At 47.1% G+C, this 60,948-nt stretch overlaps 1 protein-coding gene across 1 annotated transcript; it reads left to right on the top strand.

The window, feature by feature from the left end:
- Positions 1 to 2,585: 2,585 nt before the first annotated feature.
- On the top strand, positions 2,586 to 19,650 carry CHORDC1 (cysteine and histidine rich domain containing 1). The gene is made up of 11 exons (XM_083170152.1): positions 2,586 to 2,795; positions 4,459 to 4,508; positions 4,598 to 4,654; positions 7,201 to 7,358; positions 7,698 to 7,801; positions 10,308 to 10,366; positions 11,588 to 11,658; positions 12,205 to 12,310; positions 15,306 to 15,425; positions 15,838 to 15,900; positions 18,403 to 19,650. The coding sequence occupies exons 1-11, from the start codon at positions 2,603 to 2,605 to the stop codon at positions 18,550 to 18,552; spliced, it is 1,131 nt and encodes a 376-aa protein (XP_083026278.1). The 5' UTR covers positions 2,586 to 2,602; the 3' UTR covers positions 18,553 to 19,650.
- The last annotated feature ends 41,298 nt before the right edge of the window (positions 19,651 to 60,948 follow it).

Below are 60,948 nucleotides of genomic sequence, written 5' to 3'. Positions count from 1 at the left end.
GAATTGTTTTTTTCTGTTCCGGGCATTGCCAACCGTATATTGTTTTATACACGATATATCGACGACCTCCTCTTGATTTGGAGGGGGCCAGTGGATGATTTACTAGCACACATTGAACATCACAATAGCAGTTCCAGCCCAGTCAAACTCACTAGTGTTGTCAGTACGATGGAAATTAATTTCCTTGATGTTACCATCATGAATACAGATGGTGTACTAACCACGACCCTTTACAATAAACCTTCAGATAGGAATAATATTCTCCACAATTCCAGCTGTCACCCTAAATCTGCCATCCGCAGCCTACCCCATTCCCAATTAATGCAGGTGAAACGCATTAATACTGATAACACCAGAGGTGAGGAGCAAATGGATGCGATGATTACGAAATTTGCCAACCGTGGTTATAATCCACGAGGGCTCCAACAAGCTAAACTAAAAGTATCTGCCATGGATAGATCGGTCTTGCTACAAACAAAACCTAAGATCGATACTAAAGTAGCATTTTTACCTTGGGTAAACACATTCCATCAGGCTAGCCCCATTATTAATAATATTTCAAAAAATTGATGGCCCATTATTCAATCAGACTCCGATTTACCCCTACAGGATACCAAATTACTCACTTGCTACAAGAGAGGCAGTAGCCTTCGTGATAAATTAGTGAAATCCAGTTGTTCCCTTGATTCTGCCCGTAGGACCCCCAGGGCATTAGGATGTGTAAGATGTACTTGTACCACCTGCCGGTTTCTTATACCTGGAAACACGTTTTACCACCCACAGAATGGCAGGGCATACACCATCAATCATACTCTTACATGTAATACTAAATTTACAGTATATCAAATAATTTGTCCTTGTGGGTTGAGTTATATAGGAAAGACGGAACGGGCGTTCAAGGAGAGGATGGCGGCCCACCGGTCTGCCATCAAGTCTGCCATCATAAAGGGTTTGAGTGACCAACCGGTGGCCAGGCACTTTTACCTGGCTGGCCACGGGATCACAACATTTAAATACAGGATGATTGACCATGTGCCTGCTTCCCTGCGCGGGGGGAACAGGAGCCTAAAATTGATTCAATGTGAATCACGGTGGATATTAAGATTGGGGACTGTGACTCCAGGTGGCCTAAATGAACACTCTGGGATTAATGCCCTTATCAATTCTTGATTGGGGGTTATGTTTAATAATTTGGTGCTCCTCCTGTTTGTCTGCAGCAGTGTTATGTGTATGGCCCCGTAAGTATTTTTGTTTAAGAATTTAAACAGGATAAAAGTTGATAGTCCCTCCGTATATCCTACAATATGTGCTCGTTTTGTCCATATTGAACTGCCTTTATGCACAGTTATCGATGCCGCCTACCTATATTTTTAAATTTATTCATGTACGTTATCTTCTGTCTTTGTTTATAGTATCACCATGGTTACCGTGCACCGGCGTGACGGTGGACGTGCACGGGTCAGCTGACTCGGGCGCAGTGACGTCATTGCTGAGTGCCGATCCCCGGACGCAGCGTGTCGCCGGGAGAGCCTTGTGAGATGCTATTTAAAGGTTATGTGTATGTGTGTGTGTTTTTAGCCTGAGGACGATGCCGCATGGGCATTGAAACGTTGCTTCAATAAATGTTATGTTTTACCTGACGCCTGGAGTGCTGTACCCTTTGTCCAGTATATATATATATGTATGTATTTGGTCTATCTATAATACTTTAACTGACCCGGCATATACTGGGACACCTAAGTGTCCATCTCCGTGCTTTGCTCCGCCCCTCTGGAAACCCCCTTCTGAAAATCCTGCGTTTGTCCCTGTTTAGGTCTACAAGCATTAGGTTTACACCACTAGGTCGACCTGCATTTAGGTCGACATGCATTTAGGTCGACGTGACTGAAGGTCGACATGACTGAATGTCGATATGACTTATGTCGACAGGGTCATTAGGTCGACTTTTATAAGGTCGACAGGAACATTAGGTCAACATGGGGAAGGTTGACAGGCAAAAGGTCGACATGGGGTCATTTCACTGTTTTATGAGTCGACATGTGCCGACAGCCGGTATTTCATGCCCTACCATCCACTAGGGCGTGGTGGGAGATTAAAATAGTGTGCCGAGCTGTGCGAGGCACCGTGCCCAAAGCATGGCGAGCGCAGCGAGCCATGCGAGGGGACACGGTGCTATGTTGACTTTTTCACTGTCGACCTAATGACCCTATCGACCTTATACCTGTTGACCTAATGACCCTGTCGACCTAACCCATGTCGACCTTCAGTCAGGTCGACCTAAATGCAAGTCGACCTAATGGTGTAGACCTAATGCTTGTAGACATTAATGCAGTCTGACAAATGATCCCATTCCCCCCTTCCCATTTTTCTAAACCTATTATATGAGACCCAGGGCTTGATGGGAAAATTGTCAAAACTGAAGGGGATCTAGCGCTTATTATAAGGGGGACTTCTGGCAACTATCCGCGGTCGGCGCAGGCGCTGCGGCGCAGATGGCAGGAGTATCCCTCCGCTGGCGTGAATAAGTGTGCGCCGTACGCCTGTCTCTCCTCGCGTGTCGGGCATGCGCACAGTGTCCCCGGCTGCGGCTCCCCGAGTGCGCATGCGCGGAAGGTTGGCGAAAATTCCCGAATGTGTCTGGTTTCCGGAAACGAAGGCACTTCAATCAGCAGCAGCGCTATCATTCCTTGGTTCCCAGCCCTGGTGCCCGGCTCACCTGCTGTGTGCTGTTATGTCCATTCTGTGCTACAACCGGGGCTGCGGCCAGCGCTACGACACGGACTCCAACACCGAGGGTGAGTTTCTGCCCTGCGAGCCCGGTGCCTCCTCCCTCTCTCCCTGCCCTGCCAGCCCGGTGCCCCCTCTCTCCCTGCCCTGCGAGCCCGGTGTCCCCTCCCACCTGCCCTGACAACCCGGTGCCCCCTGCCCTGACAGCCCGGTGCTCGCTCCCACCTTCCTGCTCCGACAGCCGTGTGTCCTCCCTCCTTCCTTTCTACCCTGTTAGCCAGGACCTCCTGCCCTTTGCCCTGTCAGCCTGGTGCCCTCCTTTCTTGCCCCACCCGCCTAGTTCCCTCCTTTTCTGTCAACCTGGAGCCCCCCCCCCCCCCCTCTGTCCTGTCCCCCCATCAGCCTGGTGCCCCACGCCCTCCTCTGTCCTGTCCCCCCATCAGCCTGGTGCCCCACGCCCTCCTCTGTCCTGTCCCCCCATCAGCCTGGTGCCCCATGATCTCCTCTGTCCTGTCTCCTCCCCCCCTCCCCCCCCCATCAGGCTGGTGCCCCACTCTCTCCTCTGTCCTGTCCCCCATCAGCCTGGTTCTCCATGCTCTCCTCTGATTTTCCCTCGTCAGCTTGGTGCACCATGCTCTACCTTTTCCTGCCCCCATTCCCCCCCATCAGCCTGGTGCCCCACGCTCTCTCCTGTCCGTCCTGCCCTCGTCCGCCGGGCACCCCACGCTCTCCTCTCTCACCCCTGCTGCACTGGTGGACTCCGCACTAGGTATTAAGATTTTTGTGAGAATATGTATTAAAATTGTGTCTTCGAGGGATCTCATCAGGGACCTGATGACTTGACCCTAGAGGGGGGAGGGTATAGTATTGTGACCCCTGGCTACCATTGCTGCCGCTCGTTGCTTCGGCCCCCTGCATCTACACTGGGCGAGAGGACCAGGTGGATCTAGTGCCCATTCCTCTGTATCACTTTCCTATTACAGGGTATGGATCATTCGGTCAACCCAAGAAAGTTCGACACTCCTTAGGTTGTCGCCGGGCAGAAGGTCCACAGGGTCCTTGGGTCGACAATGCAGAAGGTCAACACGTATATACGTTTTTTTTTTTCTATTATATGGTCCCTCCATGCCCTAATGGATGGTAGGGTATGTACTACCGCCTGTTCTGGAACCACAGTAGGGGGGAAATAAAATAAAAAAACATGTGTTTACCTTCAGTCCTTGTCGATCCTTCTTCCTGTCGACCTTTCTTGTCCCCACCTAATAACCACATCCCCTATCACTGCCTGGGGATGTTGTAAATAGCAACTTATTAATTTAGAACCTTCCATCAGAGAATAGCAAAAGTCTAGTTGCTATGGGTAACCCCGTTACTCCTGAAAACCTGCACGTTATATGCCCGTTGGCATCAGTAGGCAGCAACCACCCGTTTTGTGTCATCTCTTCTAGGTGTAACCTATTCCACCCAGTATAACCTACATAGTGCATCCAACATGGCCGCCTAATATAGTACCTTTTGTCGAATGGAGAACTCTGTGGAAGTCGCCTATTGTGTTCTCTAGGATTTGTTCTTCGTTATTTCTGTGCCATTTTGTCCTTTTTTTCCTGTAGATGAATCCTCCGCCCGATGTCTCATGCTTTTGATGTCTGTAATGCGTTCAGGAGAAAAGCTCTCTATAAATAAGATAACTAACATGTAGTGCTGTGGGTAACTGATTACTATGTGTTCTAGGTTCCTGCACCTATCATCCCGGTGTCCCGGTCTTTCATGATGCTTTAAAGGTACGTGTGACGGTGTTATCGCTGAAGACTCTTGCTGATCAATATCCAATGTGACTGTGTCCTGACTGGTCTCTTCTCTGTCTACATAGGGCTGGTCGTGCTGTAAACGGAGGACAACGGACTTCTCCGACTTTCTCAGCATTGCAGTGAGTCTGGTGCTGTTGTCTTATGATGTTGCGTGTTTTCATGTTTGCTTTAAAATGTTGGTTCTGAGCAGACTTCAATAGCGGCTGTATCTGATTTCAGGCGGTAACCAAGTCTTCTAAAAGGGAGAAGTGCTGACCCTTTCTTCCTATGCCCCGCCCGCCCTAACCCTCCATAGCCAATGCCTAGCCCTTCTTAACCTTCTCTTCTTAAGATGCAAACACACTGGGGGCCAGATGCACTAAACTTCAAAAGTGATAAAAACAACCAACCAATCAGCTCCTGCCTGACATTTTTCCAACAGTCTGTGACTTGACAGGTAGGAGATGATTGGCTGGCTGTTTATCACTCTCCATTTTATGACTATTTGAAGCTTAGTGCATCTGGCCCTGGGTGTTTTTGCCCAGTGTGTATGCACAGCTATGATGTGGAAAATCGCTGGGCTAAAAATCGCTCTGTGCATATTTTCCCAGGGGAGGACGGCTTTCCATAGCAGGGCACTATGGAAAGCCATCCGTCCCGCTGCTCATCAGTAGATACTGTAAGTGGCAGCTGGCAATGATGCATCAGTGCTCATCGCTGGGCCGTACACACTGGGCGGCTTTTGAGCTGAAAGCAGCTGAAACGGTAAGTGAGCTGCTTTCAGCTCAGAATCACCCAACGTGTATGGGTTTTAGGGGCAGATGTATTAAGCTTTAACAAGAGATAAATGCAAGGGTGATAAAGAGAGATAAACTTCCAGCCAATCACCTGCTAACTGCCATGTTACAGGCTGTGTTTGAAAAAAGTCAGTAAGGAGCTGATTGGCTGGACGTTTATCTCTCCTTATCACACTTGCATTTATCTCTTGTTAAGGCTTAATACATCTGCCCCTAAAGGCCCCCATACACTAGGGTGACTTGTCCTGAGGACAAGTCGCCCCCGACTTCCCCCTGAGAGCTTCCCCAGCTGCTCCCCGGGGGAGCTTGATAAGATTGGCACTTGATGTGCCATTTTTTACATGTGATAAATCGTCTCGATTTATCGCATGTAAACCCGGGGAGCAGGGGGGGGGCTGCAGAACAGGGCTGCTGGTGGGGGGCGTTGCTAAGGCAGCGTGCAGGGGACGCTGCGGGGGACAGTGACAGAGCCGGGCAGGTGGAGGTGGGAGCTGTCAGTGCTGGAAAAAAAAGCCCATACAATGAATGGGCAGCCTGTGATTGGCTGAGCGCTCTCTCAGCCAATTGCTGACTGGCTGAGAGAGCGCTCAGCCAATCACAGGCTGCCCATTCATAGTATGGGCTTTTTTTTTTTCCAGCGCTGACAGCTTTTTCTGCCCAGCTCTGTTACTGCCAACTCTGTGTCCCCCCGCAGCGTCCCCCCCCCGCGCATTGACGGCTCCCTGTGGAGGTAGTGCAGGTGGGGACCGCAGGCATCGCAGAGCAGAGACTGTCGGCGCGGCGGGAGAATAGAAAGAAATCTTATTCAAAAGAGTGGGCGGCCGCAGATTGGCTGAGAGCTCAGCCAATCAGCGGCCGCCCGGTCTTTTGAATAGGATTTCTTCCTATTCTCCTGCCGCACCGACGGTCTCTGGTCTGCGACTCCTGCGGTCCCCGCCTGCACTACCTCCGCCGGGAGCCGTCAATGCGGGGAAGGGGGGGGGGGGGCGCTGCTAGTAAGACAGGGGGGCTGTATATAAAGATATATCGGATCTGAACATCGTGGGTGCTAAAAAGCACCCATGATGGCTCAGATTCCGATATATCTTATGTTCTGCAGGTCCGATGCGCGCTGGACCGCGCATCAGATCAGATGTCAAACACATGCGATTTTGGGCCGAAAATCGCATAGTGTATGGGGGCCTTAAGTGTGGTGAACTGAAATTGAGTTGAGGCCAGCGTGTGTCATAACTAGTCTGACAACTGAGTGCTGTTGCCACCTTCTCATCGTGGGGACAGTCCTTTTGTGGGCTTAAATTATAATTTTCAGAATTTATTGATAAACCAGTGACCTCCTATTGTACCTCGTAGTGTTCATTCTAGCACTCGCTATCTTTTTAAACCCATGCAGTTCCTGTTCCCTGCCTGGGGTGTCGCTGTCTGCTGTGGTGTTTCTAGCACAGGTCTGGTTTGCATATCAGTGCTGCTATAAAGACCACACTGTGCTCAATGCACTACAGCAGACAGTGACACCCCAGGCAGGGAAGAGGAACTGCATGGATTTTCAAAGATAGCGGGTGCTAGAATGAACACTAACCTCGTAATTATGGTGGGACCTTGGTGCTCTCCATTCAAAATCATTGTATCAACATTGCAGCTTTAGAAGAGCTCCAGGGGTAGTGGTGTAATTTTGTTAATTTTTCGTCAAAAGTCCTATTTCAGATACCAGAATATTTTTCAGTAAGTGTAATACCCGGCATAGTGCGTTTGAGTAGGTAAGGATGGTATCTTTCTTTTGATGGCACCCAGTCAGTAGAGGTGAAAGCGCCTGGCTTCAGGGATAAACTCATGAAAGGTTTTGTCCATGGTTTGGTATTCTAGCTTTTTTTCCCATTTTGGCTGCTTTGTAGGGCTGCACAAAGGGGCTACACTGCAATGAAAAACCTCCGGAACCTGTGAAGCCTGAGGTGAAGATCACATCGGACAGGAAAGAGGTGGACTTAAAACCAAAATTCACTGAACACATTATTCAGGCACCAAAACCTGTAGAATCCATAAAGAGGCCCAGGTGAGTAGGAAGAAGGCTTTGGGCACATAGTAAAGTGACGACAATAGAATAATCTGTTTGATCCAGTTTACAGAATGTCGGAGTATTCGAGTGGTATAATCTATTTGATGATGTACAGTATGTAATGAACTAGGAAAGCATTGTAAAGGCACAATGGAGCAGATGTATTAAGACTTAACAAGATATAAATGCACGGGTGATAAAGATAGATAAACGCCCAGCCAATCACCTTCTAACTGCCATGTTACAGGCTGTGTTTGAATAAAGTTTTTTGATTTAGTCTTTAATAACCACACACCTAGTCCCTTTGTGTAAATCCCCTGTTTGCCTGTCTTTCAGCGCCGATGAGCCTTTGACGCCGTTACAGTTAAAGGTGTCGGCTTCACTGAAGCAAGCTCTTGATAAATTGAAGCTTTCATCGGAAACGGATGAGACGATAGCAGGTATTTAGTGTTACCAGAGTAACGATACTGCGATGCTCAAGGCTAGTTATGCCAGCATCCTGGGTGTATCTCTTTTTGGTGGCACTTGTGGATTTAAACCACAGAAAACGAGTAACCGCAACCTTTCTAGTCCAACTTTTTCATTTTTAAACCAAGATTTTCATCATAACCCATGAGACCTAGGAAGATCTTACCGTAAATAGCTTGGATATGACTAAAACATGCGCTGCTAGTGTGCCTTGAAGGCCGCGGTTGGGAATGCATGAACTAGAATCCGTGAGTGCCACCATAAAGAGAGATATTATTAGATGGATATAAATAATATTAGATAGGCAGATGTAGCCACGTTCATCGGTGCTGCACCACGGCCGCTTGTGCTTGTTTGGCGCGACAATGTCACACCCGTGATGTGTAATCGGTATGCCATATCATCGCCGCTCGTTGCGCTTCTATGATCACGTCAATCTTTGGGTATTTTGCACGTGGCGTTTGGCGCAGCAACGATGAGCGTGGCTACATTTTGTAAATCTAGATAAGCCTGGAGTGACGCTTGGACTTTTATATGCTACAGTATTGTGGGGGATACTGGGGGTCATTTCTATTTTTTGAGGTTGCTGGAATGCTTCATCCAGATCTAATATATAGTTCCTGGTGGTTCACACCCCGACATGTCTGCAAACTTACTGGGGCAGTACACAAAGGAGGGCTGAAAAGTAAAGTAAAGCAGTTCCCAAACTCCCCCATTACAATCCAGGTTTCAAGGATATCCATGCCCGAGCCCATGCAACTTAATTAGTACTTAAGCACAGATATGAAGGTTTATTCTTAAAGAAAGAAACCTATTTAGTCCAATCAACATTTAGTTCCCCACATGGACCTTTTTATCAGGATAAATACAGAATTACCCGTAAGGGGTAGATTTAGTAAAGGGGTAGATCGGTGAAGTGATAAACTGTCTGGTTTTTATCACCGTCCAATCAGCTCTTACTTGTGAAGTTACAGGCTTGGTTTGAAAAATGAGAAGTCGGAGCTGATTGACCGGTGATAAAAACCAGACACTTTATCACTTCACCGAGCTTAATAAATCTACCCCTCAGTTACTTATAACCCTAGTGGACTAAAAGTTCTGCCCATAGCTAATTATTCATATGCCCATTATGACACTATGGGGGCAGATATTTTCAACATGGTGAAGTGATAAAGCCTGTGACTTCATAGTAGCTGATTGGCTGGTGTGTTCTCACCTTCCACTTTATCACTTCACCATTCTATATACATAATGTCCTATTCATAACAAAAGAATCCGCTCATAAGTCTAGATGCAGAAAGTTTCTAGGGTCATTGATATGTGATCAATGTTATAGGTATAATAGATTATCAATCAGAGTACCTCGAGTCTGGCAATTCCCATGTTGAGACCTCTAGAGAACGCTCATACACTTCCTGTCTACATTGCACGGTCAGTGTGGTGTCCGCCTGTTATTTCTGCAGTTACTCATGACCTTGCTAATGAAGTGGGTGTCTATAAAAAGCATCAGCCACAGAGGAGATATGAGAAAACAAATTCTTTCCAAATCCTTGTTGGCTTAATCTATTGATGTGAAGAGAACAAGCGAGCGGGGGTGCTCACAAACACGGTGTAAACACAGAGCTCCGAATCCTTTCATGGGCTGATACTGCTGCATGTTAGGTACAGGTCGGGTCTCCCTTATCCGTGTATTCCGAAAAACGAAATATTCCGAAAACAGTGTTATTATTTTTTCTGAATATTCAGACCCTTTTTTTTTTCATACTTACCTCATCCCCCGATGTCCATGGCGGCATTCCGGATTCCTCTTCAGCGGCATCTACGGTCCCACCGGGTGCACTCACACAATGCACCCTTGGGACCGGAGATGCAGCTGAAGAGGATCCTGAAGCCCGCCGTGGATGTCGGGGGACCATAGAGGCACCACCATGGGTCCAGGTAAGTATGGGGGGGGGGGATTCCAAAATCCAGAAAAATGCCTTCTCAAAAATGCTTGTGGTCCCGAGAGAAAGTGCTCGGCCTTGATCCTGGATTTATTTTGCGAAAGTATAAGTCGGGTTCAAAAACGGTTTATGGGTATCCATGCTTCATTCCAGATGGTTTAGTTACTGACTGAAGTGCTAGTTAAGTTGCATGTGCTCAGGCATGGATATCCTTAAAACCTGGACTGCAGTGGAGGAGTTTGGGAACTGCTTTAACTGTTCGCTACCCTAGAGTGGGAATTTTTTTTGCAAAACCCCAGGTAAAAAAAAAAATATATATAACATGAAGTAGCTTGTGTTTATATGTCATCCTTAGGGTCAGTAATGTGGGGCGTACGGTTGCTCTTTTGTTTTTCCACATGTTTTATGATTGGGAGCCACCAGCACTGGTTTTGCTTGTTACATTGACCATAAATTGGAATCGGTCCTGGACCACACCACCCTAAGGCATCCCCTTGCAAGTGGTTTTTTTAATTTGTTTGCTTTTTGCACATAGATGAAGAGACCGGAGAACTCAAAGTCGGAACATTTTGTAAAAATGGTGGCTGCACTAAGGTAATTCTTCAAGTATTGGTTCAGTGTTAAAAAGAAAAAGTGTAAATAGTGAGTGTACTGTTATTTCTATGTAATATAAAGCTTCCAATGTGTAGCTAGTAAGTTTGCTGGGGAGGGGGGACTGTGTACTATAAGGCATCCAGTGTGTAGTAGTGAGTGTGCTGTAGGGGAGGTGTGTGCTTTACACACTCCAGTGTGTAGGTAGTGAGTGTGCTGTAGTAGTGGTGTGTACTATACGACCTCCAGTGTGCTGTAGGGGAGGTGTGTCCTATAAGGCCTCCAGTGTGTAGTAGTGAGTGTGCTGTAGGGGAGGTGTGTGCTTTACAGACTCCAGTGTGTAGGTAGTGAGTGTGCTGTAGTAGTGGTGTGTACTATACGACCTCCAGTGTGCTGTAGGGGAGGTGTGTCCTATAAGGCCTCCAGTGTGTAGTAGTGAGTGTGCTGTAGGGGAGGTGTGTGCTTTACACACTCCAGTGTGTAGGTAGTGAGTGTGCTGTAGTAGTGGTGTGTACTATACGACCTCCAGTGTGCTGTAGGGGAGGTGTGTCCTATAAGGCCTCCAGTGTGTAGTAGTGAGTGTGCTGTAGGGGAGGTGTGTGCTTTACACACTCCAGTGTGTAGGTAGTGAGTGTGCTGTAGTAGTGGTGTGTACTATACGACCTCCAGTGTGCTGTAGGGGAGGTGTGTCCTATAAGGCCTCCAGTGTGTAGTAGTGAGTGTGCTGTAGGGGAGGTGTGTGCTTTACAGACTCTAGTGTGTAGGTAGTGAGTGTGCTGTAGTAGTGGTGTTTACTATACGACCTCCAGTGTGCTGTAGGGGAGGTGTGTCCTATAAGGCCTCCAGTGTGTAGTAGTGAGTGTGCTGTAGGGGAGGTGTGTGCTTTACAGACTCCAGTGTGTAGGTAGTGAGTGTGCTGTAGTAGTGGTGTGTACTATATGACCTCCAGTGTGCTGTAGGGGAGGTGTGTCCTATAAGGCCTCCAGTGTGTAGTAGTGAGTGTGCTGTAGGGGAGGTGTGTGCTTTACAGACTCCAGTGTGTAGGTAGTGGTGTGTACTATACGACCTCCAGTGTGCTGTAGGGGAGGTGTGTCCTATAAGGCCTCCAGTGTGTAGGTAGTGAGTGTGCTGTAGGGGAGGTGTGTGCTATATAGACTCCAGGTAGTGAGTGTGCTATAATAAATAGGCCCCAGGACTCTTCATCTATTTGTGCTTTTCCCTCAGTCATTTGCTGGACCACAGAGCAATGAAGAGGTCTGTCAGTATCACAGTGGTTTTCCCATCTTCCATGAAGGGTATGTGGAGACTCTGATTCTATTAATAATGTGCATTGTAGCATCTTCCATGTGGTCATTACAATCTACCTGGCCTGTCGTTTACTCCCAGGATGCTGAAATACAGGGAGAGGAATGAACCGACTGAGTTGGCCATAACTGGAATCCAGACTAGGGGGGAAATGAGTATTAATGAGGCCAGGGGTTAACGAAGGCCAGGTGGTCTGAGAGGCATAAGGGTTGTCAAATGAGAGATTTAATAATACAATGTCTATAATTCATAATACACTACACAGCACTAGCCACACAGCCACAATGTTGCCCTTCAATAGTCAAATTCAGCCCTCTGCCCTAGAGTGAGCACTACACTCACCCTAAGCTGCTGGGTAGTCACCAATACCTCACTGCTAAGCGGATGCCATCATAGCGTATTAGTTATGTTACACCTTTGCCAGGAGCATTAGATTGGGCAGTAGAGGGGAACACTAGCAGTTTACTTGGAACTACATTTATATTGAAGACCATGTTCGTTCTTCATACTTTGTATGTTCATTTGAATTTATTTAGGATGAAATATTGGACCTGCTGCAAGAGGAAAACTTCTGATTTTAATACATTTCTTTCTCAAGAAGGATGTTTAAAGGGGACACATTTATGGATTAAGAAAGATGACGTAAGTAGAAGTTGGAGAAATAATAATTACCCTCTCCCCTCCGCGCACGTGAGGGAGAACCGGAACACTGACCAGACATGCTGGTCCTGCCAGCCTACTGGTTAGTATGTAGATCCGCCTTACGCATCTGCCAGCCTACTGGTTAGTATGTAGATCCGCCTTGCGCATCTGCCAGCCTACTGGTTAGTATGTAGATCAGCCTTACGCATCTGCCAGCCTTACTGGTTAGTATGTAGATCAGCCGTACGCATCTGCCAGCCTTACTGGTTAGTATGTAGATCAGCCTTGCGCATCTAGAAGCCTACTGGTTAGTATGTAGATCAGCCTTACGCATCTGCCAGCCTGCTGGTTAGTATGTAGATTAGCCTTACGCATCTGCCAGCCTACTGGTTAGTATGTAGATCAGCCTTACGCATCTGCCAGCCTACTGGTTAGTATGTAGATCCGCCTTACGCATCTGCCAGCCTACTGGTTAGTATGTAGATCAGCCTTGCGCATCTGCCAGCCTACTGGTTAGTATGTAGATCAGCCGTACGCATCTGCCAGCCTACTGGTTAGTATGTAGATCAGCCTTGCACATCTGCCAGCCTACTGGTTAGTATGTAGATCAGCCTTGCACATCTGCCAGCCTACTGGTTAGTATGTAGATCAGCCTTGCACATCTGCCAGCCTACTGGTTAGTATGTAGATTAGCCTTGCGCATCTGCCAGCCTACTGGTTAGTATGTAGATCAGCCTTGCGCATCTGCCAGCCTACTGGTTAGTATGTAGATCAGCCTTGCGCATCTGCCAGCCTACTGGTTAGTATGTAGTTTAGCCTTGCGCATCTGCCAGCCTGCTGGTTAGTATGTAGATTAGCCTTACGCATCTGCCAGCCTACTGGTTAGTATGTAGTTTAGCCTTGCGCATCTGCCAGCCTGCTGGTTAGTATGTAGATCAGCCTTAAAATCTGCCAGCCTACTGGTTAGTATGTAGATCAGCCTTACGCATCTGCCAGCCTACTGGTTAGTATGTAGAACAGCCGTACGCATCTGCCAGCCTACTGGTTAGTATGTAGAACAGCCTTGCGCATCTGCCAGCCTACTGGTTAGTATGTAGTTTAGCCTTGCGCATCTGCCAGCCTGCTGGTTAGTATGTAGATCAGCCTTACGCATCTGCCAGCCTACTGGTTAGTATGTAGATCAGCCTTACGCATCTGCCAGCCTGCTGGTTAGTATGTAGATCAGCCTTACGCATCTGCCAGCCTACTGGTTAGTATGTAGATCAGCCTTGCGCATCTGCCAGCCTACTGGTTAGTATGTAGATCAGCCTTGCGCATCTGCCAGCCTACTGGTTAGTATGTAGATCAGCCTTACGCATCTGCCAGCCTACTGGTTAGTATGTAGATCAGCCTTGCGCATCTGCCAGCCTACTGGTTAGTATGTAGATCAGCCTTACGCATCTGCCAGCCTACTGGTTAGTATGTAGATCAGCCTTACGCATCTGCCAGCCTACTGGTTAGTATGTAGATCAGCCTTACGCATCTGCCAGCCTACTGGTTAGTATGTAGATCAGCCTTACGCATCTGCCAGCCTACTGGTTAGTATGTAGATCAGCCTTACGCATCTGCCAGCCTACTGGTTAGTATGTAGATCAGCCTTGCGCATCTGCCAGCCTACTGGTTAGTATGTAGATCAGCCTTGCGCATCTGCCAGCCTACTGGTTAGTATGTAGATCAGCCTTGCGCATCTGCCAGCCTACTGGTTAGTATGTAGATCAGCTGTAAGCATCTGCCAGCCTACTGGTTAGTATGTAGATCAGCCTTACGCATCTGCCAGCCTACTGGTTAGTATGTAGATCAGCCTTACGCATCTGCCAGCCTACTGGTTAGTATGTAGATCAGCCTTGCGCATCTGCCAGCCTACTGGTTAGTATGTAGATCAGCCTTGCGCATCTGCCAGCCTACTGGTTAGTATGTAGATCAGCTGTAAGCATCTGCCAGCCTACTGGTTAGTATGTAGATCAGCCTTACGCATCTGCCAGCCTACTGGTTAGTATGTAGATCAGCCTTACGCATCTGCCAGCCTACTGGTTAGTATGTAGATCAGCCTTACGCATCTGCCAGCCTACTGGTTAGTATGTAGATCAGCCTTGCGCATCTGCCAGCCTACTGGTTAGTATGTAGATCAGCCTTGCGCGTCTGCCATCTGGTACCTCACTGTTGGTTAAACATACCACCTAGGCAAACAGGGGGTGAACTACACACCCCAAACAGATTAATCCAAGAGGTTTCACCAATCTCTTTAATGTACCAGTGTCTTTGTTCCGGATACTGAGCTACACTATTCACTCCTCTGTTCACCTCTAAGTCTTCCTGTTTTAGGCAGTCACACATTTGGAAGCCAAGCCTGGGGCAGTTTTTCAATCCAGAGATTCGGAATAGAAAAATGCTCAATTCTGGGATTGGCTTCTCTAATAAATGTTTGTTTTTAATAAATAAAATAAAAACACACCGGCTGCCCTGCATATTTATTTACATGGTCTGGTGTGGGCGGTGCGGGGTTGCATGCATTTTTGGGGCCAAAGCCTAGGTTCCCGAGATTGGCCGCCCTAGTTACACACTAAAGCAAAGGCCATGTATGCTTTACAAACCATGTGCAGTCTGATCAATCCAATCGTGCCATCATTTCACACTTGCGCTGTCTTGCATTAAACACCCCCCCCCCCCCTTCTGATCTCACTTAAAAATGGCTGCCCATGTGCCTCCTCTGTCCACTTAGACAAGCTTCAGTGTGCGGCCCCAGCATGTCTGCTAACGCAGGGTGCAACTTACTGGGATGCTAGTTACTTGTGTATACATGCAGTACCAAGAGGCATATTACAGTGCGCAAACAAAAGGTATGAATACACCATAGTAACAGTGTACGCAACGTTACCTGGCAAATACTAAGAATTGTACATGGCTGATGCACTACAGTACAATCATTGCCTTATTGGCATTGTAACTTTATTTACAGGGTAAAAAGGTGGTTCCATGTCGACACGACTGGCACCAGACCGGAAGCGGAGTCACCATCTCAATCTATGCCAAAAACTCCATCCCTGAGCTCAGCTACGTAGAGGCCAACAGCACAGTGGTGAGTAGAACCGTGTTGTGCTGACTGCTGTTGAGAAGGACTATACAGTCTTTTTCCCTTACTGCTCCTATCATCTTGCAGGCTGAATTATTCCACCTCTTGGCAGCCTTTAAAATACTTTATTTGTATAATACGTGTTCAAGTGAAAGCGTTTGATTGGTGCTTGTATGTTAGGCCTAGTGGTCCCGTAAATGCTTTTTTTGTAAAACAGAAAAAGTACCCTCTTCGTGCCATCCTATCGGTGTAGGATCAGCGGAGCATGGCGTTCGGCCAGGAATGGGGATATATCACTTTATAGCCATGTAATTAGATTTTCTACAGTGAGAGAATTTGCAGAAGACTGAGAACAAATGAAGCGCGCATCTGTCTGGGATCCTGCTCACTAGAACCGGCTTCTTTCTGTTTTGTTTAGGTTAATATTCAGATTGTGTTTGAGGGCGAGAAGGAATTTCAGCAGAACGTACAATTGTGGGGGGTAAGTGCTGTGTGTTTGTCTAATAAATGCTGCATGTGTGTTATCATTAAGGGGCTTATTCTGGTTCACTCCTTCTGGCAAATTCCTTCTTAGATGGACAAAAATATGTGCACTGCAGGTGGGGCAGATGTAACATGTGCAGAGAGTTAGATTTGGGTGGGGTTTTACTTCAAAGTGAGATCTATATTGCAGTGTAAAAATAAAGCAGTTAGTATATTCCCTGCACAGAAACAAAATACCTCACCCAAATCGAACTCTCTCTCTGCACAAGTTACATCTGCCCCCCTGCAGTGCATATGGTTTTGTCCTCCTAAGAAGGAATTTGCCAGAAGGAGTGAACCAGAATAAGGCCCTAAGTGACGGTTGTCAATTTTATTTGTAATGGATATGATCTATTGAGCGGTTTGCCCGACCTTTTTCTATTTTGTACAGTGACTTTTTTTGTACAGTTTAATGTGCATTGCATTGTGTTTGGTATTGTTAAGCTGGGTACACACTAGAGCTGGGGTAGCCAACCCTAGTCCTCGAGAGCTACCAACAGTGCATGTTTTGCAGGTCTCCTCACAGAATCACAAGTGAGCTAATTAGCTCCATCTGTGGATCTTTTAAAATGTGTCAGTGATTAATGAGTGCAGCTGTGCAGCAGCTAGGTTGTCTGGAAAATGTAAACTGTTGGTAGCTCTCGAGGGCTAGGTTTGGCTACCACTGCACTAGACTAGACATCTGGGAGATGCCCGCCGGGCCCTATCCAATGCTGTCTTTCCCGACAGCATTGAGCAGGGTATCTCGGCAGAACGAGCCCGACCTCACTAGCTGTCGGGCTCGTTCTGCCGAGAACGGCCGGAAAGTGACGAGCTGCCGGCTGCAGCTCGCCTCTTCCCGGCCGCAACTCGCGGCCACGCCCACTTCTCGCTCCCCGGCAGGTGGGACATTGATCCCGCCTGCTTGTTCTCGGTCAAGCTGACAGAGACTGGGTCTGGGTCACGGCGGTCGAGCAAGCTCGACTGCCGTGACCCCCACATTGAATACCCCCCTTAGACTCGGTTATGTAGTGGAGGACAGGGCTGTGCTTCTGATTGTCCATGTGTTATAATTGGCAGCCAGCACCACCAGTTTTGCCTATTGCTTTGACCATAAATAATCTGATTTTGATCCAGACCAACAACCCGAGAGCAAGATCCTCAGTCGCATTCCAAGGTGTCTAACTGTTAACCATTTCAGGTCCAAGGTCTAATCAGACTCAACAGCCCTAGCGCTAGTAGCAGATCCAATGGGGAGCCACTTTACAATAAGAACATTAACATCGCTCAACATTCAATGGAAACCATTTTTGAATAAAAATTTTTTTTAAATGACACCTAATTTAAACATTTAATCCAGACTGTTGATCGCACTGCAAAGAGTTAAGTGGCTGCAGAGAGCAGGTGAATTACTAATTTGTACCTGGCTTTATTTGAGGTTTTTTTAGTCTAGACCAGGCATGTCCAAACTATGTCCCTCTAGCTGTTGTGAAACTACACATCCCAGCATGCCTTGCCATAGTTTTAGCATTCCCTAATAGCAAATATGTGGCAAGGCATGATGGGACTTGTAGTTTCACAAAGCTGGATGGTCATGCCTGGTCTAGACATACCGTTTGGGAACCACTGCTATAGACCATGCAAAGATATGAGGATTTATGGTGCCCCATAAATTAACTTTTTTTTTTTTTTTTTTTAACCCTTTGGGTGCCAAGTGAATTTGTCCAAAACCGGTGTGAAAATTGTCAAGCAAACATTTTTTATTCATTGTAATGACATTGTTATATAGGAAATATGATTTATTTTTATTTATTTATTTTTTAACACAACTTTTTTTAAATGTGTATATAACAAATGTGAGCGCCGCTGGCATTTTTACCCGATATTTTGCACATCTCTCAGATATTGCCACTCAAAGGGGGATATTCAATGTTGGGTCATGACTGTCGAGCTGGCCCGACAGCCGTGACCCTGTCCCGTTCTCGCGCTGCTCGACTGAGATTCTACAGGCGGGATTCAATGTCCCGCCTGCTGCAGGCTGAGAAGGGGGCGTGGCCCTGATAAGCGGCTGAGAGCTCGTCAATTCCCGGCCATTCTCGGCAGAACGAGCACGACTGCTTGTGAAATCGGGCTCATTCTGCCGAGATCCCCTGTTCAATCAATGCTGTCGAGGAAGGGTCCTGCAGCCATCTACCCCGTTGGGAATGGCTGCGGGAGATTGAATATCTCCCAAAGGATTAAGCATGTGATCCTTGTTGGGCTCCATATTACTATTTTATGTGTTTTTCAGATAAATGTGCATTCCAGCGCAGGTAATTGAATAGACCCCCCCACAAGTTCTCATTTGTGTGGGTTCTGCATAAACAAATCGCTGGGTTTTATATTTGAGCAAAGTATCAACATCGAGACAAAAGGGTTGGAAAAGAGGACAAACTGTTGGTGATTTAGCATTTTACACGGATCTTCTTTCTGTCCCATATAGGTTATTGATGTTAAAAAAAGTTACGTGAGCTTAACGGCAACAAAGGTGGAGATATTCATGAAGAAGTCTGAGCCCATGACCTGGGCTAGGCTAGAACTTCCCCAGCCCATCGTCCCCAAACAGGCTGACCGTACAGACTCACAGGAATGACTGCACGGCTGTGGGAGTTGCTGACCAATATTAGACATTCAAGTGATTTATAACAAAAAGGTCGATTTGCTTCAAGATGTGTGTAGACATTGCCCACTTGTAACCTAAGGGCGTCCTGATCTTCTACATCGGCCAGTGCCCCAATGACTATGACCAAATAGATTCCGTCTTGATTTGCAGTCCAACACTGTAACGTCTGCTCATCGAGGTCTTGTCTGTACTTCATTCCATTGGAGATGAAATCCATAGAATTGTTCACAATGGTTCATTGAGTATATATTTTTTGTCCACTAGGGGGTGCAGGGAACACTGGGGGCGGGGCCTGGAGAGGAGAGCCTGGGCACCATATTTTTTTTTAAATTCTAAACCTCTTACGTTGGTGCAAATCTTTGAATGCTCTTATGCCTTAGATAAGTGTTTTTACAAATCTGTATTTTGTATTGTCACATAATACAATGATGTGTATGGAAATGTTTTTTTTTTTAATTATTATTATATCAAATTCTGTTTAATCTTGATATGTTTGTCCATACAGTTGACCTCTTACGTGGCTGGATAGTGTTCATTCTAGGATTATTATTTTTAGGACAGGGAACTGACCACCATGCAGGGCTCTTCTTTCAATCGGGAGGGCACATTTTATATTACAAAATTTTTTTTTTGCAAACTGCACCATTATTACGCCCATTCAACAATGTCATACTCTGCTATGCCCATTACATATTCTGTCGTAATGGCCATTACACATTATGGCACACACTGTAATGCCTCTTACACATTATACCACACACCATAATGCCCATTACAAATGGTGGCATACACCGTAATAACCATTGCACGTGATGGCACACCGAAAATTATCAGTGGCAGTGCCACACACAAAAAGGGCAGGGTGCAGTTTGAGGTTTTAAAAACAGGCAGTGTGCGGCACCCTGCAAAAGAGGGAACACTAGCTGGATGTTAACATATGGGGGCATAGAAAATAGGGTCCGAGTTTGCCAGAGGTGTGGGGTGCCAGTTGATCTTGTGTTTTTTTTTTTAGTGGCATTTATCAGGGGAAAAACCAGGTTGGTTTTGCCTTGTAAATGATTGCCGCTTACCGCACCTCCGACAAATTCAGACCCTATTACATATACTCCAAGACTTTTTTTTAAAGAGTTACTTTGAATCAAAAAAAATTTTTTCCAAACCAAGAAAATGGTTACACCCTCATGCCAGCCCTACAGACTGCTGATGTCTTTTTAAGGCTTCGTTCGAGCCGGCTGTCTGCTCGTGCAATACAACGGTCACTCGCACTAACCGCGATCTCCTGTTTAAACCGTAACATGGTCCGCTTATCGGGGTTATCAGGGATATTGTATCGCCTGCCTCAGGCAAAAGCAAAATCCCAGAAAACTGCTGCGTTGAAGCACATGATTTACTGATGTTGTGTTTTCAGGAAAACATGTGCTTTTTATCGGGTGATCCAAATTGGATAGCCAGATTTAAACTTTTTTTTTTTTGTTAATCAGGGATAATAGGACAACTCTATAATCTGGGTGTTAGAGTTTGGTTTCATTTAAAATCCACAGGAGCGCACGCCTGGGGCTCACAAGTAAAGATCCCTATAAGCTGCATAGTAATGTAACAGAGGGATTGGTGTTTTACTTTGAAATGGAATCTATATTTTTATAATAAAGGCCGCTGCAGGTTTGTGAGATATACAAACTGGACAGTGGCCATAGGACCTTCCAAAACCAAGTAGATCTATCCTGTCAGGTGTACAAATTCTATATTTTGTCCCTAAAGAGTAGACTTTATATTTCCCTGTAACTTTTTGTACATATTACATACAGTCCATTGCATCGAATGGCAGAAACTTGATGACCACTTCGGACATAAGCCAAAGCATACATACTTAATGTAACTTATTACGCCCCCATCGTTCCCTGTGATTAATTTCCCTCCGAAGCAGACTTTCCCACCAGTCCCCCATTCTCATTACACATTTTCAACCATTCAACTGTTACTTAAATTCCCCCCTCCCCATAATTCATTCCACCTCCTCTGCACTGTAATTAAAGTATGCTAAAAAAAAAGCATTGATGCAAAACGTGATCAGTTCATCAATTTACAAAGTAAAGTTCCATGATGGAATGTGTTTTTTTTTTTTTTTTTTTTTTTTTTATATATCTGCATGTGTTGCAACTTTATTGACTGGTTTTCTTAATGCAATTGTACAAATCTTAAAGAATAAAAGAATTTGAGAAAAACAAAAACAGATACTAGCCCGCAACAGGTGACCTAACCTTGGGATGCAATTATTATAAGGTACTCTTTAGGTACTCTTTAGGTACTCTTTACTTAGAAGGGCGCCCATCTCGGGCATTGAATGCACTAAAAAATCAGGTGCGATGCGACAGACGAGATGCCCGAGATTTCTTATAGGGAACAATGTTAAATGTCTCAATTGACCCGATTTTCCTGTTCAATGCCTCAATTGACCCAATTTTTCCATAGGAAACAATGTTAAATGGGCCACAGAGGCCAAATAGGCACCCTGAAGTGAATAATGGCCACCCGAATTGTTAACGCCACCCCACGATCAACGTCAACCCGAAGCGTGGCGAGCGCGGCGGTACGCGTCCTACGACCTTTTCATACCCCCACTATCCACGTCGGCGTGGAGTTGAGAATAGAAAGTGTGGCGAGCGCAGCGAGCCACCGAGCCCGAAGCGTGGCGAGCGCAGCGAGCTCCGCGAGGGGACGCGGATACCTTCACAGGTATCCGCGTCCCCTCGCGGGCTTCACAGCTGTCCGCGTACCCTCGCGGGGCTCGCTGCGCTCGCCACACTTTCTATTCTCAACTCCACGCCGACGTGGATAGTGGGGGTATGAAAAGGTCGTAGGACGCGTACCGCCGCCGCTCGCCACGCATCGGGTTGACGTTGATCGTGGGGTGGCGTTAACAATTCCGGTGGCCATTATACACTTCAGGGTGCCTATTTGGCCTCTGTGGCCCATTTAACATTGATTCCTATGGAAAAATCGGGTCAATTGAGGCATTGAACAGGAAAATTGGGTCAATTGAGACATTTAACATTGTTCCCTATGGGAAATCTCGGGCATCTCGTCGGTTGATCGCACCCGATTTTTTAGTGCATTCAATGCCCGAGATGCCCGAGATTTTTTACTAACGATGCCCACGATCAAAATCGTGGGCGCCCTTCTAAGTAAAGAGTACCTATTATAAATATATTTCAGTGTCGATAACTATGTGCACTCCCATGGATTCCTGCACGCTGCCAAGTACCAGGGGAGGAGGGGGGGCGGGAAGCGGGGGTGCGGTACACGCTGCCATGTACCCAGGGGGTGTTGTATTAGGCCATGAGTTGCCAATGTCTGCGGTCGATTCATCATTATATATTTTGGTTGTCGGTAATTTGACCGTCGGGATTTTGATTGATTGACCGAATCCCGTAAAGCCAGCGGTGCCTTCAGCCCGTAAATCCCAGGGGCCTTCCCTACCTCCTGAATCTGTCTACTGGTGTCTCCTTTCCCAACATCTCCCTCCCTCCATCTGATCTGCTGGTGCATGCGTTCTGCGTCCCACCACCCTGCCGAATATGAATTGTCCCGGCGCCTACTCTGAAGCTGGGAAGAGGGTGAGCGTTCCACCTGCACAGATAAGATAAAGGGGTTGGGTACTTGTGTATTTTGGCGGCGCCCCCGATGTCAGTCGTACGACGAACAGATCGCATCGCATGCCATGCACCCGATGGCATACGATGCTATGCGACGCGATTTTGACCCCCTATATGACCAAAAATCGTATAAGCACCCAAATGGGTGCTTACAATGTTAAATGCACCCCCACGCCACCCCCCCCCCACTATAAACGTGAACCCGAAGCGTGGCGAGCGCAGCGGTACGCGTCCTACTACCTTTTCATACCCCCACTATCCACGTCGGCGTGGAGTTGAGAATAGAATAGTGTGGCGAGCCCCGCGAGGGGACGCGGATACCTTCACAGGTAAACGCGTCCCTTCGCGGGCTTCACAGGTATCCGCGTCCCCTCGCCACGCTTCGGGCTCGCTGCGCTCGCCACACTATTCTATTCTCAACTCCACGCCGACGTGGATAGTGGGGGTATGAAAAGGTCGTAGGACGCGTACCGGCGCCCCTCGCGGCCTCGCTGAGCTCGCCACGCTTCGGGTTCACGTTTATAGTGGGGGGGTGGCGTGGGGGTGCATTTAACATTGTAAGCACCCATTTGGGTGCTTAACATTGTATAAGCACCCATTAGGGTGCTTATACAATGTTCAATCGCATCGTATGGCATTGTATGCCATGTACAATGGCATACAATTTCAAAATTGTATGCCATCGTGCATTATCGTACGATATCGCGTCGCATACCATCGTATGCGTTATGGTATGCGATGCGATAGGCGCCGCCAAAATACACAAGTACCAGGGGTTGTAATTATTTCAATAAAATAATTGTAGAGAGCATACTGAATTAAGCACAAGATATTTATTAAAAATCAATTAATAACAACTCTTATCACAATAACAATTATTTAATATAACAACAAAAATACAAAACAAAAAAATTATTAATTAAACCACTTGGGCAGCCACTGATACCCCACACAATGCTGATATGTAAATGAATGTCCGGTGCTCTTAACCACTAAAGCAAGGAGTAATGTCCAGTTGCGGGGAGCTTGTATATGGATAGCAAATGTTATGTCCGTGAAAGAAAAAGTCCATCCAATAAGTTTATGGACAATGGTGATATGAACTGATGAAAAGGGGGGAATGGGAATCGGTGCAATGATGAATGATAACTGGCAAAACAAACTCACTTGTTGGAGTAGGTGACCCAGTGTTACAACCGGCAGATGATGGTGGTAAGCCGGGAGCACATCCACGATAGACAACGGCGCGGCTATGTACCGTGATGGAATGCCGTCTCATCTACTGCCGTGACGCTCTTGGGGAGAGCCAACGGCGGGAGTCACGAGGTGCCTGCCGCACTCTGTGGGGTCCCGTTGGTGAAACAGATTGGTCCGGGTTCGCCGCAGGTCGCCCTTCCGCTTACAGGTTACAGCCCCGAGGGAAAGAGATGGAGAACTGATGGTGGAACAAGGTGGTGGGTATAGGTGGGTGCCGGGTGGTCCTCCCGGTCTTAGCGCGTTTCTCCGTCGTGGGATCAGACGGTTTCCTCAGAAGATGCACAGATAACAGGTGTTTCTTTTCTCTGGGTTCCCAGTGCTACATGACTTGCTAGTAATGGAGCTTGGAGCTGGAGGAAGTAAGGACACACCAGGATGGGATCTGAGAAGATTCCTTTCCAGCAGGATCTGCCATGTACTCAGCAGCATGTGATGGCTGTTGGGGCTGTATGCCTTTTCAGTATGGCGTACAATACCACTATCAAGTTCAAACAAAAATGCTTTTTCGGATCTTGATAAAATACGTAATTTCAACATTGATTAGTGAAATGATCATTGTAGAATTGTAGCAGGAGGGATCGGTGATATCTTCTACATTACACGGGAATCCTAACACTAAATCTGTACAAAGTTTAATCTGTTTCTGTAGTAATTAAGTGATGATGGCTGGATTGTCCTCAGGACACCAAACGTGTCATGTTTCCAAGTCTTCACGAACCGCATGTGGATCTTTTACAATGTGCCTGTTCGTAATGACTACACCTGTGCTCCTGCTGGGAAACCGAAATCACTTGGAAGACGGAGTTTGAGAACTACTGAATTAAGCCAGCTCAGGCATCGCAATTCTTCAAATGGGACCACCATTGGTATGATGTCAAACGCAGGTGTGCATAAACTTTTTGCACGGAGGGTGTAGGATGTTAGAACTCACCCGATCCGGCCCATTCCATCACGGTGGCAGAGTAAGTTCTGGGCTACGTACAGACTGCGCACATGGGGAAAATAATTTGTTGTGAATGGATTTGCAGATAATCTCCGAACTGCGATATTGTCACAACCTTGCACAGGACGGGATTTTACTCTGGCAGGGCGGTGGCTATATTATCACAGGGCACTGACATTACTGTTCTGTTGTTGCATCATTTTGACCATACCTCACAACTTTTATGTGTGGCGGAGATGTACATGCTGCTCCTGAAAAGGGGGCTGGACTTTGGAAGAAGGGGGTGGGGCTGCCTTCAAATGGAGTGGGCAGTCTCCAATTAGCAGGATTGTGCTGCTGTAATCGGGAGAGTTAGGAGGTGTGTTTTGACTAGTAACCAGTATGAAATGAATGCTTCAGTATACTTATATACTGTATGCAATGATTTCACATTCCTGTAGATGGCAGTAGTTCTCTTTACAGTATGTTTTATTTATTTATTACCAGTTTCTTATATAGCGCACACATATTCCGCAGCGCTTTACAGAGGATATTTGTACAATCACATCAGTCCCTGCCCCACTGGAGCTTACAATCTATGTTCCCTACCACATGTACATGCACACACAGACATTCTAGGGTTAATTTTGTTAGGAGCCAAATAACCTACCAGTATATTTTTGGATTGTGGGAGGAAACCAGAGTACCCGGGGGAAACCCACGCAAGTACGGGGAGAATATACAAACTCCGCACAGTTAGAGCAGTAATGATAACCATTACACCATCCGTACTGTTCAAATCAAATCATGAGAAGGTTCTTCATATTTTGCACAGTTTACACAAACTTCATTGCAGGCAGAAACTTTGAGATATTGTGGGTGATTTAGATTGGTTTTCAAAAGCAAACTGCTTTTATGGACAAAACCATGCTGCACTGCAGGTGGGGCAGATGTAACAGGTGCAGAGAGAGTTAGATTTGGGTGAGGTGTGTTAAAACTGAAATCTAAATTGCAGTGTAAGAATAAAGCAGCCGGTATTTACCCTGCACAGAAACAAAATAACTCACCCAAATCTAACTCTCTCTGCACATGTTACATCTGCCCCACCTGCAGTGCAGCATGGTTTTGGCCATTAACCCCTTCCCGACATTTGACATACATTTATTTACGTCATGGTTGGGATGTACTTCCCGACACATGACGTAAATGTACGTCATGACTTTAAACTGTCACCGCGTCTATAGACGCGGTGACAGAGGGACGATGTCTGCTGTCCCTGACAGCAGACATCTTCCCTCATTACCCAGGGGGGGCACCGATGCCCCCCCCCCCCTCATCGATCGCTGCGATTGGCTGTTCAAACGTGAACAGCCAAAAGCAGCGTTTACTGTGTTAGGTGTATAATTTTGACTCTGCTGCCCCCTAGTGTCCAAAAAAAATAAAAGGAGTTTGAAATAATGATTAAAACATAAAGTAGACATATGATCTTTGTTAGTTATGAACTATTTTGAGTGGTATGATTATTTGTCTCACAAGCAGAAAATTTAACATTTTGCAAATTGCAAAATGTTCAATTTTTTTACGACATTTTGGTATTTTTCACAAAAAAAAAAGACTGTATCGACCAAAATTTACCACTAACTTAAAGTACAATGTGTCACGAGAAAACAGTCTCAAAATCACTGGGATAAGTAAAAGCAAAAAAAAGTTATCCCCACTTAAGTGATACATGTCAGATTTGAAAAAAAGGCCTCTGTCAGGAAGGCAAAAACAGGCTGCGTCGGTAAGGGGTTAAAGAAACAGTTTGCTTTTGCAAACCAACCAGAATCGCTTCTTTCATCTCTTGATGCCACCACAGGTGTCCCCACATAGATCAGCAACCACACTTACCAGACCACAATGTGTATATTTATATAGGGGTGGCACAGATAGTGCGGCATTCCGGTATAAAGTAATGACACTGACACGGTCAGGCAGATCAACGCTTAGATTACGTCTGGATTGTCATCCGGATACAAATAAAGCAGAAGAACGTCTTCCCTTATACCTCATGTAGCCGCCACATGTGCGTCTCCTCATGCTAGAAGCCAGCACCGGTCCAGTGACACCAGTGGCGGATCCACCAAGGGGCGATTAGGGGCGGTCGCCCCGGGGCCCCCACACATCAGGTGCCCCCACATTCCAGATGGGTGGCAGGCATCGGGGTCCAGGTAGCGTGCCCCTGGGGTCCGGACAGCGTAGAGTGGGCAGGGGGTCCCTGTGGTGGCTGGACATTCAACGGCGGGGTCCCCGCCACTGCCCATACACCGCAGCGTGTGAAGCATTGCAGCAGTGCTGGGGGATAAATGCCATGTTCTCCCACTCACCTGCCAGCCCGCATCTCCACGCTGTCCTACTCTCTTGTCACACTGTCTCTGGGGGGACCTACCCTGCTCTCCACGCCTGATCACCCCAGGCACCATGAAGAGGCCGTGCCTGTGTGGCAGATCCGACTCTGATGGGCAGCGAGAATAACTGCTCCGGTTAGTGCTGCAGGGGAGGGGGGGGGGGGTGAGAGGAGGGGCCCCCACAGACCTTAATCTGCCCCTGACACAATACCTATTGATAATGTTATGTCCATTTTTTCAGAACAAATTCTCCATGTGTATGCATCAGTGTGTCAGCATCTGTCTGTGTCTGCATCAATGTGTCAGCATCTGTCAGAGTCTGTGTGTCCGCATCTATCTGTTAGTGTCCGTGTATCAGCATCTGTCTGTGTGTCAGCGTATTTCTGTCTGTCATCATCTGTGTGTCAGAGTCCATCTACCCAGATGTCAGCATCTGTGTGTATGTGTGTCAGTGCTAGCATCTGTCTGCATGTCAGCTTCACCACCTGAGTTTGCCTTACCATCCCTGTCATCTTAAGGACATGTCCTTTTACTATGCCCATTATCCGTCAGTGTGTCCATATCCACACTTCAAAATCCCCACTTTGACCTCTGTGGGAAATTTACTAAGATGGGTGATTACAGCCGATCCACGGTATGAACAGGTACTGTATGTCCTGGATCGGCCCGAAAATACCACCTGAGTATTCAGAAAATTGACTAAGCCGCTGAATTATCAGATTTCATATTTTCCAATGGTTAAGTCATTCATGGTAAAACCAGAAGCCACATACGGACGAAGCTGAAGCTGCTTCACTGTGTAAAAATAAAAAAAAAAAAATATATATATATATATATATATATATATATTTTTTTTTTAAACTGTGTGGAGTCCCCCCTCCCATCTATAGCCAGCCCCTGGTTGCAGAAATACTGGGTAACAAAAAAACTGGTGAGAACCACCCATAGACGTCTATGTTAAATGACATCACTGGGGAATCCCTCAATCTCTGGGAGGAGCTGCAAGTGTAAACACACTTGAGGTTCCTCAGTCCGGTGAAAACAGGCTCCTCGCTTTATTTTTTTTACAATCATGGATGCCTACATGGAAGGAAGAGGATGTGATCTCCACCGGAGGGAATGGTGAGTGTAATTTATTTTCTCTATGGATTTTTACTGGAGACGAGGACAGGCCTATGGGGGGCGCCGCCGGCCGGTTTTTCTAATTATTTGTTTTTATTATTTTTTGCACATGGAAGCCTGCACAGATCTCATTGGTCCCTGCAGGCTTCTGGAAAACACGCCGGAAATGGTGGTCTAATTTTTATTCATATTTATAGCTGATTCAGTTACAGATGGAGCCGCTCTCATTTGAGTGGCTCCCTATGCACTGTTCGCCATCCGTCATCACTCTGTGTGTATTGGAAACCCATTCAGCAAAACTTCCAGCCTAAAGGCCCATACAGACACTACGATGATTCCTTAATGATGATGAATGACCCCATTATAAATCACCTCCTGAACAACTCAGAACGACTTCGTTCAGGGTCGTTCAGGGGGTGAATCTTTCAACATCGTCTAGTGTTTATACTGTGAATGATGGACGACTACAAACAATGCGCGTACCTGTGGGTCATTAAAGACCATAGCCATCGTCCATGCATGCAGGTCAATTTGGCTATGGTCGTTAACAATGTTTGTTTTTTCAATAGAAAAAGGACCTGCATCGTTTGTGGTCGTTTCTCATCTGTCGTGCACCAGCGATCACTGCAATGCTGAGGTCTTTCATTTTCACTTCAAGGGTGAAAATGAACGATGGTAGTTAAGATGTGACACATCGTAGTGTCTGTATGGGCCTTAACTCACAGCTGAAGCGCAGCTTACCCCCACGCTGCCGGCAATCAGCTGTTTCACGCTGACCACGAACCGAGCCTCAGCACAGGTACACCATCCGGCTCCCCGCTGACCTCCCAGCCTGAACCACAGCTGAAGTGCAGCTTCCACGCTGCCGGCCATCAGCTGCTTCCACCGACCGCTCGCCACGCTACAGTGGAGGTACATCATCCGGCTTCCCATCTGGGCATAGGACCGCTCATACCATCAATTCACCCCGTGTGCCGCTGCGGTCAGGACGGTGACTCCGTCACTGACTACAGGCGGACTACACCGGCTTGGTGCCGAGAAGGGTGAACGACAGGTCTGTAAAGGTACACTACCTCCCCAAACAACAACTGGGACTATTTGCCGGTACCTCACGTGAAATAACACGGAGAGAGTGCGACTCCAAAAAGGGTGAGCATAATATACTTGTGACTGCAAAATGATCTTCCTGTGCAACTATCACTACAAACATTGGTCAGCCTAAACATATAATTTTTTGGTACTTGTTTCCTATCTGGGCGCCCACGATCAAAATCGCGGTGATCGGGGGTAAAAATCGCGGTGATCGCGGTCATCGCGGGCATCGCGGGTAAAATTGGATGGTCGCGATGCCCGCGATGACCGCGATCACCGCGATTTTCCCATAGGGAACAATGTTAAAAAGGCTGATTGACCGCGATTTCACTGTTAAATGGCTCAATTGACCCGATTTGGCCATATTAACCCTGAATTAGGCCCAATTAACCCTTAAATGTCCCCCCCCAATTTTTGACGCCACCCCACGATCGACGCCAACCCGAAGCGTGGCGAGCGCAGCGAGCCCGCGAGGGGCGGCGGTACGCGTCCTCCGACCTTTTCATGCCCTACTATCCACTAGGGCGTGGTGTGAGAATATAATAGTGTGGCGAGCGCAGCGAGCCACCGAGCCCGAAGCGTGGCGAGCGCAGCGAGCCCCGCGAGGGGACGCGGATACCTTCACTGTGAAGGCCGCGAGGGGACGCGCATAATTGTGAAGGTATCCGCGTCCCCTCGCGGGGCTCGCTGCGCTCGCCACGCTTCGGGCTCGGTGGCTCGCTGCGCTCGCCACACTATTATATTCTCACACCACGCCCTAGTGGATAGTAGGGCATGAAAAGGTCGGAGGACGCGTACCGCCGCCCCTCGCGGGCTCGCTGCGCTCGCCACGCTTCGGGTTGGCGTCGATCGTGGGGTGGCGTCAAAAATTGGGGGGGACATTTAAGGGTTAATGGGCTCTGTGGCCCATTTAACATTGATTCCTATGGCCAAATCGGGTGGATTGAGGCATTTAACAGTAAAATCGGGTCCATCGCGGCTTTTAACATTGATTCCTATGGGAAATCGTGAGCATCGCGTCGCGGGCATCGCGGGTACATTTATGGCCGGCCGCGACGCGACCGACGCGATTTTTCAGGTTTAACATGGTTTTCAATGGGAAAATCGCGGGCATCGCGTCGGTCGCGTCGCGGGCAGGCATAAATGTACCCGCGATGCCCGCGACGGGCGCCCAGATAGGAAACAAGTACCAATTTTTTCATACTTCTTCACAATTTTTTGTGCACAATTTCTACTCATCAATGGAAGATTGCTGAACTTCCCAAATTTACCACAACCTATAAAATCGGGATTCCAATTCAACATTGATCTGTCATATATTTGACTTTTGTTTTTATTTATATATACTTTTTATATATACTGTATAAATTGTGTATTTACATGTTTATTTTTATATAAAGTTTATAACTGCAACAGTGTGTCAATCATTCAATTTCTCCAGCCGCATATATTGTGTTTTTAGTATTAACATTCAGCAGCGCAAACTCACTTCAACCCCCCCCCAACTGTACGCCATCCGCCATCTCCACCATCCGCCAAATGGGGCACACCCACAACAGAGACGCTCACGCGTCCCATTCTCGGCAAAGGACACGCGAGCCATCCGCCAGATACCAGCGGATGGCGCACTGGCGGAAAAGAAGAGGACGGCCCCATCTGTATATGAATGATAGTAAATTTGCTGACCACCATAGAACACTAGGGACACATACATCCGTGGACACATACAATACAGTGTAGTCTACAATGTCATATGTCATGTCATATACACAAACTTACCCGATGCCAGCAGTATACACCGCGTTCCCCTATAATGATATATATTTGTTGGTATCAGGGGCATTTCAATAGCGGAGGCCACCATAAGCTTAGACTTTAATGAACATTGGGAAAATGGTGTAGCGGCCATTTTTCTGGTGATTTCTACTGTGCTTGAGCAGAATACCGGGAAAATGACCACAGCGTAATTTTTACGGTGATTTTTGCAACGCTGCTGCTGTTGGCAAGGGGCTCCATAGGGGTTAAATATTTAAGATATTGGAGCAACATTTGCGGTGTGGGTTCCCACTGGGTTACCCAGCACACCCCACAGTGAGACTGGGCGATACAGCTGGACGACATCAGGTAAATCAATTCTCCTCAAAACTGCCATGTGGGGGTAAAAATGGTATCTTGCCTAGGGCCCCACAAGCTCTGGTTGGTAGGACGGTGGTATTGTATGTATTTCAACCGCATATCTTCTAACTGTCCCAATTTTCAAGGGACAGTCAAGTTTTTTGTGTGACTGTCCCGCTCATTGCCGGATTAACAATGAGGCGTATGGAGCTGCAGCTGCAGCCCCCCACCCCCATTGTAAATAGGCCCACAGCATCTATTATGCTGCTGCTGTAGACTGGACAATGTTGTTTCCTGCTTCAGCAGCCTTGTTGAGGCCGTTAGTTAACCCTCTTCCACTCCCGGCCGCGACCTCCTTCATCCGTTTCAGAGGCGGTGGCGCCGCAGCATATACCGTAAAACTCATGCCGGTGGAAGGGAGGCTTTCTTCACTAGCCCCAACCTCCTTTTATTGCACAAACCCCCCAGCATGTGGACAGAGCTGCAGAAATGGAAAGCGTTGCATTATCAACCTGTGACTCGCTGTTCATGACAGTACATCGGGACAGGTGTGCATGTTACAGCTGGGGGCAAGAATGCTGTCAATCACCCAGGACACCCATGTGTGGGGCGGCGGCTGGGGTGACAGCCTGGTCTTCTATGGCCGTTACATAGATGATCTTTTTATTGTTTGGGATGGGGACCTTCACTCTGCTTCACAATTTGTCACTCACATCAATAATAATCAGTTTAATTTAACCTTTACCCACACTTTTGACACCCACACCATTAATTTTCTGGACCTGACTCTCCATTCCAATAATGACCATATAGTATCCCAAAATTATATCAAACCAGTCAACACTAATTCGTACCTGCATTACACCAGCGCACATTATTTACCTTGGAAGAGGAACATTCCAAAGAGTCAATTTATGCGTCTCAAACGCAATTGCACGTGTAACCATACATTTGAACAACAGGCTGATGACCTTAAACAATCGTTCAGAGATAGGGGTTATCCTAATACACTGATTGAGGCATCCTTAGAGGAAGTCCAAAAAATGAACAGACAAGAACTCCTCGTCAAAAGAGCCCCCCAAATACAACAATCCAAAGAGATTGATAACATAACCTTCATCTGCAAATTTAACAACCAAGCCCCCAAAATTAAGAAAATAATATCCCAAAATTATAGGATACTACAACAGGATAAAATCCTTAACGAAATTCTCCCCAAAAACCCTAAGGTGGTCTATAGGAAAAATAGGTCACTCAAGTCATTATTGGCACCTAGCCATCTTAATACATTACAAAAAACCACCACAGGAACAGATGGAACCAGCTGGCTAACAAATAAACCGAAAGGTTTCTTTAAATGCGGAAAGGGTCGGTGCACGATGTGCCAACATATCCCGCGAAGGGTCAATACAATTAACTTACCCATTACAGGTGAACAATATAACCTAAAATCATTTATGAATTGTAATTCCAATTACATTATTTACTTACTTCAATGTGGATGCAATCTCCCATACATCGGACGTACGATCAGGCCCCTCCACGTCCGATTTATGGAACACAGACGCAATATTATCAAACAAAATAATTTACACAGTTTTTCTCGACACTTTTCAAAAAGCCACAACCATGATCCTTCCTCTTTAACAATAGTGGGCCTCGAACTTATTGAAAGAACACAAAGAGGAGGTGACCGATTTAATAAACTTTGTAAACGGGAAGTGTACTGGATGCTGAAGTTTAACTCCATGCACCCAGATGGGTTGAATGAAAGTATGGAGTTGAATTCAATAATCCAATGACATCTGCATCATCGTGTATAACCCCTTGTTTATATATAACATTCATAGCCTCTCTACACCAGTATAATGAATTTGGTTCTTATTTCCCCCAACCCTCCCTTCATTAAAATTCTCTCTATTACCATCATATTGTACATTAATTAACCCCTTCCCGACGGGGCGTTTTTTGTTAACTTTTTTTTTTCCTCCTCGAGTTCAAATAAGCGTAACTTTTTTAATTTTCCGGCTATATAGACACATGAGGGCTTTTTTTTTGCGGGACAAGTTGTACTTTTTAATGGTACCATTTACTATACCGTATAATATTCTGGGGAATCAGGAAATAATTCAATGTGGGGTAAAAAGAAAAAAAAACGCAATTCCACAATTTTGCGCTGGTTACGGTTTTTTTGGAGTTCATAGTTCGTTTAAAATGATGGGTTATCTTTATTCTATGGGTCGTTACGATTCCGGTGACACCAAACTTATATAGTTTTCGTTACGTTTTACCACTAAAAAAAAAAATAGAAAATTTTACGGTTTTTCTAATTTGCGTCGCGTCGCCATGTTCTGCGGCTTATAACTTTTTTATTTTTCCACCTACGGACCTGGGTGAGGGCTCATTTTTTGCGGGCTGAAGTGTACTTTTTAATTAATACCATTATGGGATATGTGCGACTTTCTGATCTCTTTTAGTTACTTTTTTTGGGGTAGGCGATGCGACCAAAAAATGTAGTTTTGGCGTTTTGAATTTTTTTCCGTTTACGCCTTTAACCGTGCGGGATAACTAATGTTATATTTTAATAGATCGGACTTTTAGGAACGCGGCGATACCAAATATGTTTATTTTTTTTATTTTTTATTTATTTTTATTTGTGAAATGGGGAAAGGGGGGTGATTTGAACTTTTAATATTTTTTTATTTTTTTTTATTTTTACTACAAGGCCCCCTAGTGTACTTGACCACTAGGGGGCGCGATCGCCTGTACTAGGTTCAGCCATAGAGCTCTATGGCTGAACATAGTGATTTTCAGCACTTCCTATTACATCCTGCCTCAGGCAGGATGTAATAGGAATGCTGACATGGCCAGCACAGGGGTCTACATTAGACCCCTGGCTGCCATGGCAACCGATCGGCACCCTGCGATCTCGCCGCGGGGGGCCCCGATCGGCGCCGGAGGGGGGCGCCCCCCCTCCGATCAGCTATTTAAGCACTGCGGGCGCTTTGCCCGCGGTGCTTAAAGGGTTAAACGACCACGATCGGCGAACTCGCCACTCGTGGCCGTGAGAGCAGGTACCTGGCTGTAATATACAGCCATTACCTGCTCTCTTTCAAGCCAGCTCACTCCGTGAGCTGGCTTGATTCCCCCGCAACCGTCATATGACGTAAATGTACGTCATATGTCGGGAAGGGGTTAATATTATTGTTATAAATAATTATTAAAATATATTCTCTTGCTCCCTTTTTTGTTGGGGTGAATGTCTCTTCGGTCGGGACCTCCAAGACTGCCCCAGCCTTTGCGCCTAATCACGACTGGACTGGGACAGTGGCGGTCCATGACTGTGAGACATCCATCCCACAACTAATTTGACTCATTGTCAAATGTCCATTATGACTAATACGATGGATAAGACTCATCATATCGTTTTTGCAAAAAACACATTATCTCCTATTTTGAAGAAACGCAATAGAAGATTAAACTTTACTCTTGTTATAAATTAACATCTGGTCTCTATGACGATGAGACAATGTTTCTAATACTATTTACGTGATTCTGAACATATTCTATGAGATTGACCCAGGATTGGTTACTGATACACATGTGACTGAATGACGATTTTTATTGCAAATTAAATTTTTATTGGTTTTAAATACAGGTACAAAAAGCACATTCTTTAGTTTCACTGTCATACAGACAAACAATCTGCGAGTAAAATCGTACCAATGTAATTCGGGAATAAGTTGTAAAGTGGAAGAGTAGAGGGGGACAGAGAAAGAAGGTGGTGGGGGGTGGGAAGGGGGAACACTCCGGGTCACTCAAGTTGGGGTTATCAAGTATACCACGAACACATAGGCCATAGGGTGATAATGGACCATCAAATACCACAGGGATTGAGGGCTATATAGGCATAGGGAGAGAGGGTTCTACACGGTTGGAGACGCCATAACATCTTTATAGATCTTGGAGTCCCGAAAGACTATCCAGCGGGTCCAAGTATCCCTGAACTGGGCCTGTCCATCACCCGCTGAGGACAGGATGTCTTCCATATCCGCATAGAAGTCCACCCTCCTAAACCATTCTTTGATCGTTGGGGGAGATGTGGATCGCCACCTTACCGGTATTACCGATTTAGCGGCATTATTAAGGTGGCATAGCAGGGATTTTTTATATCTTGAGAGAGGAGCAGGGGAGAGGTGGAACAACCAGAACAGCGGGTCCGTAGGGACTGGGTCTCCTAATATAGTCCTAGAAAGCTTAAAAACCTCTGACCAGAAGGGTACTATGAGGGGTCACTGCCACCAGATGTGAAGTGGGTTGCCAGGAGCCCCTGAGCATCTCCAGCAGATATTGGGAACCCCGGTGCCCATCCTAGAGAGAGCATCCGGGCATCTGTACCAACGGGACAGTAATTTGTATTGGGTCTCGCGCGCACCCACGCTCGGGGAGCACGCATGTGCCAGGGAGAATATCTTTTCCCAGTTGGTTTCACCAACCTCCCCACCTAATTCACGGTCCCAGGTGGCAGTGAAGTGGGGTAGTTTGCTGCTAGTGTCGTCCAAGAGGAGGTTGTAAAGTATGGAGATCGTATGGGAGAGGGGAGATGTGTTATTACAGAGATGCTCAAACGGTGTAAGGGGCTTAGATAGATTACCGGGGGGGCCCATGGATTGGAGGTAGTGGCGTACCTGCAGGTAGCGCCAATATTCAGCATCAGGTAGGTTCCAATCCGCCTGAACTTTAGCAAAGGGCAGTATCCGTCCCCCACTCACCAGCTGACCGACCCGGAAGAGGCCACTATTTAACCAACATCTATAGGCCCTGAGATCTAATCCCGGGGGGAAGCAGCTGTGTGCCAGAAAAGACATATACGAAGAGGACTTAGATGAAATAGAGGGGGATTTCCGCACCAGCTTCCAGGCACTCAGGGTGGGCCCTATAGTGGGATGTTCCAAACTAGGAGGGGAAGGGAGCCACGGGGCCAGATAGACCGGTATGGGCATCTCTTGTTGTTCAATCTGGACCCATTGTTTCAACGTATCTCTCCTTGTCCATTCAAGAATTCTAGACAGCAGGCAAGCCTGATAATACCCCTGTATATTGGGAAGTCTAAGGCCCCCTCTAGACGTTGTTCTATGCAATATGTCTAGTCTCAGGCGTGGTCGTTTACCTCCCCAAACAAAGTCCCGGATTATAGCTTGAATGTCCCGGAACCAACCCGGGGGAATCTTGATGGGCAGAGTCTGTAGGAGATACAGGATTCTCGGGAGGAAGTTCATTTTTAGGACTCCCAGTCTCCCAAACCATGAAAAGGGCCGAGCCCGCCACGAATGCAGGTCGTTTCGTAGTTTAGTCAAGAGAGGGGTAAAGTTGGCCTCGAATAATCGCGCAGGGTTTCTGGTGATGGCTACCCCAAGGTATTTCAGTTGGGAGTCGTGCCAGGTGAAGGGAAAGGCAGATTTAAGTCCAGAAAGCGTTTGGGGAGGCGTAGTGATATTGAGGGCAATTGACTTCGAGTAGTTAACCTTAAAATTAGAGAGGTCTCCAAACCGGCGGAACTCTTCTAACAAGTTGGGGAGGGAAGTGGTCGGGGAGGTTAGCGTGGCCAGAAGGTCGTCGGCAAAAAGAGCCAGTTTATATTCCCGGTCGTGAAGGGTATAGCCAGAAATATCTGGGTTCGATCTAATAGAGAAGGCTAAAGCTTCCATACATAAAATAAATATCAGTGGTGATAGAGGGCAGCCCTGTCGGGTGCCGTTCTTAATGGCAAAGGGGTTTGAGAGGGAGCCGTTAACTCTGACTTTGGCTGATGGGTTGTGGTAGAGGGATAGGATGCGTTGGAAGAAGATGGGGCCCAGTCCCATGTGTTGTAACACACCGGACATGAAGCTCCAGTCAATCCTATCAAAAGCTTTTTCAGCATCGGTGGATAATAGGATGGCAGGAGTCCCCGTCTTGGATATCTGGTGGATAAGGGCAAGGACTTTGGAAGTGTTGTCTCGAGCCTCGCGGCCCGGAACAAACCCCACCTGGTCACTGTGGATGATGGCCGGGAGGAAGGTCTTCAATCTATTAGCCAAAATTTTGGCAAACAGTTTGACGTCCGAGTTGAGGAGTGAGATAGGGCGATAGCTGGGGCAGAGAGAGGGGTCCTTGCCCTCCTTTGGTATCACAGTAATGTGAGCTTCTAAGGACTGCTTAGAGAAGGGGGTACGGTCAGAAATGGAGTTAAAGGTCTCAAGGAGTAGGGGGAGTAGTTTACCCTTAAAGGCCTTATAATAGGCGATGGTGAAGCCATCTGGACCTGGACTCTTCCCCGCAGGGGAGGATTTTAAAGCCTCTTCCAATTCGAGCATAGTGAAAGGCTTCTCTAGGCTCTCTATGTCTAGTGGGGAAAGTTTTGGGAACCCAATCTTAGTGAGGTAGTCGCTAACTGCACTTTGCTTCTCTGTGACGCTGGCAAAGCAGCCTGCAGAGGTGAGGTTGTATAGGGAGGAGTAGTAGGAGCAAAATGCCTCAGCAATTTTGTCAGTTTCATGGAGAGCTCGGCCCCCCCCATCTCTAATAGAGGGTATAAAGGAAATGGCCCTCTGTTCACGCAGTGCTCGGGCCAGCATTTTGCCGGGTTTGTTGCCCCACTTATAAAATCTGCTACGACATTTCCTATAGGAAAATTTTACCTTGTCAAGGAGGATCTTGTTTAGTGCTGAGCGGGCAGCAATAAGTTCAGCATAGATATCGGGGGAGAGGGATGTTTTATGGGATGTTTCTAGGGATTGTATCCTCTGCAGAAGACTTTCAATCTGTCCTGCTCTCTGCTTCTTTAGGAGTGAGCCCAATTGAATACATTTCCCTCTCAGCACGCATTTATGTGCTTCCCAGATCGTAGGTTTGGAGACGTCCGGGGTATCATTACATGCTATATATCCCGTGATGGCCTCTTCGAGTTGGGACCTGCAATAGGGGTCATTAAGCAGGGACTCGTTAAAGCACCATGATCGGTTATATGAGGGAGGAGGTCCCAGGGATAGGTGCAGTGTAATAGGGGCATGGTCTGACCAGGTCGTAGGACCTATCTTGGCCTCTTGGACGGTTTGGAGATATCTGTGGTCTAGCAATAGATAGTCGATTCTAGAGTAGGACTGGTGAGGGGGGGAGAAGTGGGTATAGTCTCTCTCTGAGGGGTGTAGGATACGCCATACGTCGGACAGCTGGTGAGTGTGGAGCAGCCTCCTTACCCTGCGGGATGTCCGTTCGGGATGGGAGCGTCCGGATGAGGCATCTAGGCGAGGGTCAAGAGCCCAGTTCAGGTCTCCTCCAATTACCAGGATCCCATCCCGGAGAGACGATATCTTGTCGAGCATCTTCTCAAGAAAGGCAGGTTGGCCCTGGTTGGGAGCATAAATATTGACAATTGTTAAAGCTGAGTTAGCAAGCTTACAGTTAACAAGTAGGCATCTACCCTCCTCCAACGTATGGGCTACTGGGTCTGACACAGGTAAGTGTTTAGCAAAAAGAATTGCCACTCCTTTGGACTTAGAGTGTGGGTAGTTACTATAGAAGGCAGTAGGAAAGAAATAATTGCTAAGTTTGGGCGCCGTCTCCGAGTTACGGAAATGCGTCTCTTGCACCAAGACTACATCGGCTCTCTCAGCGTGGAAGGAGCGAAGGGCCTGGGATCTTTTTTCTGGGGTATTTAGCCCTCTAGCATTGATGGAAAGTATCCTAAGAGAGGTAGCCATATGGGAGGTAGAAGATAGTTTGAAATACTGGAAAAGCCCCGGAGGGGGGGTGAGGGAGAGGGAAACTGAAATAAGGATAGGAAACAGCAGAAGAGAGAGAAACAACAACAATAATCACTTCAGGAGTCCTTAAACATTTCAAGTTATTGGTAATTAGTATGAGAGCAAAAAATAACCGCATCCGGACAAAAAGAGGGACTACCAGAGTACCCATGTCACGGAGAAAAAGGTAGCGGCGGGGGGCACACTAGGGGGCAGTGTCTTCGTCAACCTAAGAAAGCAAAACTCAAACAAGGTATAACATATATAAGAAATCACAGTGCGGGTTGATAGGAGGCATAAGAGGTGTAACTCAGTCATGGAGGGCACCGGTCAACCGCAGTAAAGGAAACCAACAATATCAGAAAACTATGGAGAGCCTTTTGAAAGGGTAGAGGCAGAGGGGGTAACCCTCACAGTGTCACGGGGGGGCGGGTGCATGGGGGGAGTTAGCTCCTCTAGATTTTTTCTTGGAGTTCTCCACTTGCTCCCAGCGGGGTCTCCTCGGAAGGCTAGTTGGCGGCATGGGGGGGAGGGAGAAGGCCTGCCAATCTGGCAGTTGTATGGAGTCCAGGCCGAGTGTGGAGCAGAAATCTGGGAGGTCTGGTGGGTCTTTGATGGTGATTATTCGGCCGTCGTGTGAGACCTGAAGAGACAGTGGGAACCCCCACCTATATTTAATGCCCTTTCTGCGAAGTGCTTCCGTGAGGGGCTTCAGCATCCTGCGCTGTTGGAGTGTGCGCCATGAGAGGTCCTGGTAGATCTGCAGGCGGGCTTCTCCGAACTCCACTCCCTCCAAGCCGCGAACCCTACGGAGAATCTCCTCTTTTCGAGAGAAGTAGTGGACCCGACAGATGACGTCTCTGGGGCGGTCTGTTGCCAGTCCTCTTGGGCGTAAGGCTCGGTGAGCCCGATCAAATTCTATAGAGTCATTGGGGTCTAAGTTCAGGATTTCCCCGAAGATCTTGTTGAGTGCGTCCATGAGGCCTGAGGGGGGGATGTCTTCCGGGAGGCCGCGTACTCGCAGGTTGTTTCTGCGTCCCCTGTTATCCAGGTCGTCCAGTTTGTTTTGCGCTGCCCGCATATCTAGGGACTGTTGGGCAAGTGACTCACGCAGGCTGGACAGTTGGGAGTGCACAGCTTCTCTGTCATCTTCTAGTGTAGCCACCCGAGAGCCTAGGTGAGATACGTCAGCTTGCACAAGGGCTATTTGAGACTGCATAGATTCGTGAAGGCGCGTTTCTAGGGCTTGCATGTCTTGTTTGGATGGCAGCGATTTAACATGAGAGAGGATCTCCGTTATCTCACCTCTGAGCTGTGACAGGGAGTCGAGTGAGGCCTCGGATGTGGGAGCAACCGCCATGATGGGAGTGGCGGTAGTATCTTCACCAGAGGGGACCCCAGGGGTGTCCGCAGACTGTGGGAAGGATAGGTAGGAGCGTAAGTTCTGTTGATAAGTGTTGTCACGTGGTTTCTGGGGGGTCTTACTCTGGGAGCCTTTCCCTCTCTTGCCCATTTAGAGAAAAAGGAGAAAGCTAGCAAGCAGTTACATGCAGATGGAGCACTGTGTAGGTAGGAAGACGAAGGTCACATTCCCCTGTTAGTGGGACGGCATGGCAGGGGAGGGGCGCTCACATTAGGCCCAGATGCTGAGTATGTGGGATCACATCTCCGCACATCTGAGAGGCGGTAGGGGGTAGCCCGGAGGCCCCGTCACTGGTGGCCCGTGGGATGGGGCTGTCGGGAGTTACTGCGTAGGTATATAGTGTCACCAGAAATTCAGAAGATGCGTAGTGGGCCGGGGGAGGAGCACAGGATAGCATTTAATGGGGGGTGCTGTGGTTTATATAGCCTCTCGTCGTCACGGGCGGGAGAGTCAGCAGAGGCCGGGCGCCGACACCTAGGAGGTAGTCCGTTCAGGGTCCTCCGGGGCAGGTGGCAGCCGGTCCTCACATAGAAGGTATGGAGGGGATTGGGTGTGTGCCTTATGCTGAGAGGGTGCCCCTGTATAGGCTGTTGGAAGGACAGTTCACTTTCTCAGTGGGCTCTGCACCTCTTAACCCAAGGGTGGGGGTGGATGGGGGAACCCCAAAGGCTGGTGCATATGTGGAGAGGGGAGCTTTGGCTGTGGTGCAGGGAAGGGCAGGGACAGTATGCAGCTGCTCCAGCTGCTCTACTCACAGGCTGTGCTGCAGGATCTTCTCTGTCCCTGTGATCCAAGATGGCCGCCACTGGGGATGGATGCACGATGAGTGCGGCTTCACTCCCGTCTCCTGGGTCCCCTAGGCAGGTCAGCAGTGTCAGAGGGGCTAGGGGCGCCTCCTGGCCACCACCCCTGCCGGAATCTGTGTCCCAATCCGCCTCCGCGTCCCGCCAGCCGCCGCGATGCGGTTGTGGAGCTCCGTCGGCGGGTGCCGGCAGATACTTGAGGCCGCGGCTTCAGCAGCGGCTAGGCCGCAGACCGCGGAACGGGGTTTTCTCTGTCCCCAGCTCCACGGCGCACTCTCCCCGGATTCGGAGTGTGCGCCCGGGTCCCCCCGGCCGGTCAGGTAGTGGCAGAGTGTCCCTAAAGAGCCTTTTAATGGGCTGAGTGCAGGAGCGCTACAGGTTTGCGTCCTGTTCCCTGCACAGCCAGGCCTGAATGACGATTTTTAACACTGTTTACAAACAATCCCTACGTGGTGAATAACTACCTAGAAATGAACCACAGCCATTGGTTCAAAGTGTATGTTCCTAACGAATAAGACAGGGACCTTCCGTGTGACCTGTGACATCACACACCACGTGGCAGGCTCCCATTGGCCTAGCGCGTGCATGTGACCGGCCATGGATTGAATGAATGCTTATACACACCCTATACACCACCGCAGCAAGCCCCGATTGGCACAGAGCGTGCATGTGACCGGCCTTTGATAAAATGAATACTAGTAGACACTTGTACAAAAAAAAAAAAAAAAATAGTAAACCTGCACTGGGACTTCCGGGTATGACACACAGGTCACATGACAGGTCACATGACGCGCATTCAGTGATAATAAAATAAGAAAAATGAATTTAAAGTGCTTTCTATACATAATTTTAGATGTTCACATTTATGTATTAAGAAATAAGTCAGTTCTGCCTTCTAGTATGACATTATTTTATTATTATTATGAACGGTATCCTATATTCACTTTCACAAATGTACAGCTGTAATCACTTCAGCAATCACTACTGGGGTATTTATACAGCCCAGCATAAGGACTCAGTTATATCCTGCTCCTGAAGAAGCTGGGTGTTTTGGCCCAGGGAAACGCGTTGAGCCTTTTTATCAAGTGGACCATTCTACTTCCAGCACACCGCTACAACCTGAGTTTATCCACACCAACCAGGACATCTACTTGTGCATTGCACCATCCCATCCGGACTCATTATCCGAGGCAGACACGGAAATCATCATATCCTCCAGGTTCTACCATCTTTCCCATCAGAGACACCTAATTCTCCATCTGGACTCTGTTTTGGGATCGCCATTGGCCACCTGGTCACCTGCTATTATGGGACTACACCTTCAGATGTCAGTGTGGTAATATGCAAATTACATGCTATACTCTAAACTATAAATTGTGCTGAGAATTGAATGTCCACAGGTTTACATTTTTATACAACATTGTAACCCCCTTTTATGACTTGCAAAATCTCATATGCTATTACAGCTTTTTAAATTTTATCTTTAATAAATTCTATATTGTAAAGGATACCGTTCTGCAAATTTTTGCTCATTATATTCTTTTCAGCCCGTGCTGGTACACACACCCCTTTTTTTCCTATACGTTTTGAGGACCTGACAAGTCCTAGTACCAGCTGCAGATAGTAGCGCACTGATCACCTCCCCCCTTTTTTTACCCAGGCATCATTTGCTGGTGGGTTTCCCCGATTTTTCGGGTACAGTCCCATGCCCTGCGGTTGGGGGGCAGTTGGGAGTCCCCCCTGCTACCTGCTGCTCTTCTTAGCAGAGCAGCGGGGTATAGATGCTGTGCGTAGAGATGGGTCGTTCGCGAACGAAGCGGGTCTTTTGAACGGATCCCATAAAAGACTGAGTGAGCCGCCGATCCCAAAAAGGTGAACCGTCGTTCTTTTACTTTCAGTTTCGTTTTTCATTACAATGCATTTGCCTGAGCTCAGCACTGCCACCTGTGGCAGCTGAGATGTACTAACTCTGGAGACTGAGTACAGTGCTGCGACTGCAAGTGAAAGAAAGAATAACAAGGCTGCTGCTGCTAGGGATGGCCATCGGTGCAGACGCCATCGATGGTTGCCATCGATGGCGATTCTGCACCCAGCCATCAATCAGTGTTTTACTCGGTCATGTATGTTCTTATTTGTTCAGCTCTCTGTTTTACAAAAGAAAGTTTGAAAAAAAAATGGGAATAAATGATTGTAAAACAAATTATGCTTCTTTATTATCAAATTACCCCTTCTTTCTAAGTGAGTCGACGACCCGCGTAAAAGATCTGGATCTTTTCACGGACTGATCTGATGGATCCCAGCTCTCGTTAGTGACCCGTTCTGCCCATCTCTAGCTGTGCGCATGCAGAGCTCTGGCCATACCCCCAAGGCGGTGGAGTTGGGCGTGGTCTCACTGAAAGGACGCCCCACAAAGCCACGCCCCTTTCAAATAGACCACACACCCTTACCAGGAGTGCGCCTTGAGCTCCCAGTCAAACAATCTATTGCGTACAATCTGAACGATATTGTTAACGACCCGCGGGAGCATGTACACACTAGACAATATGGCTGCTCTGCATCTCTCACACTTGTGCTGGAGAAATTACATGTTTAAAAACCACAGTTTATTCACAGTCTTAACATCCTGCAATGTTCTTGGATCAGAGAAAGCACAGGAGAAATTTGTTAGAGGAGATCTGAAACAAAATGATAGACAAGCGCATGTTGGTAAAGGTTCAATCAGCTCCATGTTCCTGAGACCTCAGGTTGAAATCATAGTTGCCTCCCCTCCTGCATTCTGCAGGAGACTCCCTGACATAGCTGCAATCTCCCTCTCTCCCTCATTAGTCTAGCAATCTCCCCCATGTCACCTAGCCCACATTACACTGTTACATCATAGTTACCTCCCCTCCTGCATTCTGCAGGAGACTCCCTGACATAGCAGCAATCTCCATCTCTCCCTCATTAGTCTAGCAATCTCCCTCATGTCACCTAGCCCATATTACACTGTTACATCATAGTTACCTCCTCTCCTGCATTCTGCAGGAGACTCCCTGACATAGCAACAATCTCCCTCTCTCCCGCATTAGTCTAGCAATCTCCCTCATGTCACCTAGCCCATATTACACTGTTACATCATAGTTACCTCCTCTCCTGCATTCTGCAGGAGACTCCCTGACATAGCAACAATCTCCCTCTCTCCCTCATTAGTCTAGCAATCTCCCTCATGTCACCTAGCCCACATTACACTGTTACATCATAGTTACTTCCCCTCCTGCATTCTGCAGGAGACTCCCTGACATAGCAACAATCTCCCTCTCTCCCTCATTAGTATAGTAATCCCCCTCATGTCACCTAGCCCATATTACACTGTTACATCATAGTTACCTCCCCTCCTGCATCCTTCAGTAGACTCCCTGACATAGCAGCAATCTCCCTCTCTCCCTCATTAGTCTAGCAATCTCCCTCATGTCATTTAGCCCACATTACACTGTTACATTTTAGGGGGAAAAGTAATGAGAGACCGATACATTTACAATGAATTATCAGCGCCATTTCCCAGCACTTTACCAAGTATAGTAGCTCTTACTAACTGCTTTGTGCCTCATCTACATTTGGATATAAGTAATTTTATAAGGATCCTCTCAGATGTAGCAGTACACACCCACGCTTCTGGGTGCCTTGTTCACAATCTCTCCATATATGGAACTAGACACGCCCTTTAAGTGGAGCATGGCACGCCCCCTCAATGGGGCGCTGTGCAAAATTGTATTACCAACTATAATCTCCCTGATACTAGTTTTCAAAAGTAGGCAAGCATGGTTGAAATATCTGATTGCCAATTAAAATTCTTGTTTAAAGCATTCATGTTTTAGGTTTGTATGTTTACGTCTCTGCTTTTCTGACCATTCTTTCAAAACAAAAGAACCTGATTAATTCTCAAAATAATACAACTTTGTAAAAATCTGCCTTGTACACTGACCGGAGAACATTCTAAATCTAATTAGGCTATAAAATATCAGAAAAAAATCCAATTAAAAATGATCTATGCAGTGAGAGTGTGATACCAGTCTCATCATTTGTATTCAGATTTCAAGCATTGTGTGACACGTATTGTTGTCCCCTTTTCCATCCGCAGAAACCAATGCTTTAAAAAAAAAAAAATCTTTAATTTGCATTAAAGATGCCTGATTGTACTGGGTATTAGATGTGTTTAAAAATGTATGTATGCAGAATAAGTCTCCCACCCCCATCAAAAAAAAAAAAAAAAATAGGATTATATTGCCCTCACAGCAACTGTTAATACAATATCTGTGGAGTAATTATGAGTACAAAACAGTTATAGGCAAGTAATTATACTGGAGGAACAATAGGTGGCGCTGTTTCATAACGTATCAATGTGTAGTTAGTGTACAGGTTTTCAGAATTGTAATTGCAATCCCAATATGTTATGGCGTTTTACATGTACTGATCACTGTAAAGTTTATCCTACAGTCTCCTCTGCGCATTTGATTCTTGAACAAAGGGGCTTCATCTGGAACATCTGAGAGCCCAGGAACAGCAGGAGAAAATAATAAAAAAAGCCATCTTCCAGTGAAATCTGCTGTATGTACTGTACTGTAGGTGAGTAAGTCAGCGCAGTATTTCAGCGAGTAAGTGAACAAAAGATTTAAAAAAAATGACTACAAATTGCACAGATTTCAGCACATGCACCAATGACAGAAATTATCTTCTGTGTATGTGTCGGAGTAGGTTACCACACAAGGACAGAGTTCTGTAGCGTGTACATTGATGAGCCCTACTATCTGTGAATTGGACTAGAACTGTGCGATCGCATGGAATTCTTCTATCCTGTGGGCAGGGCTGTCTTTTCACTTGCCCAGGGGCCCCAGGTATATAAGGGCCCTATGCTGATAGCTGAGGATTCCCTTTTTCCAGGGATTCCAGAATTTTGAAAATCGGCCCTGGGGAACTGAAGATATCCAACTTCAAAGCAGCAGTCCACATCCGACCTGTTAATTGCAATTCCCAGTCATATTTCTCTGGTTTCCTCTGACTTAGAGTTTTTCTGATAGTATATTCCAAAAACTGGGACTCTCCCCTTTCTGTCGACACTAGCGGCTTGTCTCTATCATGCCCAGAACCAGAGATATCAGCCTTCCAGCAGCCGGTCCCTGCTCCAGCTCCAAACGTCTGGTGTACAGTTTTATTATTTTTGTCAATGGATTGCTCTGGCTCCTGATCTCTGATCCCCAAGTCCCCAGCACCTCCTGAAAGTTCGGACTCTAGGTGTTTATACTATTGAAGGCTAAGAAATCTATTTCCAGATAATGGCGATATCTGCAGTCAAACAAGCTGCCCTTCCACCGGAAAATGACGAATATTAAGCCCACTCCATTATCCAACCCTCCACTGCGTATAAAACACCCCCTACCTCCCTGGAAGTCATTTCCAAGGGACCCTTCACTCAGCTCAGTGCCACCTTCCACACTTTAGTGTTCTCCCTCCCACCACCTGTGCAGTAAAGGAGTAATTAGCATAAGTTACTGCTCCAGGTCCTACATGTTAAATGGAAGATAGAGCAGCCCCTGCCACCCGTGGGACATCAAAGCTGCTGCTGATAGCACCCCCCCCCTCACCCCTAGGAGGGGAGAAAGGGTAAGGGCCCCAGTGCATTGCTCTGCCCAGGTGCCCACACTGCTGTTAAGACGGCCCTGCCTGTGGCTGTGTCATGGGATTATCTTGGGCGTTCCCTGTTGTAGCCGGATACTAATGTTGCTGCTGACGTAAGAAGGATGGGTAGGCTTCCCCAAATATATATATAACTATAGAGAATGAAAAAGGTGTTGTATATCTGGGGGGAAATATCAAAAAGCCTCTACTAATAATACGGATTATTTTATACAACATGTAATGGGCATATAGCGCACAGAATAAATGATTTCTGAACATGAAAGGGCTATTTCCTACAATAGTCTTAGGAGGTGATTCAGGATGGTTTGCAAAAGCAAACTCCTTCACTAATGGACAAAATCATGTGCGCTGCCGGTGGGGCTGATGTTACATGTGCAGAGAGAGTTACATTTGAACCAAAAAGAGAATAGGTACAGCGCTGTACTGAATATAAAAAATATATATTTAATAAAATTAATCACAGTAAAATACAATCATATAATTAATAATACACACAAGACACACACACATAAAACATGCAATCTCCTTGTTAACGTTTAGAACTGGTTAGTAGTTATTAGGTTTGCAATTGCATATATTGTATGCTCCAACTTTAAGCCTGTTAATAGGTGTTAATATATTGAGAGTTCAAGTCCCCACACATGTGCACATTGATTGTGGTAATACTTAATTGTAATCCAGGGGTATTGTGGCTTGTGACATCAGCGATGAAATTCTCCGACCAATCTCAATAGGTCATATCCGAGATGCTTTTCAATCTGCTGGGTACAATAGCAGCCTGGTGGTCCCCTCAACGCGTTTCTCCGCCTAAAACGATCAGCGGCTTCCTCAGGAGAAGTGTATACACTTCTCCTGAGGAAGCCGCTGATCGTTTTAGGCGGAGAAACGCGTTGAGGGGACCACCAGGCTGCTATTGTACCCAGCAGATTGAAAAGCATCTCGGATATGACCTATTGAGATTGGTCGGAGAATTTCATCGCTGATGTCACAAGCCACAATACCCCTGGATTACAATTAAGTATTACCACAATCAATGTGCACATGTGTGGGGACTTGAACTCTCAATATATTAACACCTATTAACAGGCTTAAAGTTGGAGCATACAATATATGCAATTGCAAACCTAATAACTACTAACCAGTTCTAAACGTTAACAAGGAGATTGCATGTTTTATGTGTGTGTGTCTTGTGTGTATTATTAATTATATGATTGTATTTTACTGTGATTAATTTTATTAAATATATATTTTTTATATTCAGTACAGCGCTGTACCTATTCTCTTTTTGGTTCTCTACTACTATTAGGGGTTTGTGGTAATCCCCCTATTGGCACAGCAGCAGCACTGAATAGCAATCAGCGCTCAGTATCACCCTGTGTAGTTTTAGAGTTACATTTGGGTGGGACTCTAAATTGCAGTGTAAAAATAAAGCAGCCAGTATTTACCCTGCACAGAAACAAAATAACTTACCCAAAAGTAACTCTCTCTGCACATGTTACATCTGCCCCACCTGTAGTGCACATGGTTTTGTCCATTAAAGAAGGAGTTTGTTTTTGCAAACCAACCTGAATCACCCTATTAATTTATTTCAGTTCATCCATGTTACTCAAGGAAAGACACTACCATAGGGTAATACCGTAATGAAGACTTTATTCGGTACTTGTTTCCTAGCACGGCGCCACCGATTTGCATTGTATGGCATCGGGTCTGTGAAATCGGTTCGCATCGCATGCGATCAGATCGCATGCGGTGCGTTGCGACACGATTAGACCCGATTTTTAATTGTACAGCCACCCTGACCACAATCGATGTACTGTGCCCGCACCAAGATACTCTATTGATGCTGACTGCAATCAGCAGCAAAAAATATAGTGCTATGGATTGTTTGAAGGAGAAAGGCCCCAAACCGGCATCTTCTCTAGGGCCCCTTGAGGTCTAAATCCACCTCTGGTTACCACAATATAGCCTCTGCAGCTGTCTGTCAGGTATGGGTATTCTGTTCAGTGAGTTTTTGTCACAAACATTTCTTATTTGATATAAACACAAGTAAAAACTTTGTCCAATACACGTCTATGCAAACTGCACAAAACGGCAGTTGTCTAATCCACTCGTCCAATTGTTCTCAGCCGGTCATTGAAATGTTTCCTTTTTTTCCTGAGTTTTATTAAAATAATTTTCAAGTGACGATTGCTTGTTAACCTTCATAGAATTGATCCACATTTAACAGCAGAAATTACCAGCAGTAAGTGCTTGGTGTACGAACGGCTCAGTGCCCTCTCTGTACAAAGTGGTTTTCACGGTGTTACACAATGCGCAGAGTTATTGCGCTTCTTATCCCATGACCTGTTGCCAGTAATTAATACTTGCATACCAATGCGGTGAGAAATAGCTCCGTCGGGGGAATCTGCCACCTCATTTCCCAGATCCTTTCATCTTGACACGTGCAAATCACCTGACTTTGGCCCTTATTCTGATCGGTGCGGATATTCCCGCATTCTTACGGAGCGGTCCGTACGCCACGGTGTTTTGCCGCGTGCGGCCATCGTCCGTAGAAACGCCCACGTGTCCTCCGCATTCGGACGGACTCACTCTTTAAGAACAGGGCGTGTTTACGGACGACATACAAACCATGCGTGTGCGGGAGAAACACTCCGATTCTGCACGGTATTACAGAGTATTACAGAGTATGCTCGGAAATACCGCATCCGACCGGGAGCCAAGCGGTGCTACCGCCCGTAAGCGGAGTATTTACGCCAAACAACCCACTATTAAGTATCTTCTGCAAGACATCACATGACCCACTTATTCAATTACCTATCCTCATAAAAAACTGCTTATTTGGAATTGGAATCAATTAGATGCCAATATATCCTTACAAGCATGCCTAACACATGCATTGCACACATTAACCCTTACAGCAATTGAAGTGCAATGGTTTCAATTAAAGCACTGACAAGCGTCCTATTAGTGAGTAATGAGTAAAGGAGTAGATTCTATTGGGTTCAGGTGTTAATGCTTGTAGTCATTAGGCGTACGTTCGCCTACCGCATGAACGAGTGGTGTCCGCAAAGCAATAGTACACTTGTGGACACCGCACATTTCTTCCCTTTTTGATCGCGTGCATTCGGAGTGCTATCCGAATGTACGCCCCCCAACATAAGTGTACTCCCCCGTGTCCGCCCATGTTTCCGCCCCGTTTTGCCCACTTTTAAACTACGCCCATGTGACATTCCGCATGACGCCCATAATACGCCCATATTTCCCGACTGATTGCGGGGAACAGTTTTGTACGGGATTTGGCCGAACTGGTACGGAGTCAAGGCGTGGCACATGCGCGTTGCGTTCTCCACGCATGCGCAGACGCCGAAAAGACGCGATCCGAAAGTATGCGGTAAAGTCCGCGTCAATCAGAATAAGGGCCTTTGTGATCAATATTACACTGTTTTTCTTCTTTTAACAGGTAACAACAGCCACTGTCACTGGGACGTCTAATCGCACAGAAATGTTAAAGGGATATTTAAAACAGATGTTCGGTCGTGACGAGGCTGCATGGAAAATATCACTGTACGAGCGCCGCTGCTGCCAGTTTATGAGGTGAAATTACCTGTTGTCGTAAAATCGTGAAATATATTTGGTCAAATTTTTCTGGCTATTCCCCATTCCAGCAGTTGCAACATTTAAAGGGGTTTTCCACCATCAAATATCTTTAATTTATTGAGTTATATGACCCCTACTGTAATTTTACTTTCTGTGCATTTCAGCCACCTTTTTATATCATCAGGAAAAAAGCATTTTGTGGTATTTTTTAGTTCACCTGAAAACCTATTTTCTAGATAACATTTGTATCTAATGCAAATGGCACAGGGAGAAAGGTAACGCACTGCTGAGTAAAGAGTACAGGGCGCGAGCTGGATGATAATCTGGCATGTGGCAGTCCATCCCTCTGAACAGGGGCGGAAGCCCCAGAGGAGATGGAGATGCCTGCCATCACTCTCCTTCACCTGCATGTGTAGCAGTACTTGTGGTGAGGGAGGCTCCAGTCTGGGACCACTCAGCTTACACTACAGGAAGCAACGGTGCACCCACCTACGCTGCTGGACTATGAAATGGGGCCACAACTGGACTGGGACTAAAAAGAAGCACTGTCATTTAAAGCCGGCACTTCATTGATCTACAGTAGGTCATACATAAAGAAAAGAGTGAGAAGGCATTCTCCTAATTGGCCAAAACTTGCATAGCAATCCTTGAGGATTACACTATGTTCACTGTAGGAATTGTTTTAGGGCAGAGGTGTTGAATATAGAGACAGGCACATCTTTGCACACCAAAGCAATGCCAAAACTACACATTTTGGTGCCCGGGTTACAGAAAGAGCATTAGCATAATACACATAATTCAACTTACACTGCACAGTAGTGCCAGATATTTATATCACACAGTAATGACCCTTATTCATGTCATGCCACACTGCAGCAGAGCCCCCTACACTTTTTGCAACACAGTAATGCCTCTTATAAAACATTATGTTGGTAAAAGCAGTAGCAGCGCCCCTAAAACCACATCATGCCACACACAGTAGTGGCCATTACACATTATGCCACACACATTAATGCCTCTTATATAACATTATGTTGTTTAATTCAGTAGCAGTGCCCTTTACCCCACAATATGCCATGCAGTAGCAGTGCCTCTATCACCACACACTATGACATGCAGTAACAGTGCCCCTTAAACCACATTATGCCACACACAGTAGTGGCCATCACACATTATACCACACACAGTAATGCCTCTTATATAACATTATGTTGTGTAATTCAGTAGCAGTGCCCTTTACACCACAATATGCCATGCAGTAGCAGTGCCTCTATCACCACACACTATGACATGCAGTAACAGTGCCCCTTAAACCACATTGTGCCACACACAGTAGTGGCCATTACATGTTATGCCTCTTATAAACAAATTCTGTGGGTAGATGTAAAGAGCATTACAAAAAATTCACTAAGTTGACTAATGGCCTGGGACAGAGGCCAGTAAATTTGTGCCCATGAGGAGATGTACTAAGCTTTATTGTGAGATAAATTAGAAAAGGGTTAAAGTACTAACTAATCAGCTCCTAACTGCCATGTCCTGTGACAGGACAGTTAAGCGCTAATTGGTTGGTCGATTATGTCTCTCCACTTTATCACTTTCCTAGACTTATCATATCTACCCCTACGTCCTCTCTGCGAGCGTCATTGCAGACCAATTGGCCAACAGCATACAAATCTGAATAGAATACTGTACATCTCCTGGCCAACTTTACACAAATCTACAAAGATAACGACACAGCAATGTTCCAGTGCAGCTTTCCAAATAAGGCTTGCTGCTGTTTGTTGTCTGTAATCATGTTGACACAAGAGATCATTTTATGGGCAGATGTTCCGCATTCAATTCTATCAGCAAACACTAACGATGTTTTCTCTAGATCTGCCGAGTGCTAAATAATTGAATTACCTGGTGGTAGCAGTTGCTCACTTTGCTCTTTAATGTCTCATTTTTATGTTCAGATGTGGCTTATTGGGATTAGAACATACGCCTTGTTTTCTGATTTAGCCTTGATTGTTTTCTATTAAAAACATAAAGCTAAGTTCTTAAGGAGTTATTCACTGGGAAAACGATTGTTGTCCCTGACGACAAGAGGAAGTGCCCATCTTCAGCGACATGGGGCCTGATCGCTGGGCTGCGAATCTTCGGAGCCCACCGGTCAGGTTAATGCTGCCCCGCCAATGGGAGCTGGGGTGCCACCTACAAATGCCTCCTGGCTGTCAATCCTTTTGCGAACAGCCAGAAATGGCCATCCATCCTTGGCTTTGTTCGCACTGACAGCTCGAGCATGCGCACTGAGGACTGTGCACATGCGTCAGTGGCCCACGGAAGGTCTGATTCAGGAGAACATACACATTTGAAGTAAGCCTCATACACACTTGGTGACCCAAGCCGCTCCCGATATAGTTAATAACATCGGCCGCCAGTGGCCGATATTGAATGTACACACTGAACAATATCAGTACACAATATCGTTCAGTGACGTCAACGGGACTTGCTAAACATGTGGGACTTTTAGCTATATAGCAAAATTGACCCGCATGTTCAGCAGACATCAATGGGCGTTAACTAAGCAAGGGAGCGTGAATCGTTAACTCATCGATCTTTTACTATATCCTCTAGTGCAGGCATGTCCAAACTGTGGCCCTCCAGCTGTTGTGAAACTACACATCCCAGCATGCCTTGCCATAGTTTTAGCATTCCCTAATGGCAAAACTGTGGCTAGGCATGATGGAACTTGTAGTTTCACAACAGCTGGAGGGCCATAGTTTGGACATGCCTGCTCTAGTGTGTATGGGGCTTATGTGATATTGCTGATGAACTGAACATCTCATTGGGTGCTGGTCCCCCTCCCGGCACCCCCGGGGCATAGGGCAAGTCTCACGCAGCCCTTGGAGCCGCTGAAACAAATTCCATAACTCCCAGCTCTTTGGGGAGGCGGGCAGGACTAAAATGATGCGAATCGCATCATTTTTTGCCATTTTAGCCCCGCACCCTTTCCTGCGGACCAGCAAATTGTGGAATTTGAATGGAATGGGGGTGGGCCGTGGTGACGACAAACTTGTCCCCGCCCCCTGACCTGCAGCATTTGGTCTCCTCTCCGGGTTTCTCGCCGGAGATTCACATTTAAAAGTCGGCAATCGTGTGGTACTGCATCAAGTTCATAAGAGACCATCTCATCCTATTGGTGAAATCCAGTTGCACCTAACCTAAACCTGATTCCATGACATGACGTTATCACCATGCACCTCTACAAGTTGGCGATGAATGTCCGCTGGTGGTGAGCCCTTATATTTGCAGAAGTCTGGTCACACTGCACACCTCAGTGTGAGACCATGTTTCCGCCATCTTTCAACTGGTGCTAGGTTGGGTGTGGTATGGGACTCCGACAGTCGGGATCCCGACAGTCATTATCCCGACGTCGCTGCGCTCGCCACGCTACGCGAGCCACCTATTCTATTCTCCCTCTATGGGGGTCGTGGACCCCCACAAGGGAAAATAGGCGGTGGTTTGTCGGGCACCCGGCTGTCGGCATTTTGACAGTCGGGATCCCGACGTCGGGTACCCGTCTGGCACCCGCTAGGTCAGTATGACTGATATGAGGCGCAGTCCTATTGCCAGGAGAGGAAGCTGCAGTCTACCTGCTATGACCTGGTGGGACATTACAGTGAATTAGAGAACGATACACACGAGAGGTCTTGTCACCCAGAGGAATGTTTGCAGAGTGCTGAGAATTGGTGGGCTGCTGCTGCTATATTGCCCATGATTGGACCAACACAAAACCGAGGTATAATACTCTTTGCATTAAGAATACTTCCCAACCACCCCAATTTTAGTGGGACAATTCCCCCTTTTTTAAGGCACTGTGCTAACCATGTCCTGTCGTGAGGTTAGGGGACACTCTAAGCTTCAAAAATGGAGAGTGATAAACAGCCAGCCAATCATCTCCTGACTGCCATTTTTCAAACACAGGGGGATTGCTCAAACATCCGAGCCCCCCTTAACGCCCCCTATCGCCGGCTACCGCATTCATAATTATCGCATATGCTCTAACATATGTGATAATTATGGCAAAGGACAGCTCTTGCGTTAAGAGCTGTCCTTTGCGGTGAGAGTCAGCATGTCCCATGGGGACCTGGCGGCTCTCCCCTCCCTTACCCGGCGCTGCTGCTGAGCCGGACCCTCCTCCTCCCTGCACCCGGAAGAGGATCATAGTGCAGCGAGGAGGAGGTCACAGGCAGTATGAGGGGGGGGTCGGTGCGGGGCGGCGGTGGGTCGGTGCTGGACGGCAGGGGGTCGCGTTAGAAGCCCATAGGCTTCTATGGGGCATCGCCAGATTTTTCTGGCGATGCCCCCCCGCCGGGGGATGCTTAGAGCATCCCAAAATGCGGTAAAAACCCTGATAACCCGTTTTTACCGCATTTTTAGTTTAGAGAATCTCCCCCACAGTCTGTGACATGGCAGGTAGGGGCTGACAGGCTGGTTGTTTATCACTCTCCTATTTAATCACTTTTGAAGCTTAGAGAATCTGTCCCTCTGTCACCGCTGCTGTGCCGCTTGCTGAGTCTGCAATGCAAATAAGTAAGGTATTATATATATAATAACGCCAGGGCAGCAGCTGTAATGGAACCTGGCAGATGGGCTAGACGATGGCGGTCCAAGTTGCCCTTCCTGCTCTTCTCAGCCCCCACACAGACCAGCATATGTAAAATGAAAGCCCCATTTAAGCTTTCAGTTACAGAACAGAACTATGACCATCAATCGTTTTACCTATCGATGGTCATCCATTTTGTTCGACTGACTGGCCTATGTGCCAATCAGAATGCGGGGGCAGATCTTCAGGGTTGTCGGGGTGGAGCTATGCACCTTAAAAAAAAAAAAACACCAAAAAAAAAAAACATTGGTTTTGCTGTGCCACTGATGGAGGGAAACCATCTCTCCCTCATCGATGGCAAAAGTATTTGACATCGGCCATAAACCATCGATTATTCCAAATCATTGATGGTCGATGGCCATCCCTACGGTATGCCTAAGTGCCCCAGGCCCCACCAAGCCTTAATCCGGCCCTGCCAAAATTTATCAATAATGAAAGATATTCACAAAGCTATTAAGGACATTTTCCTTTGTACGATACAGACCACAAATTCTATGTTCTGGCCTTTATTTCCTGATGAAGGAATCAATGCGAACAGACCTTGCTTTGTGTTGTAGCTAATTCAGGCCTATGAATGTGTTTTAGCTTCCATTTGAGGAGTATTGATTTACACAAGCCCCAAGTACACACTGTAAGCCGAGCGCGGCATTGTTAGAGGCCTCACAGTGATGACAAACAGGCAGCGACAGTTGTGCCTGAGTGCCCTGCTCACACATAGATGCAATCTCCGCTTGTTATGTCCTTTCTGGTAGGAGGGAGAACGCTAGCCCTGTATCCTCTACTAGGAAATGTGCTTGTGAGCCTGGAAGTGGCGGCAGGCTAATGGGATAGAGTGTAGTCCACTTTACATCCATGGAAATATGGATTCGGCTGAGCCATTGAAAGGTGAAGTGGTGGCTCGTGGGTAAGAGCACTAAGAGCTGTTTACCAAACCCCTCCCCCACCCACCCCACAAAAAAATGCACCCATTCACTTCAATGGGCTTACTATTTGCACACAACTCAGACTGCAGTCTGCTACTACAGCTGCTCATGCAAGTGAAATGAAGAATCACCTTTAAATAAAACTTTCCAAAAGAAAATAAATGTTTTAAAGACACTTTGTGGCACGAAACGTGAGTTTATATACAAAATCCCAACATTTTACTTGATTTATGGCTTTATGCCCTTTCCTGAATGGGGGTATTATCATTAATTAAAATTAATGATCAAAGCCCCATGCCATGAATCACTGTCACCCCTTGCCTCACTCTGCCTCCCCCTGTCACCGCTTGCCTCCCCCTGTCATCCCCCTGTCACATTCTGCCTCCCCCTGCCACACTCTGCTTCGCACTTCCTCTTTCTGTCACCCCCTGCAGTGTTGCGTATTGTGCACTTGGATTGAGGTGGAGGAGGGGGGCCCACCACCCACATCTTCCGCTACTAAGTACATGTAAAAATCAACTGTCCACTACACCAACGAGTTCCAAACAGTTTAATGACCATTGGTCAGTGTGTCCTGTACTCTTTCTTCCTCATGTTTTTTAGGATCTAATACTTGAGTTTTTGCACCGGATCAGATGGTGCCTCAGCTCCCAGACCCTTATAAGTTGGGTCTGAACTTTCGCTTCTGCTACCACGGGGAGAGTTCCAGTTAGCAGCACCACTTTACAGAGGCAACATGTTTATATGGGTCCACACTGTGGGTGCAAGGCCTGGTGCAGAACCCCCTGACTCATAGGCCGATGTACACTGAGCTGCTTGTCACTGCCAGATATCCACTACGTCGGGCACCTGTGAACATCCAGGTGGTCTCAGGGAAGTATGAGGATCCATGGTGACCTACAACTTCTTTAGGCCGCCGATTCTTTATCGGTAACTGATTGTAGCCTGATAATGAAGTATCTAACTCAGCATGAGTTGTGTTGATGGACAACTAAGTGCCATTGCAATTCACCTTTGTTCCAGTTGAGGGTCAGAAACTTTAAAAAGGTGGAGGGATACGTTTAAATCTTTCTTGTACTCAGGCCTTCGCCCAATCGTAAAGAGCTGGCCCTTGGCAGATAACGCCACCTGAAAATGTTTTTCCGTTTTCTGAGATTGCTGAATGCGGGAAGCAGGCACATCGTTCCCTTAATAATAAATGTTATCGGTACTTAATACATGCAGAAACATATAAGGGATAATGAATTGTTCAATTAATGCAGATACAGGGTTTCCTGCATTTACAGAGGGCCTATAAGCAGGGCCAGTGCAAGGCACCGGAGCGCCCCAGGCGAGTCGGGGTGGGGGCGCCCCGGTGCCGGGGGGTGGGGGGGGGGTGGGTGTACCTGTCCTGCGGCTGTGTATATAAAGCTTGCGGCAGCGGGGGGTCCCTGCAGTCAAGAAATAACGAGCGCTATCCGTCTGGCTACGCGGAAGCGCTTCTGTTGTGAAAACACTGGCCGCACGGCGCATGCTGATTGGCTGAATCTCAGCCAATCAGCGTGCGGCCAGTGTTTCCACAACAGAAGCGCTTCCGCGTAGCCAGGTGGATAGCGCTCGTTATTTCTTGACTGCAGGGACCCCCCGCTGCCGCCGCCGCAAGCTTTATATACACAGCCCCGCAGGACAGGTGCCCCCACGGCACGGGGGGGGGGGAATGCCGCCCTCCAGTGGCCGGCGCCCTAGGCAAATGCCTAGATTTGCCTAGTGGTGGCGCCGGCCCTGCCTATAAGATCTCCTCTTCCTCAGGATTCTGCAGGCCTGGGTTGAACCATCCATAAGCCTTGGAATTACTTACTAGTTACCAGACCGCCAAAATGACGGAAAAACACAACAGTAATGTCAGCGATGGCGGCTGTGCACACCCGAACGAAGGAACACTTGAGTTACTCCATTGGGAACCATTTAATGCACAACACTTGAATTCCCCCCATAGAGGTGAAGAGCAGAATTATCCTTATATTATATAGGATAATAACAAGCTGATGTATACAGTATATGGAACATTAGGACTGTGTCTTGAGCACTTTGGGCCTGATTCATGTTTGCATGCAATGGCCGATCTTCACGCAATGCAGTGATTATTGGCAGACTGTACATACGCTTCGATCGCAATGCGCTCGCGTCAAGGTACCTTAATGATCAATGAGGATTCCATAGAGAAGGGAGCAACAGAAAGTGTTTGGACTGACCATGAAATGATTTCTCTCCCCTTCGGAAATAAAAGTCAGTCTAAACTATTTCCGTTGGAGTCCGCTGAAGAGGGGGCGGGCCCTAACATAGTGTGACGTCATCTGCCCGCCACTGGCAAGCATGTACCCACCTGCATTCCCAGGGGAACTCCATGGCGATGGCTATAAAACACTTGGCATTCCCATGGTTGGGGCTGACACTCCACCATCGGAATGAGGCCAAATTTGGCCCGTCCGATCAGTAGAGAATCATCCCCATAGTCTGCAAATGTGTGCGCAATTGCAATGGCTCTGGGGGGGGTGTCACTTTTAATTCCTGGGCTTCAGCTGGAGAGGTGGTGGAACTCTGTTCCCCTAACAATCCCCCCCCCCCCCCCCCCCCCCCCATTAGGCAGAGCCTAGACCAGTGCCAGGGAATTTATGCCCTACCACCCATAATGGGATAATGGTCCCACAACACATTGTAGCACAATCGTATACACATTACACCACATGTAGTGCCCTTGATTCATATTAAATCACACAGTAATGCCCCTTATACACATAATGTCCACAGTTGTTCATCTTAACTTTACATTACATACGCCGTACCGGAAGAAGCTTTACTTTTCAGGACTGTGGTAGAGGTGGAACTCAGTTTCCCCTACCATTAGAGGTGGTGGAACTCAGTTCCACCCCGTTCCCCCTCACTTTAACCCCTGCTTGTAGTGATAGCTGACCCTGATCCCCGTCCTTGAGCAGTGTGAGTCAGGTGTGACATTTATCCTGCAGACGGGGAAACTTTCTGTTACAGATTCCGCACACATCCCACCAGACTATAGTCACACATCCCAGCCAAACCTCATACATGGGCTGTACAGGGGGGGTGCACAGTATGTACAAACAATAATTACATTTGCAAATATGTATCCAAGACTCCATGTAATCCTTTAATTCTGTAATTGTTGGTTGCAGCAGTAAATCCCTGAAACATTGTACTGTATTGTATTGCACTTCTGTTTAAATCGCAATTGACCTTCAAGCAGACATCAGTGCTGGCCGGGATGTTTTAAAGGGAAAGATTCTTAAAAATGGTTTAATATGTACACACATTAGCTGATATTTTAAACCATATACACGATAATGACCAGTCATAAACACGTGTATATTGTCCAGTGTGTGTGCACTATATATCATACCTTCCAACTCTCCCTTATTTCGCTGGACCATTTTATATTTTGGGATCCTACCTGGGGCTGGCAGTGTCCCGCGGTGGGGGGAGAGGCAGTTGAGAGTCCTTTCCTGCATGGCGTTGCTCACTGTGAAAATGGGGTCATGGTGCAAATTGTAAGCCACGCACCCAAATAGAGGACACGCGCCTGAGTGGCAGCTATGTCTGTCCCTTCTCACCGTAACCTCGTTCACACCTACCAGTGCGAGTGGGGGGGAGGGGGCATAGGGCGTTGGCGAGGGAACGTGCCCATGGAACGCCTAGTGTTTCATGGGTGTTCCCATGAAAACACTGGCCGTTTCCATGGAAATTAGGCAGTGACATCACCGGATGTCAGGTGTCTGCCCTGTTCCCGTACAGCAAGCACCAGTGGCGGTTTTTACCTATGGGCCCCCAGGTAAAATCTGTAGTGAAGCCAGATGCAGTCTGTGAGACCGCACTGGCTTCACTGTGACTGGCAGTGACTTCCTATTGTCCGACCTGCCAGTCACCAAGGCAGTCCAATTGGGAGGTGTTCCCTCCCTCCGGGGCGCCTTTCTGCGAGCTGCCGTGAAAAATCGGCAATTGCGCATGCACAGTACCTATAACGGTACTGCACATGCGCTGGTCCCGGTGGCTGTCATTTGTATTGTACAGGTGCCGGGACCAAGATTCCTTTTATGGGCTGTTGCCGAAGTAGACATACAGTAGAAGCTGGGTTTGTACTGTGCATGCGCCAGTCCCGGCACCTGTCGTCATAGCACAGGCGCCGGGGACCGGGAGGAGAGCGGGTCTGTGCAGCGGCAGCGGTGTCAGGGGGTGCCTACATCGCGGTACCCCCACGGCAGCTGCGGCCAGAGGCAGCCCCCTCCCCCCAGAAGGTACGAGCCGCCACCTGAGAGGGGGGGGTACACACCAGAACGATTAGGGCTCAATTCCATCAATCTGGATCCAATTCCGACCAATTGGATGCAGATTGTATGTAGATTGGGCATGTTTTTGCATGTTTAGATCCAATTCCGATCCGATTCCAATCCGATGCGCGTCCCCGCTGTCGTTTGGTCGTTTAACAGATCCTACCTGTTGCAGGTAGGATCTGTAAAAGATCCATTCAACTGGATACAGACTCAGATCGGATTGGGATCAGATTGTTAGCAGATTGTTAGCAGATTGTTAGCAGATCATGTGCTACAACAGATCGTGCGACCATCACACAATCTGCTAACGATCTACTAACAATCAGGATCGTTCTGGTGTGTACCAGGCCTAAGTTTATCATGTACCCTCCAAATCATTCACTGGTCGGCGACCAGCCAATGATTTGGCCCCCGCACCCAAGGCTGCAGAACATCCACTCGCAGCCATGCAGGGAACTCATCCACTCCACTCACAGCCATGCGGGCGGCGTTAAAACCACATGCAGCGCTGCATGTGGACCAGTATAAGGTCCACAGGGCCTTATGGGCCTGGAGCTGACAATGTCCAAGAACCTATTATGTGGTGTGGAGGAGGGGAGGCCAATGTCATACAGGCATGTAGAAATGCAA

This window comes from Crinia signifera, chromosome 2 (assembly GCF_055691185.1).
Source record: "Crinia signifera chromosome 2, ASM5569118v1, whole genome shotgun sequence".
Classification (NCBI taxonomy): domain Eukaryota; kingdom Metazoa; phylum Chordata; class Amphibia; order Anura; family Myobatrachidae; genus Crinia; species Crinia signifera.
This window is presented reverse-complemented; position numbering and strand designations above follow the sequence as displayed.

Excerpts from the sequence above, each read along its gene's own strand:
- CHORDC1 (XM_083170152.1), top strand. The coding sequence starts at position 2,603 with ATGCGCGGAAGGTTGGCGAAAATTCCCGAATGTGTCTGGTTTCCGGAA. Across the intron at positions 10,367-11,587 it reads AAAATGGTGGCTGCACTAAG|TCATTTGCTGGACCACAGAG; the intron begins GTAATTCTTCAA and ends CTTTTCCCTCAG. Across the intron at positions 11,659-12,204 it reads TTTCCCATCTTCCATGAAGG|GATGAAATATTGGACCTGCT; the intron begins GTATGTGGAGAC and ends GAATTTATTTAG.